Below are 72,089 nucleotides of genomic sequence, written 5' to 3'. Positions count from 1 at the left end.
GGAATACACCAACCACTCCAATTAGTAACGAGCTGCCGTTGGACTTGAATTGTCCAATTTGGAACACCTGTTGATTTCGGATCGATCCCAAAACTAGGGCAACATCATAATATGGTGGGAGGTGTCATTTCGAGAGTTTTGAGTGAAATCCAATCGCTAGAAGTATGGAATACACTAACCACTCCAGTTAGGAACGAACTGCCGTTGAACTTGAATTGTCCAATTTCTTACACCTAGTGATTTCGGATCGAGCCCCAAACTTGGGCAACATCATAATATGGTGGGAGGACTCATTTGGTGAGTTTTGAGTGAAATCCAATCGCTAGAAGTATGGACTACACTAACCACTCCAATTAGGAACGAACTGCCGTTGAACTTGAATTGTCCAATTTCGAACACCTATTGATTTCGGATCGAGCCCAAAACTTGGGCAACATCATAATGTGGTGGGAGGAGTCATTTGGTCAATTTTGAGTGAAATCCAACCGCTAGAAGTATGGCATACACCAAATACTCCAATTAGGAACGAACTGCCGTTGAACTTGAACTGTCTAATTTGGAACACCTATTGATTTCGGATCGAGCCCAAAACTTGGGTAACATCATAATACGGTGGGAGGAGTCATTAGGTGAGTTTTGAGTGAAATCCAATCGCTATAAGTATGGAATACACCAACCACTCCAATTAGGAACGAACTGCCGTTGAACTTGAATTGTCCAATTTGGAACACCTATTGATTTCGGATCGAGCCCAAAACTAGGGCAACATCATAATATGGTGGGAGGAGTCATTTGGAGAGTTTTGAGTGAAATCCAATCGCTAGAAGTATGGACTACACTAACCACTCCAATTAGGAACGAACTGCCGTTGAACTTGAATTGTCCAATTTCGAACACCTATTGATTTCGGATCGAGCCCAAAACTTGGGCAACATCATAATGTGGTGGGAGGAGTCATTTGGTCAGTTTTGAGTGAAATCCAATCGCTAGAAGTATTACATACACCAAATACTCCAATTAGGAACGAACTGCCGTTGAACTTGAATTGTCCAATTTGGAACACCTATTGATTTCGGATCGAGCCCAAAACTTGGGCAACATCATAATATGGTGGGAGGATTCATTTGGTGAGTTTTGAGTGAAATCCAATCGCTAGAAGTATGGAATACACCAACCCCTCCAATTAGGAACGAACTGCCGTTGAACTTGAATTGTCCAATTTCTCACACCTATTGATTTCGGATCGAGCCCAAAACTTGGGCAACTTCATAATATGGTGGGAGGAGTTATTTGGTTAGTTTTGAATGAAATCCAATCGCTAGAAGTATGGAATACACCAACCATTCCAATCAGGAAGGAACTGCCGTTGAACTTGAATTCTCCAATTTGGAACACCTATTGATTTCGGATCGAGCCCAAAACTAGGGCAACATCATAATATGGTGGGAGGAGTCATTTGGCGAGTTTTGAGTGAAATCCAATCGCTAGAAGTATGGAATACACTAACCACTCCAATTAGGAACGAACTGCCGTTGAACTTGAATTGTCCAATTTCTCACACCTATTGATTTCGGATCGAGCCCCAAACTTGGGCAACATCATAATATGGTGGGAGGAGTCATTTGGTGAGTTTTGAGTGAAATCCAATCGCTAGAAGTATGGAATACACCAACCACTCCAATTAGGAACGAACTGCCGTTGAACTTGAATTGTCCAATTTGGAACACCTATTGATTTCGGATCGAGCCCAAAACTAGGGCAACATCATAATATGGTGGGAGGAGTCATTTGGAGAGTTTTGAGTGAAATCCAATCGCTAGAAGTATGGACTACACTAACCACTCCAATTAGGAACGAACTGCCGTTGAACTTGAATTGTCCAATTTCGAACACCTATTGATTTCGGATCGAGCCCAAAACTTGGGCAACATCATAATGTGGTGGGAGGAGTCATTTGGTCAGTTTTGAGTGAAATCCAATCGCTAGAAGTATTACATACACCAAATACTCCAATTAGGAACGAACTGCCGTTGAACTTGAATTGTCCAATTTGGAACACCTATTGATTTCGGATCGAGCCCAAAACTTGGGCAACATCATAATATGGTGGGAGGATTCATTTGGTGAGTTTTGAGTGAAATCCAATCGCTAGAAGTATGGAATACACCAACCCCTCCAATTAGGAACGAACTGCCGTTGAACTTGAATTGTCCAATTTCTCACACCTATTGATTTCGGATCGAGCCCAAAACTTGGGCAACTTCATAATATGGTGGGAGGAGTTATTTGGTTAGTTTTGAATGAAATCCAATCGCTAGAAGTATGGAATACACCAACCATTCCAATCAGGAAGGAACTGCCGTTGAACTTGAATTCTCCAATTTGGAACACCTATTGATTTCGGATCGAGCCCAAAACTAGGGCAACATCATAATATGGTGGGAGGAGTCATTTGGCGAGTTTTGAGTGAAATCCAATCGCTAGAAGTATGGAATACACTAACCACTCCAATTAGGAACGAACTGCCGTTGAACTTGAATTGTCCAATTTCTCACACCTATTGATTTCGGATCGAGCCCCAAACTTGGGCAACATCATAATATGGTGGGAGGAGTCATTTGGTGAGTTTTGAGTGAAATCCAATCGCTAGAAGTATGGAATACACCAACCACTCCAATTAGGAACGAACTGCCGTTGAACTTGAATTGTCCAATTTCGAACACCTATTGATTTCGGATCGAGCCCAAAACTTGGGCAACATCATAATGTGGTGGGAGGAGTCATTTGGTCAGTTTTGAGTGAAATCCAATCGCTAGAAGTATGGCATACACCAAATACTCCAATTAGGAACGAACTGCCGTTGAACTTGAACTGTCCAATTTGGAACACCTATTGATTTCGGATCGAACCCAAAACTTGGGTAACATCATAATACGGTGGGAGGAGTCATTAGGTGAGTTTTGAGTGAAATCCAATCGCTATAAGTATGGAATACACCAACCACTCCAATTAGGAACGAACTGCCGTTGAACTTGAATTGTCCAATTTGGAACACCTATTGATTTCGGATCGAGCCCAAAACAAGGGCAACATCATAATATGGCGGGAGGAGTCATTTGGAGAGTTTTGAGTGAAATCCAATCGCTAGAAGTATGGACTACACTAACCACTCCAATTAGGAACGAACTGCCGTTGAACTTGAATTGTCCAATTTCGAACACCTATTGATTTCGGATCGAGCCCAAAACTTGGGCAACATCATAATGTGGTGGGAGGAGTCATTTGGAGAGTTTTGAGTGACATCCAATCGCTAGAAGTATGGACTACACTAACCACTCCAATTAGGAACGAACTGCCGTTGAACTTGAATTGTCCAATTTCGAACACCTATTGATTTCGGATCGAGCCCAAAACTTGGGCAACATCATAATGTGGTGGGAGGAGTCATTTGGTCAGTTTTGAGTGAAATCCAATCGCTAGAAGTATGGCATACACCAAATACTCCAATTAGGAATGAACTGCCGTTGAACTTGAATTGTCCAATTTGGAACACCTATTGATTTCGGATCGAGCCCAAAACTTGGGCAACATCATAATATGGTGGGAGGATTCATTTGGTGAGTTTTGAGTGAAATCCAATCGCTAGAAGTATGGAATACACCAACCCCTCCAATTAGGAACGAACTGCCGTTGAACTTGAATTGTCCAATTTCTCACACCTATTGATTTCGGATCGAGCCCAAAACTTGGGCAACATCATAATGTGGTGGGAGGAGTCATTTGGTGAGTTTTGAATGAAATCCAATCGCTAGAAGCATGGCATACACCAAATACTCCAATTAGGAACGAACTACCGTTGAACTTGAATTGTCCAATTTCTCACACCTATTGATTTCGGATCGAGCCCAAAACTTGGGCAACATCATAATATGGTGGGAGGAGTCATTTGGTTAGTTTTGAATGAAATCCAATCGCTAGAAGTATGGAATACACCAACCACTCCAATTAGGAACGAACTGCCGTTGAACTTGAATTGTCCAATTTCTCACACCTATTGATTTCGGATCGAGCCCAAAACTTGGGCAACATCATAATATGGTCGGACGAGTCATTTGGTTAGTTTTGAATGAAATCCAATCGCTAGAAGTGTGGAATACACCAACCACTCCAATTAGTAACGAACTGCCGTTGAACTTGAATTGTCCAATTTGGAACACCTATTGATTTCGGATCGAGCCCAAAACTGGGGCAACATCATAATACGGTGGGAGGAGTCATTTGGTGTGTTTTGAGTGAAATCCAATCGCTAGAAGTATGGAATACACCAACCACTCCAATTAGTAACGAACTGCCGTTGAACTTGAATTGTCCAATTTGGAACACCTATTGATTTCGGATCGAGCCCAAAACTGGGGTAACATCATCATACGGTGGGAGGAGTCATTTGGTGAGTTTTGAGTGAAATCCAATCGCTAGAAGTATGGAATACACAAACCACTCCAATTAGTAACGAACTGCCGTTGAAATTGAATTGTCCAATTTGGAACACCTATTGATTTCGGATCGAGCCCGAAACTTGGGCTACATCATAATATGGTGGGAGGAGTCATTTGGTGAGTTTTGAGTGAAATCCAATCGCTAGAAGTATGGAATACACCAACCACTCCAATTAGGAATGAACTGCCGTTGAACATGAATTGTCCAATTTGGAACACCTATTGATTTCGGATCGAGCCCAAAACTTGGGCAACATCATAATATGGTGGGAGGAGTCATTTGGTGAGTTTTGAGTGAAATCCAATCGCTAGAAGTATGGAATACACTAACCACTCCAATTAGGAACGAACTACCGTTGAACTTGAATTGTCCAATTTCTCACACCAACTGATTTCGTATCGAGCCCAAAACTTGGGCAACATCATAATATGGTGGGAGGAGTCATTTGGTGAGTTTTCAGTGAAATCCAATAGCTAGAAGTATGGAATACACAAACCACTCCAATTAGAAACGAACTGCCGTTGAACTTGAATTGTCCAATTTGGAACCCCTATTGATTTCGGATCTAGCGCAAAACTTGGGCAACATCATAATATGGTGGGAGGAGTCATTTGGTGAGTTTTGAGTGAAATCCAATCGCTAGAAGTATGGAATACACCAACCACTCCAATTAGGAACGAACTGCCGTCGAACTTGAATTGTCCAATTTCGCACACCTATTGATTTCGGATCGAGCCCAAAACTTGGGCAACATCGTAATACGGTGGGAGGAGTCATTTGGTGAGTTTTTGAGTGAAATCCAATCGCTAGAAGTATGGAAAACACCAACCACTCCAATTAGGAATGAAATGCCGTTGAAATTGAATTGACCAATTTCTCACACCTATTGATTTCGGATCGAACCCAAAACTTGGGCAACATCATAATATGGTGGGAGGAGTCATTTGGTGAGTTTTGAGGGAAATCCAATCGCTAGAGGTATGGAATACACCAACCACTCCAATTAGGAACGAACTGCCGTTGAACTTGAATTGTCCAATTTCGAACACCCATTGATTTCGGATCGAGACCAAAACTTGGGCAACATCATAATATGGTGGGAGGAGTCATTTGGTGAGTTTTGAGTGAAATCCAATCGCTAGAAGTATGGAATACACCAACCACTCCAATTAGGAACGAACTGCCGTTGAACTTGAATTGTCCAATTTCGAACACCTATTGATTTCGGATCGAGCCCAAAACTTGGGCAACATCATAATACGGTGGGAGGAGTCATTTGGTGAGTTTTGAGTGAAATCCAATCGCTAGAAGTATGGAAAACACCAACAACTCCAATTAGGAACGAACTGCCGTTGAACTTGAATTGTCCAATTTGGAACACCTATTGATTTCGGATCTAGCCCAAAACTTGGGCAACATCATAATACGGTGGGAGGAGTCATTTGGTGAGTTTTGAGTGAAATCCAATCACTAGAAGTATGGCATACACGAACCACTCCAATTAGGAACGAACTGCCGTTGAACTTGAATTGTCCAATTTGGAACACCTATTGATTTCGGATCGAGCCCAATACTTGGGCAACATCATAATATGGTGGGAGGAGTCATTTGGTGAGTTTTCAGTGAAATCCAATCGGTAGAAGTATGGAATACACCAACCACCCCAATTAGGAACGAACTGCCGTTGAACTTGAATTGTCCAATTTCTCACACCTATTGATTTCGGATCGAGCCCAAAACTTGGGCAACAACATAATATGGTGGGAGGAGTCATTTGGTTAGTTTTGAGTGAAATCCAATCGCTAGAAGTATGGAATACACCAACCACTCCAATTAGGAACGAACTGCCGTTGAACTTGAATTGTCCAATTTCTCACACCTATTGATTTCGGATCGAGCCCCAAACTTGGGCAACATCATAATATGGTGGGAGGATTCATTTGGTGAGTTTGGAGTGAAATCCAATGGCTTGAAGTATGGAATACACTAACCACTCCAATTAGGAACGAACTGCCGTGGAACTTGAATTGTCCAATTTCGAACACCTATTGATTTCGGATCGAGCCCAAAACTTGGGCAACATCATAATATGGTGGGAGGAGTTATTTGGTGAGTTTTGAGGGAAATCCAATCGCTAGAAGTATGTAATACACCAACCACTCCAATTAGGAATGAACTGCCGTTGAACTTGAATTGTCCAATTTGGAACACCTATTGATTTCGGATCGAGCCCAAAACATGGGCAACATCATAATATAGTGGGAGGAGTCATTTGGTGAGTGTTGAGTGAAATCCAATCGCTAGTAGTATGGAATACACCAACCACTCCAATTAGGAATGAACTGTCGTTGAACTTGAATTGTCCAATTTGGAACACCTATTGATTTTGGATCGAGCCCAAAACTTGGGCAACATCATAATATGGTGGGAGGAGTCATTTGGTGAGTTTTGAGTGAAATCCAATCGCTAGAAGTATGGAATACACCAACCACTCCAATTAGGAACGAACTGCCATTGAACTTGAATTGTCCAATTTCTCACACCTATTGATTTCGGATCGAGCCCAAAACTTGGGCAACATCATAATAAGGTGGGAGGAGTCATTTGGTTAGTTTTGAGTGAAATCCAATCGTTAGAAGTATGGAATACACCAACCACTCCAATTAGGAACGAACTGCCGTTGAACTTGAATTGTCCAATTTGGAACACCTATTGATTTCGGATCGAGCCCAAAACTTGGGCAATATCATAATATGGTGGGAGAAGTCATTTGGTGAGTTTTGAGTGAAATCCAATCGCAAGAAGTATGGAATACACCAACCACTCCAATTAGGAACGAACTGCCGTTGAACTTGAATTGTCGAATTTCGAACACCTATTGATTTCGGATCGGGCCCAAAACTTGGGAACAACATAATGTGATGGGAGGAGTCATTTGGTGAGTTTTGAGATAAATCCAATCCCTAGAAGTATGGAATACACCAACCACTCCAATTAGGAACGAACTGTCGTTGAACTTGAATTGTCCAATTTGGAACACCTATTCATTTCGGACCGATCCCCAAACTTGGGGAACATCATAATATGGTGGGAGGAGTCATTCGGTGAGTTTTGGGTGAAATCCAATCGCTAGAAGTATGGAATACACCAACCACTCCAATTAGGAACGAACTGCCGTTGAATTTGAATTGTCCAATTCCTCACACCTATTGATTTCGGATCGAGCCCAAAACTTGGGCAACATCATAATATGGTGGGAGGAGTCATTTGGTTAGTTTTGAGTGAAACCCAATCGCTAGAAGTATGGAATACACCAACCACTCCAATTAGGAATGAACTGTCGTTGAACTCTGATTGTCCAATTTGGAACAACTATTGATTTCGGATCGAGCCCAAAACTTGGGCAACATCATAATGTGGTGGGAGGAGTCATTTGGTGATTTTTGTGTGAAATCCAATCGCTAGAAGTATGGAATACACCAACCACTGCAATTAGGAACGAACTGCCGTTGAACTTGAATTGTCCAATTTGGAACACCTATTGATTTCGGATCGAGCCCAAAACTTGGGCAACATCATAATATGGTGGGAGGAGTCATTTGGTGAGTTTTGAGTGAAATCCAATAGCTAGAAGTATGGAATACAGCAACCACTCCAATTAGGAACGAACTGCCGTTGAACTTGAATTGTCCCATTTCTCACACCTACTGATTTCGGATCGAGCCCAAAGCTTGGGCAACATCATAATATGGTGGGAGGAGTCATTTGGTGATTTTTGAGTGAAATCCAATCGCTAGAAGTATGGAATACACCAACCACTCCAATTAGGAACGAACTGCCGTTGAACTTGAACTGTCTAATTTCTCACACCTATTGACTTCGGATCGATCCCAAAACTTGGGCAAAATTTTAATATGGTGGGGGGAGTCATTTGCCGAGTTGTGGTTGAAATCCAATTGCTAGAAGTATGGAATACACCAACCACTCCAATTTGGAACGAACTGCCGTTGAACTTGAATTGTCCAATTTCTCACACCTATTGATTTCGGATCGAGCCCAAAACTTGGGCAACATCGTAATATGGTGGGAGGAGTCATTTGGTGAGTTTTGAGTGAAATCGAATCGCTAGAAGTATGGAAAACACCAACAACTCCAATTAGGAACGAACTGCCGTTGAACTTGAATTGTCCAATTTGGAACACCTATTGATTTCGGATCGAGCCCAAAACTTGGGCAACATCATAATGTGGTGGGAGGAGTCATTTGGTGATTTTTGAGTGAAATCCAATCGCTAGAAGTATGGAATACACCAACCACTCCAATTAGGAACGAACTGCCGTTGAACTTGAATTGTCCAATTTGGAACACCTATTGATTTCGGATCGAGCCCAAAACTTGGGCAACAACATAATATGGTGGGAGGAGTCATTTAGTTAGTTTTGAGTGAAATCCAATCGCTAGGAGTATGGAATACACCAACCACTCCAATTAGGAACGAACTGCCGTTGAACTTCAATTGTCCAATTTCTCACACCTACTGATTTCGGATCGAGCCCAAAACTAGGGCAACATCATAATATGGTGGGAGGAGTCATTTGGTTAGTTTTGAATGAAATCCAATCGCTAGAAGTATGGAATACACCTACCAGTCCAATTAGGAACGAACTGCCGTTGAACTCTAATTGTCAAATTTGGAAGACCTATTGATTTCGGATCGACCCCAAAACTTGGGCAACATCATAATATGGGGGGAGGAGTCATTTGGTGAGTTTTGAGTGAAATCCAATCGCTAGAAGTATGGAATACACCAACCACTGCAATTAGGAACGAACTGCCGTTGAACTTGAATTGTCCAAATTGGAACACCTATCGATTTCGGATCGAGCCCAAAACTTGGGCAACATCACAATATGGTGGGAGTCATTTGGTGAGTTTTGAGTGAAATCCAATCGCTAGATGTATGGAACACACCAACCACTCCAATTAGGAACGAACTGCCGTTGAACTTGAATTGTCCAATTTCTCACACCTATTGATTTCGGATCGAGCCCAAAACTTGGGCAACATCATAATATGGTGGGAGGAGTCATTTGGAGAGTTTTGAGTGAAATCCAATCTTTAGAAGTATGGAATACACCAACCACTCCAATTAGGAACGAACTGCCGTTGAACTTGAATTGTCCAATTTCTCACACCTATTGATTTTGGATCGAGCCCCAAACTTGGGCAACATCATAATATGGTGGGAGGAGTCATTTGGTGAGTTTTGAGTGAAATCCAATCACTAGAAGTATGGAATACACCAACCACTCGAATTAGGAACGAACTGCCGTTGAAATTGAATTGTCTAATTTCTCACACCGATTGATTTCGGATCGAGCCCAAAACTTGGGCAACATTATAATATGGTGGGAGGAGTCATTTGGCGAGTTTTGAGTGAAATGCAATCGCTAGAAGTATGGAATACACCAACCACTCCAATTAGGAACGAACTGCCGTTGAACTTGAATTGTCCAATTTCTCACACCTACTGATTTCGGATCGAACCCAAAGCTTGGGCAACATCATAATATGGTGGGAGGAGTCATTTGGTTAGTTTTTAGTGAAATCCAATCGCTAGAAGTATGGAATACACCAACCACTCCAATTAGGAACGAACTGCCGTTGAACTTGAATTGTCCAATTTCTCACACCTACTGATTTCGGATCGATCCCAAAGCTTGGGCAACATCATAATATGGTGGGAGGAGTCATTTGGTGATTTTTGAGTGAAATCCAATCGCTAGAAGTATGGAATACACCAACCACTCCAATTAGGAACGAACTGCCGTTGAACTTGAACTGTCTAATTTCTCACACCTATTGACTTCGGATCGATCCCAAAACTTGGGCAAAATTTTAATATGGTGGGGGGAGTCATTTGCCGAGTTGTGGTTGAAATCCAATTGCTAGAAGTATGGAATACACCAACCACTCCAATTTGGAACGAACTGCCGTTGAACTTGAATTGTCCAATTTCTCACACCTATTGATTTCGGATCGAGCCCAAAACTTGGGCAACATCGTAATATGGTGGGAGGAGTCATTTGGTGAGTTTTGAGTGAAATCGAATCGCTAGAAGTATGGAATACACCAACCACTCCAATTAGGAACGAACTGCCGTTGAACTTGAATTGTCCAATTTCTCACACCTATTGATTTCGGATCGAGCCCAAAACTTGGGCAACATCGTAATATGGTGGGAGGAGCCCTTTGGTGAGTTTTGAGTGAAATCCAGTTGCTAGAAGTACGGAATACACCAACCACTTCAATTAGGAACGAACTGCCGTTGAACTTGAATTGTCCAATTTCTCACACCTATTGATTTCGGATCGAGCCCCAAACTTGGGCAACATCATAATATGGGGGGAGGAGTCATTTGGCGAGTTTTGAGTGAAATGCAATCGCTAGAAGTATGGAAAACACCAACCACTCCAATTAGGAACGAACTGCCGTTGAACTTGAATTGTCCAATTTGGAACACCTATCGTTTTGGGATCGAGCCCAAAACTTGGGCAACATCATAATATGGTGGGAGGAGTCATTTGGTTAGTTTTGAGTGAAATCCAATCGCTAGAAGTATGGAATACACCAACCACTCCAATTAGGAACGACCTGCCGTTGAACTTGAATTGTCCAATTTCTCACACCTATTGATTTCGGATCGAGCCCAAAACTTGGGCAACATCATAATATGGTGGGAGGAGTCATTTGGAGAGTTTTGAGTGAAATCCAATCTTTAGAAGTATGGAATACACCAACCACTCCAATTAGGAACGAACTGCCGTTGAACTTGAATTGTCCAATTTCTCACACCTATTGATTTTGGATCGAGCCCCAAACTTGGGCAACATCATAATATGGTGGGAGGAGTCATTTGGTGAGTTTTGAGTGAAATCCAATCACTAGAAGTATGGAATACACCAACCACTCGAATTAGGAACGAACTGCCGTTGAAATTGAATTGTCTAATTTCTCACACCGATTGATTTCGGATCGAGCCCAAAACTTGGGCAACATTATAATATGGTGGGAGGAGTCATTTGGCGAGTTTTGAGTGAAATGCAATCGCTAGAAGTATGGAATACACCAACCACTCCAATTAGGAACGAACTGCCGTTGAACTTGAATTGTCCAATTTCTCACACCTACTGATTTCGGATCGAACCCAAAGCTTGGGCAACATCATAATATGGTGGGAGGAGTCATTTGGTTAGTTTTTAGTGAAATCCAATCGCTAGAAGTATGGAATACACCAACCACTCCAATTAGGAACGAACTGCCGTTGAACTTGAATTGTCCAATTTCTCACACCTACTGATTTCGGATCGATCCCAAAGCTTGGGCAACATCATAATATGGTGGGAGGAGTCATTTGGTGATTTTTGAGTGAAATCCAATCGCTAGAAGTATGGAATACACCAACCACTCCAATTAGGAACGAACTGCCGTTGAACTTGAACTGTCTAATTTCTCACACCTATTGACTTCGGATCGATCCCAAAACTTGGGCAAAATTTTAATATGGTGGGGGGAGTCATTTGCCGAGTTGTGGTTGAAATCCAATTGCTAGAAGTATGGAATACACCAACCACTCCAATTTGGAACGAACTGCCGTTGAACTTGAATTGTCCAATTTCTCACACCTATTGATTTCGGATCGAGCCCAAAACTTGGGCAACATCGTAATATGGTGGGAGGAGTCATTTGGTGAGTTTTGAGTGAAATCCAATCGCTAGAAGTATGGAATACACCAACCACTGCAATTAGGAACGAACTGCCGTTGAACTTGAATTGTCCAAATTGGAACACCTATCGATTTCGGATCGAGCCCAAAACTTGGGCAACATCACAATATGGTGGGAGTCATTTGGTGAGTTTTGAGTGAAATCCAATCGCTAGATGTATGGAACACACCAACCACTCCAATTAGGAACGAACTGCCGTTGAACTTGAATTGTCCAATTTCTCACACCTATTGATTTCGGATCGAGCCCAAAACTTGGGCAACATCATAATATGGTGGGAGGAGTCATTTGGAGAGTTTTGAGTGAAATCCAATCTTTAGAAGTATGGAATACACCAACCACTCCAATTAGGAACGAACTGCCGTTGAACTTGAATTGTCCAATTTCTCACACCTATTGATTTTGGATCGAGCCCCAAACTTGGGCAACATCATAATATGGTGGGAGGAGTCATTTGGTGAGTTTTGAGTGAAATCCAATCACTAGAAGTATGGAATACACCAACCACTCGAATTAGGAACGAACTGCCGTTGAAATTGAATTGTCTAATTTCTCACACCGATTGATTTCGGATCGAGCCCAAAACTTGGGCAACATTATAATATGGTGGGAGGAGTCATTTGGCGAGTTTTGAGTGAAATGCAATCGCTAGAAGTATGGAATACACCAACCACTCCAATTAGGAACGAACTGCCGTTGAACTTGAATTGTCCAATTTCTCACACCTACTGATTTCGGATCGAACCCAAAGCTTGGGCAACATCATAATATGGTGGGAGGAGTCATTTGGTTAGTTTTTAGTGAAATCCAATCGCTAGAAGTATGGAATACACCAACCACTCCAATTAGGAACGAACTGCCGTTGAACTTGAATTGTCCAATTTCTCACACCTACTGATTTCGGATCGATCCCAAAGCTTGGGCAACATCATAATATGGTGGGAGGAGTCATTTGGTGATTTTTGAGTGAAATCCAATCGCTAGAAGTATGGAATACACCAACCACTCCAATTAGGAACGAACTGCCGTTGAACTTGAACTGTCTAATTTCTCACACCTATTGACTTCGGATCGATCCCAAAACTTGGGCAAAATTTTAATATGGTGGGGGGAGTCATTTGCCGAGTTGTGGTTGAAATCCAATTGCTAGAAGTATGGAATACACCAACCACTCCAATTTGGAACGAACTGCCGTTGAACTTGAATTGTCCAATTTCTCACACCTATTGATTTCGGATCGAGCCCAAAACTTGGGCAACATCGTAATATGGTGGGAGGAGTCATTTGGTGAGTTTTGAGTGAAATCGAATCGCTAGAAGTATGGAATACACCAACCACTCCAATTAGGAACGAACTGCCGTTGAACTTGAATTGTCCAATTTCTCACACCTATTGATTTCGGATCGAGCCCAAAACTTGGGCAACATCGTAATATGGTGGGAGGAGCCCTTTGGTGAGTTTTGAGTGAAATCCAGTTGCTAGAAGTACGGAATACACCAACCACTTCAATTAGGAACGAACTGCCGTTGAACTTGAATTGTCCAATTTCTCACACCTATTGATTTCGGATCGAGCCCCAAACTTGGGCAACATCATAATATGGGGGGAGGAGTCATTTGGCGAGTTTTGAGTGAAATGCAATCGCTAGAAGTATGGAAAACACCAACCACTCCAATTAGGAACGAACTGCCGTTGAACTTGAATTGTCCAATTTGGAACACCTATCGATTTTGGATCGAGCCCAAAACTTGGGCAACATCATAATATGGTGGGAGGAGTCATTTGGTTAGTTTTGAGTGAAATCCAATCGCTAGAAGTATGGAATACACCAACCACTCCAATTAGGAACGACCTGCCGTTGAACTTGAATTGTCCAATTTCTCACACCTATTGATTTCGGATCGAGCCCAAAACTTGGGCAACATCATAATATGGTGGGAGGAGTCACTTGGAGAGTTTTGAGTGAAATCCAATCTTTAGAAGTATGGAATACACCAACCACTCCAATTAGGAACGAACTGCCGTTGAACTTGAATTGTCCAATTTCTCACACCTATTGATTTTGGATCGAGCCCCAAACTTGGGCAACATCATAATATGGTGGGAGGAGTGATTTGGTGAGTTTTGAGTGAAATCCAATCACTAGAAGTATGGAATACACCAACCACTCGAATTAGGAACGAACTGTCGTTGAAATTGAATTGTCCAATTTCTCACACCGATTGATTTCGGATCGAGCCCAAAACTTGGGCAACATTATAATATGGTGGGAGGAGTCATTTGGCGAGTTTTGAGTGAATTGCAATCGCTAGAAGTGTGGAATACACCAACCACTCCAATTAGGAACGAACTGCCGTTGAACTTGAATTGTCCAATTTCTCACACCTACTGATTTCGGATCGAACCCAAAGCTTGGGCAACATCATAATATGGTGGGAGGAGTCATTTGGTTAGTTTTTAGTGAAATCCAATCGCTAGAAGTATGGAATACACCAACCACTCCAATTAGGAACGAACTGCCGTTGAACTTGAATTGTCCAATTTCTCACACCTACTGATTTCGGATCGAGCCCAAAGCTTGGGCAACATCATAATATGGTGGGAGGAGTCATTTGGTGATTTTTGAGTGAAATCCAATCGCTAGAAGTATGGAATACACCAACCACTCCAATTAGGAACGAACTGCCGTTGAACTTGAACTGTCTAATTTCTCACACCTATTGACTTCGGATCGATCCCAAAACTTGGGCAAAATTTTAATATGGTGGGGGGAGTCATTTGGCGAGTTGTGGTTGAAATCCAATTGCTAGAAGTATGGAATACACCAACCACTCCAATTTGGAACGAACTGCCGTTGAACTTGAATTGTCCAATTTCTCACACCTATTGATTTCGGATCGAGCCCAAAACTTGGGCAACATCGTAATATGGTGGGAGGAGTCATTTGGTGAGTTTTGAGTGAAATCGAATCGCTAGAGGTATGGAATACACCAACCACTCCAATTAGGAACGAACTGCCGTTGAACTTGAATTGTCCAATTTCTCACACCTATTGATTTCGGATCGAGCCCAAAACTTGGGCAACATCGTAATATGGTGGGAGGAGCCCTTTGGTGAGTTTTGAGTGAAATCCAGTTGCTAGAAGTACGGAATACACCAACCACTACAATTAGGAACGAACTGCCGTTGAACTTGAATTGTCCAATTTCTCACACCTATTGATTTCGGATCGAGCCCCAAACTTGGGCAACATCATAATATGGGGGGAGGAGTCATTTGGCGAGTTTTGAGTGAAATGCAATCGCTAGAAGTATGGAAAACACCAACCACTCCAATTAGGAACGAACTGCCGTTGAACTTGAATTGTCCAATTTGGAACACCTATCGATTTTGGATCGAGCCCAAAACTTGGGCAACATCATAATATGGTGGGAGGAGTCATTTGGTTAGTTTTGAGTGAAATCCAATCGCTAGAAGTATGGAATACACCAACCACTCCAATTAGGAACGACCTGCCGTTGAACTTGAATTGTCCAATTTGGAACTCCTATTGATTTCGGATCGAGCCCAAAACTTGGGCAACGTCATAATATGGTGGGAGGAGTCATTTGGTGAGTTTTGAGTGAAATCCAATCACTAGAAGTATGGAATACACCAACCACTCCAATTAGGAACGAACTGCCGTTGAACTTGAATTGTCCAATTTCTCACACCTATTGATTTCGGATCGAGCCCCAAACTTGGGCAACATCATAATATGGTGGGAGGAGTCATTTGGTGAGTTTTTAGTGAAATCCAATCGCTAGAAGTATGGAAAACACCAACCACTCCAATTAGGAACGAACTGCCGTTGAATTTGAATTGTCCAATTTCTCACACCTACTGATTTCGGATCGAGCCCAAAGCTTGGGCAACATCATAATATGGTGGGAGGAGTCATTTGGTGATTTTTGAGTGAAATCCAATCGCTAGAAGTATGGAATACACCAACCACTCCAATTAGGAACGAACTGCCGTTGAACTTGAATTGTCCAATTTCGAACACCTATTGATTTCGGATCGAGCCCAAAACTTGGGCAACACCATAATATGGTGGGAGGAGTCATTTGGTGAGTTTTGAGTGAAATCCAATCTCAAGAAGTATGGAATACACCAACCACTCCAATTAGGAACGAACTGCCGTTGAACTTGAATTGTCCAATATCTCACACCTATTCATTTCGGATCGAGCCCCAAACTTGGGCAACATCAGAATATGGTGGGAGGAGTCATTTGGTGAGTTTTGAGTGAAATCCAATCGCTAGAAGTATGGAATAGGCCAACCACTGCAATTAGGAACGAACTGCCGTTAAACTTGAACTGTCTAATTTCTCACACCTATTGACTTCGGATCGAGCCCAAAACTTGGGCAACATTATAATATGGTGGGGGGAGTCATTTGGCGAGTTGTGATTGAAATCCAATTGCTAGAAGTATGGAATACACCAACCACTCCAATTTTGAACGAACTGTCGTTGAACTTGAATTGTCCAATTTCTCACACCGATTGATTTCGGATCGAGCCCAAAACTTGGGCAACATTATAATATGGTGGGAGGAGTCATTTGGCGAGTTTTGAGTGAAATGCAATCGCTAGAAGTATGGAATACACCAACCACTCCAATTAGGAACGAACTGCCGTTGAACTTGAATTGTCCAATTTCTCACACCTACTGATTTCGGATCGAGCCCAAAGCTTGGGCAACATCATAATATGGTGGGAGGAGTCATTTGGTTAGTTTTTAGTGAAATCCAATCGCTAGAAGTATGGAATACACCAACCACTCCAATTAGGAACGAACTGCCGTTGAACTTGAATTGTCCAATTTCTCACACCTACTGATTTCGGATCGAGCCCAAAGCTTGGGCAACATCATAATATGGTGGGAGGAGTCACTTGGTGATTTTTGAGTGAAATCCAATCGCTAGAAGTATGGAATACACCAACCACTCCAATTTGGAACGAACTGCCGTTGAACTTGAACTGTCTAATTTCTCACACCTATTGACTTCGGATCGATCCCAAAACTTGGGCAAAATTTTAATATGGTGGGGGGAGTCATTTGGCGAGTTGTGATTGAAATCCAATTGCTAGAAGTATGGAATACACCAACCACTCCAATTTCGAACGAACTGCCGTTGAACTTGAATTGTCCAATTTCTCACACCTATTGATTTCGGATCGAGCCTAAAACTTGGGCAACATCGTAATATGGTGGGAGGAGTCATTTGGTGAGTTTTGAGTGAAATCGAATCGCTAGAAGTATGGAATACATCAACCACTCCAATTAGGAACGAACTGCCGTTGAACTTGAATTGTCCAATTTCTCACCCCTATTGATTTCGGATCGAGCCCAAAACTTGGGCAACATCGTAATATGGTGGGAGGAGCCCTTTGGTGAGTTTTGAGTGAAATCCAGTTGCTAGAAGTACGGAATACACCAACCACTCCAATTAGGAACGAACTGCAGTTGAACTTGAATTGTCCAATTTCTCACACCTATTGATTTCGGATCGAGCCCCAAACTTGGGCAACATCATAATATGGGGGGAGGAGTCATTTGGCGAGGTTTGAGTGAAATGCAATCGCTAGAAGTATGGAAAACACCAACCACTCCAATTAGGAACGAACTGCCGTTGAACTCCAATTTGGAACACCTATCGATTTCGGATCGAGCCCAAAACTTGGGCAACATCATAATATGGTGGGAGGAGTCATTTGGTGAGTTTTGAGTGAAATCCAATCTCAAGAAGTATGGAATACACCAACCACTCCAATTAGGAACGAACTGCCGTTGAACTTGAATTGTCCAATATCTCACACCTATTCATTTCGGATCGAGCCCCAAACTTGGGCAACATCAGAATATGGTGGGAGGAGTCATTTGGTGAGTTTTGAGTGAAATCCAATCGCTAGAAGTATGGAATAGACCAACCACTGCAATTAGGAACGAACTGCCGTTAAACTTGAACTGTCTAATTTCTCACACCTATTGACTTCGGATCGAGCCCAAAACTTGGGCAACATTATAATATGGTGGGGGGAGTCATTTGGCGAGTTGTGATTGAAATCCAATCGCTAGAAGTATGGAATACACCAACCACTCCAATTTTGAACGAACTGCCGTTGAACTTGAATTGTCCAATTTCTCACACCTATTGATTTCGGATCGAGCCCAAAACTTGGGCAACATCATAATATGGTGGGAGGAGTCATTTGGTGAGTTTCGAGTGAAATCCAATCGCTAGAAGTATGGAATACACCAACCACTCCAATTAGGAACGAACTGCCGTTGAACTTGAATTGTCCAAGATCTCACACCTATTCATTTCGGATCGAGCCCCAAACTTGGGCAACATCATAATATGGTGGGAGGAGTCATTTGGTGAGTTTTGAGTGAAATCCAATCGCTAGAAGTATGGAATACACCAACCACTCCAATTAGGAACGAACTGCCGTTGAACTTGAATTGTCCAATTTCTCACACCTACTGATTTCGGATCGAGCCCAAAGCTTGGGCAACATCATAATATGGTGGGAGGAGTTATTTGGTGATTTTTGAGTGAAATCCAATCGCTAGAAATATGGAATACACCAACCACTCCAATTAGGAACGAACTGCCGTTGAACTTGAACTGTCTAATTTCTCACACCTATTGACTTCGGATCGATCCCAAAACTTGGTCAAAATTTTAATATGGTGGGGGCACTCATTTGGCGAGTTGTGATTGAAATCCAATCGCTAGAAGTATGGAATACACCAACCACTCCAATTTGGAACGAACTGGCGTTGAACTTGAATTGTCCAATTTCTCACACCTATTGATTTCGGATCGAGCCCAAAACTTGGGCAACATCATAATATGGTGGGAGGAGTCATTTGGTGAGTTTTGAGTGAAATCCAATCGCTAGAAGTACGGAATACACCAACCACTCCAATTTGGAACGATCTGCCGTTGAACTTGAATTGTCCAAGTTCTCACACCTACTGATTTCGGATCGAGCCCCAAACTTGGGCAACATCCAAATATGGTGGGAGGATTCATTTGGTGAGTTTTGAGTGAAATCCAATCGCTAGAAGTATGGAATACACCAACCACTCCGATTAGGAACGAACTGCCGTTGAACTTTTATTGTCCAATTTGGAACACCTATTGATTTCGGATCGAGCCCAAAACTTGGGCAACATCATAATATGGTGGGAGGAGTCATTTGGTGAGTTTTGAGTGAAATCCAATCGCTAGAAGTATGGAATACACCAACCACTCCAATTAGGAACGAACTGCCGTTGAACTTGAATTGGTAAATTTGGAACACCTATTGATTTCGGATCGAGCCCAAAACTTGGGCAACATCATAATATGGTGGGAGGAGTCATTTGGTGAGTTTTGAGTGAAATCCAATCGCTAGAAGTATGGAATACACCAACCACTCCAATTAGGAACGAACTGCCGTTGAACTTGAATTGTCCAATTTCTCACACCTATTGATTTCGGATCGAGCCCAAAACTGGGGCAACATCATAATATGGTGGGATGAGTCATTTTGTGAGTTTTGAGTGAAATCCAATCGCTAGAAGTATGGAAGACACCAAGCACTCCAATTAGGAACGAACTGCCGTTGAACTTGAATTGTCCAATTTCTCACACCTATTGATTTCGGATCGAGCCCCAAACTTGGGCAACATCCAAATACGGTGGGAGGAGTCATTTGGTGAGTTTTGAGTGAAATCCAATCGCTAGAAGTATGGAATACACCAACCACTCCAATTAGGAACGAACTGCCGTTGAACTTTTATTGTCCAATTTGGAACACCTATTGATTTCGGATCGAGCCTAAAACTTGGGCAACATCATAATATTGTGGGAGGAGTCATTTGGTGAGTTTTGAGTTAAATCCAATCGCTAGAAATATGGAATACACCAACCACTCCAATTAGGAACGATCTGCTGTTGAACTTGAATTGTCCAATTTCGAACACCAATTGATTTCGGATCGAGCCCAAAACTTGGGCAACATCATAATATGGTGGGAGGAGTCGTTTGGTGAGTTTTGAGTGAAATCCAATCGCTTGAAGTATGGAATACACCAACCACTCCAATTTGGAACGAACTTCCAATGCAATTGAATTGTCCAATTTGTCAAACCTATTGATTTCGGATCGGGCCCCAAACTTGGGCAACATCATACTATGGTGGGAGGAGTCATTTGGTGAGTTTTGAGTGAAATCAAATCGCTAGAAGTATGGAATACACCAACCACTCCAATTAGGAACGAACTGCCGTTGAACTTGAATTGTCCAATTTCTCACACGTATTGATTTCGGATCGAGCCCAAAACATGGGCGACATCATAATATGGAGGGAGGATTCATTTCGTGAGTTTTGAGTGAAATCCAATCGCTAGAAGTATGGAATACACCAACCACTCCAATTAGTAACGAACTGCCGTTGAACTTGAATTGTCCAATTTGGAACACATATTGATTTCGGATCGAGCCCAAAACTTGGGCAATATCATAATGTGGTGGGAGGAGTCATTTGGTGAGTTTTGAGTGAAATCCAATCGCTAGAAGTATGGAATACACCAACCCCTCCAATTAGGAACGACTTGCCGTTGAACTTGAATTCTCCAATTTCTCACACCTATTGATTTCGGATCGAGCCCAAAACTTGGGCAACATCATAATATGGTGGGAGGAGTCATTTGGTGAGTTTTGAGTGAAATCCAATCGCTATAAGTATGGAATACACCAACCACTCCAATTAGGAACGAACTGCCGTTGAACTTGAATTGTCCAATTTCTCACACCTATTGATTTCGGATCGAGCCCAAAACTGGGGCAACATCATAATATGGTGGGATGAGTCATTTTGTGAGTTTTGAGTGAAATCCAATCGCTAGAAGTATGGAAGACACCAAGCACTCCAATTAGGAACGAACTGCCGTTGAACTTGAATTGTCCAATTTCTCACACCTATTGATTTCGGATCGAGCCCCAAACTTGGGCAACATCATAATATGGTGGGAGGAGTCATTTGGTGAGTTTTCAGTGAAATCCAATCGCTAGAAGTATGGAATACACCAACCACTCCAATTAGGAACGAGCTGCCGTTGAACTTGAATTGTCCAATTTCTCACACCTATTGATTTCGGATCGAGCCCAAAACTTGGGCAACATCATAATATGGTGGGAGGAGTCATTTGGTGAGTTTTGAGTGAAATCCAATCGCTAGAAGTATGGAATACACCAACCACTCCCATTAGGAACGAACTACCGTTGAACTTGAATTGTCCAATTTCTCACACCTATTGATTTCGGATCGAACCCCAAACTTGTGCAACATCATAATATGGTGGGAGGAGTCGTTTGGTGAGTTTTGAGTGAAATCCAATCGCTAGAAGTATGGAATACACCAACCATTCCAATTAGGAACGAACTGCCGTTGAACTTGAATTCTCCAATTTCTCACACCTATTGATTTCGGATCGAGACCAAAACTTGGGCAACATCATAATATGGTGGGAGGAGTCATTCGGTTAGTTTTGAGTGAAATCCAATCGCTAGAAGTATGGAATACACCAACCCTTCCAATTAGGAACGAACTGCCGTTGAACTTGAATTGTCCAATTTGGAACACCTATTGATTTCGGATCGAGCCCAAAACTTGGGCAACATCATAATATGGTGGGAGGAGTCATTTGGTGAGTTTTCAGTGAAATCCAATCGCTAGAAGTATGGAATACACCTACCACTCCAATTAGGAACGAACTGCCGTTGAAATTGAATTGTCCAATTTCTCACACCTATCGATTTCGGATCGAGCCCCAAACTTGGGCAACATCATAATATGGTGGGAGGAGTCATTTGGTGAGTTTTGAGTGAAATCCAATCGCTAGAAGTATGGAATACACCAACCACTCCAATTAGGAACGAACTGCCGTTGAACTTGAATTGTCCAATTTCTCACACCTATTGATTTCGGATTGAGCCCCAAACTTGGGCAACATCCAAATACGGTGGGAGGAGTCATTTGGTGAGTTTTGAGTGAAATCCAATCGCTAGAAGTATGGAATACACCAACCACTCCAATTAGGAACGAACTGCCGTTGAACTTTTATTGTCCAATTTGGAACACCTATTGATTTCGGATCGAGCCTAAAACTTGGGCAACATCATAATATTGTGGGAGGAGTCATTTGGTGAGTTTTGAGTTAAATCCAATCGCTAGAAATATGGAATACACCAACCACTCCAATTAGGAATGATCTGCTGTTGAACTTGAATTGTCCAATTTCGAACACCAATTGATTTCGGATCGAGCCCAAAACTTGGGCAACATCATAATATGGTGGGAGGAGTCGTTTGGTGAGTTTTGAGTGAAATCCAATCGCTAGAAGTATGGAAGACACCAACCACTCCAATTTGGAACGATCTGCCGTTGAACTTGAATTGTCCAATTTCTCACAGCCATTGATTTCGGATCGAGCCCAAAACTTGGGCAACATCATAATATGGTGGGAGGAGTCATTTGGTGAGTTTTGAGTGAAATCCAATCGCTTGAAGTATGGAATACACCAACCACTCCAATTTCGAACGAACTTCCAATGCAATTGAATTGTCCAATTTCTCACACCTATTGATTTCGGATCGGGCCCCAAACTTGGGCAACATCATACTATGGTGGGAGGAGTCGTTTGGTGAGTTTTGAGTGAAATCAAATCGCTAGAAGTATAGAATACACCAACCACTCCAATTAGGAACGAACTGCCGTTGAACTTGAATTGTCCAATTTCTCACACGTATTGATTTCGGATCGAGCCCAAAACATGGGCGACATCATAATATGGTGGGAGGAGTCATTTCGTGAGTTTTGAGTGAAATCCAATCGCTAGAAGTATGGAATACACCAACCACTCCAATTAGTAACGAACTGCCGTTGAACTTGAATTGTCCAATTTGGAACACATATTGATTTCGGATCGAGCCCAAAACTTGGGCAATATCATAATGTGGTGGGAGGAGTCATTTGGTGAGTTTTGAGTGAAATCCAATTGTTGCGTAGATTCAGCTGCACCAAAATGGGTTCAACTGCATCCTCAACTTGTGATACTCGCAAGTGCACGAACCGTTGATAGTTTAGCGTATGTAAGTGCGAGGTCGATTCCACAGGGATTGGTGATTGAATGATCCAATTCAGTTTTCCTACACAAAACATAAATAAAAACAAAAGAAACAAAACAAGAAGAAAGAATGTACATTACAAGAAAAATAAATTACAACTACGAAAACATTAAGGAAATTAAGAGAACTTTGAGGAAGAGAAGAAAGTGTTGAGAACTTTGAGAGGGAGAAGAAAGTATTGAGAACTTGGAGGATTTTGGAAGAACATGTGTTTGAGAGCTTTGAGGATTTTGGAAAGGTTGAGACATGTGTTTGAGAGATTTGGAGACTTTTGGAAGAGAGGAGAGATGTGTTTGAGAAAGAGAAGGGAGGAGTGTTTGGGAACATTGAGAATTTGATGAAGGAATGGGAGAAGTGTTTGGAGAGTGTTTGAGAATATGTAGGCTTTTTGGAGAAAAAAGGAAAGTGGTGTTTGGGAACTTTGTGGATTTTGGAAACTTGGAAAATTTGAGAACGTAGAGACGGGAGGAGAAAGTGTTTGAGAAGTTTGGAGAATGTTTATGAACTTGGAGAATTTGAGAACTTAGGGAAGGGAGAGAAGGGTGTTTGAGAAGTTTAGAGAATTTGATGAAGGAATGGGAGAAGTGTTTGAGAACATGGGGAATTTGGAAGAGAATGGGAATTGTGTTTGGGAACTTTGTGGATTTTGGAAGAGAGAGTGTTTGGAAAATTGGAGAACTTTGAGAACTTTGGAAGGGAAGAGACATGTGTTTGAGGAATTGGAGAATGCTTGGAAGAGAATAGAGAAGTGTTTGGGAAGTGTTTGAAGATTTAGTAAAAGGATCATATTACAACAATTGAGAACTACAAAGGGAAATTAAGAGAATTTGAGGGAGATAAGGGAAGGGAGCTCTAGAGAAGTGCTTGAGAGCTCCCCCCCTTGGGGTGTTATTACAAGCTTAGAGAACTTCCCTATTTATAGGCCTAGGGGAAGTGAAAATCAGAATTCAATAAGACTAATGCATACAACACTTGAATTATAAAATCTGAAATGGTTGATGCACTTGTATTAGAAAATCTGAAATGGGTGATGCACTTCACCACTAAATCCCACCAGCAGCCCTAGCTCATCTTCATGTCACCATGACCAAGCTTCCAACCAGAAATGATAGCTCATACCTAGCTCACCATGACCAAGCATCCAACCAGCACATGCTGAGGTCAGCATGACCAGCAACTTCAAGGGCTTACAACTTGGGCATCTCTTAATCAAATTAGGACTTTAAGCACTCTAAATTGAAGTTCAGAATGTCTTCTTTCCAGCCATATGTTATTTGGGCCAATCCAAGGTCGGAGGAAGAAGTTAAGGCCGAAACAAATTGCTAACTCATTTTCCGCGCTGATAAGATCCATCCTGAGCATGGTTCTGTGTTTGCTAGGTAACGGACTCCAGATTTATCCAATGGGGCTGAATTTTGGATATGTTATAGTACACACCAATTGGAGCAACTTTCATGAAGAATGTGGCCTCATCCGAGCTATGTAGGTTGCTGAAACAAAGCTTGCAATATGACCTACGGAACTGGACTGGCAGGGGGCTGTAGCCATAATGAATTTGTCTTTAAGCTCTTCATCAATTCATCCAAATTAGGCCTTAACATGCTTGAATTGCATGAATTATGTTCTCCAAAGCCATCATTGTTACCTAAAGCTCAATTAACTGAAAGATAAACACAAAAAGGATTAAAAGCACAAGTTTAACTCAAAAACATAACCAAATCATAAGCCAGAAGGGTAAGAAATAATATACAATTATGAACCGATCAAATACCCCCAAACCTAGATTTTGCTAGTCCTCGAGCAAAACAACACAAAACAAAGTTAAAAACAAAACTAGAAGTTAACTAAACCACTTTCGTAGGTAACTCGATTGCATTTAGCATATGCAACAAGCCTTTAAACCTCTAGGCATCCCTAGTAGGAGGAGTTGTGTCTCCTGAGGGTTTAACAGATACGATACCCACAAACGTTTTACTGACTCTGTAAAACAAAGTAATTAGAAAACTTAAAGATTGTTAGTCCTTAAGCAAAACCAAAAACAAAAACAAACACAAAAACACAAAGAACTTAAAACAATTTTTCCGAACATTTTCTGAAGAGAAATGACTCATGCACATGACTTAAACGTTTTAACAATAAAAGCTCAATTTTTAGACATTATTTCAAAGCGGCAAAGTTCTAAACACAATATGCTCAAAGTGTAGTAGTGTGATAGCCAAATGCAACAAATTCCCCAATCTTAGTTTTCACACAATTTCAAAAATCATACAAAGCATAAGTTCAACTTCAAATCTCACCAAAGTTGTCCTCTCACAAATGAATCACTCAGAAGAGGGCTATAATGCACACTCAGTTATAAACATGAGAATAGAGTTAAACCATAAGGGACTTAACTCGCAATAGAAATATGAAGAACTTGCATTAATATGATCTCAAGAAGGATGTCAAACACTTAAAAGTAGAAAAATGAATGCAATTCAACCACATGACATTTAAGATCAATTTAGGTCTTTAACATGGGTTGTAATGGGGCCAAGGGTGTAAGGTGAGTAAGAAATGAAGGATATGGATAATACAAAGTCCAAGGAACTCGCAATGCAAGAGCATAAAATAATTGTTTACAAGACTTCGAATCATCACGATTAGATTTTTTTCTTTTACCTGATCAAAACTCCTTATACCCTTCATTTACATTGATTCACTCCTTTCCTGAACAACCACCAATTTATTTTGAAGGCCCAAAAATGAAATTTCATTCAACCACCACTTAATCACAACTTTTCTCTTTTCTTTCACCAATTGTGTGATTTTTTTTTTTCTTCGAAATTCCCAAACTTAGTATGAAAAACACATCCCAATTAAAGCTCATGAGTTCCTTAGAAAGGTAAATATTTGTTTTTCAGGCTAAGGTGAGGAAATATAATTGGTTAAATGAAAGAAAAGGTTTACATGTAGGCTCAAAATGGTTAACAATGGAAAATCATGCTTAAGCATGCATAAGGTTAGCTTGAAAGGCACAAACGATCCAAAGAGGGCCTTAATATCACTTCTTAAATGTCGTGAAGTCAAATTGCATAAGAATGAATGACTTTTAAGTGTTCAACCAAATCAATAAATAATGAGATCAAACAACAACTTTGATGACAAGAAAATAAGAGTATGTATATAACACTCATGAATTGAAGTACAAGGCTCAAAAGCTCACTTTATATGGTTATATAAGTCTAATTTGTGCTTGATACAATTCTTTGGGTCATGCAAATCCTTTAATTGGAAAATTATGAAACAAATGGCAAGTGTAAAGAAGGTTTCAAACATATCATGCTAGAACAATGCCAAATTTTTTTTTTAATTTTTTAATAAAGAAAAAAAAAACACTAAAATAAAATGAAATCCAATTTTTATTTAAGTCATGCAAACATTTATCACTATCTCATCATAAGTGTTCGGAAAGTGACTCAAAACAAAACAATACTTAAAATAAAAACAAGCAAAAAAAAAAAAAAAAAAATTTTTTTTTTTCAATTATTATTATTTTTAATTTTAAGAAAAACCAAATTTACTTGCTAAACTCCAATACCCCCAAACCTAGAAATGAACATTGTCCTCAATGTTTAAAAATTAGCCACAACCAATGTCATAACAACAAATGAAGGGTATTAAAGCAAATAAAAATCACAAAACATACAAAAATAAAATAAAACAATTACAAAATAAAAATTACAAAACAAACAATCAAATAAAATAAAATAAAATAAAAAAATAAAAAAACACGAAACAGTAAAACACTCAAAACAGTAAGCCCTAACAGATAGTCTTACACAAACTGAAACCCAAACAATTGAAAGCCCAACCCAAAATGAAATTAACCCAACAACGGTAAAACCCGACCCAACATGAAATCTGAAGCCCACACGTTTAAATTTAATTTTTTTCTTAAAAAGATAAAACGTGAATTATGAGCGCAAAGCGGGATTTCTAAAAAGAGGGAATGTGGTCCCTGATGTCGTTTCATGGATAGTCACGGGCAGAAAGCAGGAGCCACGTGTCGACGCATAGAGGCGCCGCAGATCCACAAGCGAAAATTACGGGCTCATGGAAAGGCGTGACAACTTTGCTGAACGCGTCCGTTCAGACAAAGCAAGTCGTGACAAATGTGTTGGAAACGGTTGGAAAGTGAGAAGGTTGTGGGACTCGAGGAACGCTGGATATTCAGAAAACGCTTAGACGCTGCAACGGCTAGGGTTTGTTTGTCAAAGACTACATCTATAAGAAGGAAAAAGAAGGGAAAAAAACAAAAAACAAAAAACACACAAACTCAGAAACATAAAAGAGAAAAGAAGCAAGAAAAAGAAAAAAAAAGTGAGAAATCAAATGGCTTCTTCCTACCCCTTTTCGTTAGATCTCAACCTAGCTCCACCGACTCAGACACGAGGCCAAGCAGTAGCACCAGTATGGATGCCCTACTTTGCCTCCGCATGGGGGCCTGTGACTGTCAATGACTCAATACTCCTGGACAACGATGTTGCCATTGGAGTTTGCAGAAATTTAGTGACTCCCAAAGATATACGTGTGTTCGGGACAAGGGATGACAACCGGGTCACGAGTGATGCCCTGGCACTGAGCGTGCAGAGTACAGCATGTGTCGCAAGTTTGGGTCATCGCCTACTTGCGAAGTCCCATGAGGTAGAGGTGCTTAAAGCTCAGTTGGCGGCGGAGCGAAGTTTGGTTGAAGACTGTCAGAGTGCTATAAAAAGCTTGAAAAGGGAGAGGTCAAGGATTGTGGAGGTGAATCGACACCAGCTAGAAGTATTGCGAGACGAGAATAAAAATCTATCAAAGATGGTAGAGTTGTACTCTCGCGACATGAGAAAGCAACTGGAGGACCTAGACCGATCGGGTAAACGCAAGCAAGCGGATCGCGAGAGTAGTTACGCTCAAGCTAAGATTGCGATCTTTGGGAGCTCAAGTGATGAGCCCCAAGAGGCTGTGCGTGAAGCCCCGGAAGAGGACAGCCAGAGGGCCAAACTCAAAGCTCCTATGGTCGAGACACCGAGCGCCAAGAAGAAATGATTTCAGTTTTTATTTATTATTTAATTTTAAAGTGTATGTGTGTTTTTTTTTTCTTTAATTGGGAAATAAAAACGTTAGCTATCTCAAAGAAACGATTGACCCTAAATGTAAAGAACGACAATCAAACAAAAACACGAAGACCCAAACAAGATTTTTATTTATTTTTTATTTTTTATTTTTAGTTAAGTAAATACACAAATAACTGCTTCTTCTTTTAAGAGAAAAACTTAAGGATGACCAGTTAAGGGCCTCAGAAAACACAGCCAGGGGTTCCGGGAAGGTTGGAGGGGTCACAATGGTCCCGCTTAAAACCCTAACTTCTTAGACACCGAAGGTGTCGCCTTAAAGAACTCCTAGACACTATATAGACTGCGGTTGCTCACTGGAGTTACCAAAAATTTAGCTCCTTCAAAGAATATCCTATGAGTTTTAAATTATACTACCTAATTAAATAAAAAACAAAATAAATAAATAAATAAATAAACTGAAATAAACACGCAATTCAAACAATAATTTAAAAGAAGAGTTGGGATTCTTGCACCAGGTGTCCAAGACGCATCTTTAATTTTGTCTCTTCTTCCAACTACATTATTAAGAAACCAGTCAAACAAGAAGAAAATAATTGAAAATAAAATAAAATAAAATAAAATAAAATAAAAACTGAAAAAGCAAAAATACAAACATCAGAAAACAGGGAGGCAAAAGTAAGTGAAAGTGTAGACATGCTCCCTTTTAAAAAAAACGTGCTCGCAATTTGCGCCAGAAATGAAGGGATCCGAGAGAAAAGAGCACAGGATAGCACCCTCGAGATCCGAAGTGCTTTCGGCTCCCTCATCTGCATAAGTCTATTTAAACTCATCTCGGTGAAGTAGAAGAGCACCCCGCATTTCTTCCTGCAAATTTAGAGAAAACATCAAAAAATCCAAAAACAAAACAATGGCATCCTCATGCACTCACCTTGATGATCTTAGCCTTGAACTGTCCCTTGCACCACCGAATGCGCAGATAAGGGCTCCTCAAAACCATGTCTTCCCAAACTCCACATATCATCACGGTACGGCCTCAAACTTTGCTGAGGTAATACCGAACTTTTCTGAGGCAATGCCGAACAGAGCAGCGCTGCTTGGAGGCATGATTGGCAGCAAGCTCACACCGACAGATCATCTGCATGTGGCACAGAGGTCTGACAAAGCAGCGGTGGAGGAGTCCAATAATTTAACTGTTCTCCATGCGGTCTCGGCTACCAATTTGGGTATGCGATTGCTGGCGAGAACACGGGAGTGTGCCGCGATGAGCGAGGAAATAACTTCCTTGAAGGCTATGGTGGCGGACTTGCAGAAGCGGCTCTACTGTGCCAATCAGCACGTGGAAGCACTGCAGAGAAAAAATGAGGACCATGTGGAGCTGCTGCAGATTCTGCAAGTAAGAGACAATAGAGGCATGCCATGAAGATGAAGATGAAGATGAAGAAGTTGTTTTTATTTTTAATTTACTTGAATGTTTTTTTGTTTTTTGTTTTTTTTGTTTTTGTTTTTTTTACTTTTTTTTTCTTTGTTTGTAATGTTTGAAATGAAATAAAAATGTGTTTTTAACACTCAGAAATAAACTAACTAACCACACCACGTAAATAAATAAACTAACCTAACAAAACAAAAAAAAGAACATAAAAGAAAACAAAGAACTTCCAAATTGATTTTTTTTTTTTTTAATTTATTATTATTTACAACTAACTGACCACACAAAGAAAAAAAAAACAACAAAGAAGTTCCAAATTGCAATTTACAAGGAAAATTAAATAAAAACTCAAATTTCAAATTTTTTTTTTTTAACTTTTTAACTTTTTAATTTTTTTTTTTTTTTATTATTTTATTTTTGTTTTGTTTTGTTTTGTTTTTTTGAAAAAAAAAACACACAAATATACAAGCAACTCATGGATGACCAGTTAAGGGCCTCAGAAAACACAGCCAGGGGATCCGGGAAGGTTGGAGGGGTCACAAAGGTCCCACTTAAAACCCAAACTTCTTAGACACCGAAGGTGTCGCCTAAAGAACTCCTAGACACTGTATTGACGGAAACGCTCACTGGAGTTACCACGAGTCAGCTAATATAAAAAATCTTTTTAAATTTTTTTAATAAAAGAAATAGAAAATTAAAATTACTGAAGTAATAACAAAACAACTAAAGAGAAAGGATTGGAATACTCCCCCTTGAAGCGATTAGGTCGAGCATGATGCATTTGGAGGTCGCGACTTCTCCCACTACTCCACACTCCCTATCTTTATGATTGAAGTTACCATCTCTCTCCATTTTTATTAAGCTGACATTACTTGCTAAAACAAACACAGAAAACTTGAAACAGAATTAAAGGATTAGGAAATAAAAACTAAAATTGAAAGGAAAATCAACACACGTCCAATTTCATGCTTCAAAGTAACAAGTAGCAAAGTAAACAAACTAGCTTATGAAGTTCGTTCTTTCTCGAATATGATTATCCATATGGTGTGTGGTTTTAATCAAGTATTCAGAAAAAGCATTTAGCTATGGTGTTTAGTCTAAACACAAATTCCGAACCCATTAAGAACAAGAAGAACAATAGAGAACCAAGTAGAATTTAAACATGGTGTTTGTCTTCAATATCTACCCATTCATTCACTAATCAGTCCAAGAGTCATATGGTGTTTATGTAAACTTGAACAAGATATTTAATTAAGAGCAAGTGAATGAAACCATAAACTAGAAATAATCAACATGCTACTTGAACCTTTTTTTTGTGTTGTGTAAGCTGGGACTCAAACCCAGTTCTCTTGCTTGTCAGGCAATTGTCCTTGTCCGTTGGACTACAAACACAACTTATCAATTAACATCATTAACTTTAAAACATGAAACTGTCCAGTTAAGAAAAAGATAAAAATAAATAAAAAGTAGGAAAACCAAATAGAATCAAACAATGTTACCGATCCCCGGCAACGGCGCCAAAAACTTGTTGCGTAGATTCAGCTGCACCAAAATGGGTTCAACTGCATCCTCAACTTGTGATACTCGCAAGTGCACGAACCGTTGATAGTTTAGCGTATGTAAGTGCGAGGTCGATTCCACAGGGATTGGTGATTGAATGATCCAATTCAGTTTTCCTACACAAAACATAAATAAAAACAAAAGAAACAAAACAAGAAGAAAGAATGTACATTACAAGAAAAATAAATTACAACTACGAAAACATTAAGGAAATTAAGAGAACTTTGAGGAAGAGAAGAAAGTGTTGAGAACTTTGAGAGGGAGAAGAAAGTATTGAGAACTTGGAGGATTTTGGAAGAACATGTGTTTGAGAGCTTTGAGGATTTTGGAAAGGTTGAGACATGTGTTTGAGAGATTTGGAGACTTTTGGAAGAGAGGAGAGATGTGTTTGAGAAAGAGATGGGAGGAGTGTTTGGGAACATTGAGAATTTGATGAAGGAATGGGAGAAGTGTTTGGAGAGTGTTTGAGAATATGTAGGCTTTTTGGAGAAGAAAGGAAAGTGGTGTTTGGGAACTTTGTGGATTTTGGAAACTTGGAAAATTTGAGAACGTAGAGACGGGAGGAGAAAGTGTTTGAGAAGTTTGGAGAATGTTTATGAACTTGGAGAATTTGAGAACTTAGGGAAGGGAGAGAAGGGTGTTTGAGAAGTTTAGAGAATTTGATGAAGGAATGGGAGAAGTGTTTGAGAACATGGGGAATTTGGAAGAGAATGGGAATTGTGTTTGGGAACTTTGTGGATTTTGGAAGAGAGAGTGTTTGGAAAATTGGAGAACTTTGAGAACTTTGGAAGGGAAGAGACATGTGTTTGAGGAATTGGAGAATGCTTGGAAGAGAATAGAGAAGTGTTTGGGAAGTGTTTGAAGATTTAGTAAAAGGATCATATTACAACAATTGAGAACTACAAAGGGAAATTAAGAGAATTTGAGGGAGATAAGGGAAGGGAGCTCTAGAGAAGTGCTTGAGAGCTCCCCCCCTTGGGGTGTTATTACAAGCTTAGAGAACTTCCCTATTTATAGGCCTAGGGGAAGTGAAAATCAGAATTCAATAAGACTAATGCATACAACACTTGAATTATAAAATCTGAAATGGTTGATGCACTTGTATTAGAAAATCTGAAATGGGTGATGCACTTCACCACTAAATCCCACCAGCAGCCCTAGCTCATCTTCATGTCACCATGACCAAGCTTCCAACCAGAAATGATAGCTCATACCTAGCTCACCATGACCAAGCATCCAACCAGCACATGCTGAGGTCAGCATGACCAGCAACTTCAAGGGCTTACAACTTGGGCATCTCTTAATCAAATTAGGACTTTAAGCACTCTAAATTGAAGTTCAGAATGTCTTCTTTCCAGCCATATGTTATTTGGGCCAATCCAAGGTCGGAGGAAGAAGTTAAGGCCGAAACAAATTGCTAACTCATTTTCCGCGCTGATAAGATCCATCCTGAGCATGGTTCTGTGTTTGCTAGGTAACGGACTCCAGATTTATCCAATGGGGCTGAATTTTGGATATGTTATAGTACACACCAATTGGAGCAACTTTCATGAAGAATGTGGCCTCATCCGAGCTATGTAGGTTGCTGAAACAAAGCTTGCAATATGACCTACGGAACTGGACTGGCAGGGGGCTGTAGCCATAATGAATTTGTCTTTAAGCTCTTCATCAATTCATCCAAATTAGGCCTTAACATGCTTGAATTGCATGAATTATGTTCTCCAAAGCCATCATTGTTACCTAAAGCTCAATTAACTGAAAGATAAACACAAAAAGGATTAAAAGCACAAGTTTAACTCAAAAACATAACCAAATCATAAGCTAGAAGGGTAAGAAATAATATACAATTATGAACCGATCACCAATCGCTAGAAGTATGGAATACACCAACCACTCCAATTAGGAACAATCTGCCGTTGAACTTGAATTGTCCAATTTCTCAGACCTATTGATTTCGGATCGAGCCCCAAACTTAGGCAACATCATAACATGGTGGCAGGAGTCATTTGTTGAGTTTTGAGTGAAATCCAATCTTTGGAAGTATGGAATACACCAACCACTCCAATTAGGAACGAACTGCCGTTGAACTTTTATTGCCCAATTTGGAACACCTATTGATTTCGGATCGAGCCCAAAACTTGGGCAACATCATAATATGGTGGGAGGAGTCATTTGGTGAGTTTTGTGTGAAATCCAATCGCTAGAAGTGTGGAAGACACCAACCACTCCAATTAGGAACGAACTGCCGTTGAACAAGAATTGTCCAATTTCCCACACCTATTGATTTCGGATCGAGCCCCAAACTTGGGCAACATCATAATATGGTGGGAGGAGTCATTTGGTGAGTTTTGAGTGAAATCCAATCGCTAGAAGTATGGAATACACCAACCACTCCAATTAGGAACGAACTGCCGTGGAACTTGAATTGTCCAATTTCGAACACCAATTGATTTCGGATCGAGCCCAAAACTTGGGCAACATCATAATATGGTGGGAGGAGTCATTTGGTGAGTTTTGAGTGAAATCCAATCGCTAGAAGTATGGAATACACCAACCACTCCAATTTGGAACGATCTGCCGTTGAACTTGAATTGTCCAATTTCTCACACCTACTGATTTCGGATCGAGCCCCAAACTTGGGCAACATCCAAATATGGTGGGAGGATTCATTTGGTGAGTTTTGAGAGAAATCCAATCGCTAGAAGTATGGAATACACCAACCACTCCAATTAGGAACGAACTGCCGTTGAACTTTTATTGTCCAATTTGGAACACCTATTGATTTCGGATCGAGCCCAAAACTTGGGCAATATCATAATGTGGTGGGAGGGGTCATTTGGTGAGTTTTGAGTGAAATCCAATCGCTAGAAGTATGGAATACACTAACCACTCCAATTAGGAACGAACTGCCGTTGAACTTGAATTGTCCAATTTCGAACACTAATTGATTTCGGATCGAGCCCAAAACTTGGGCAACATCATATTATTGTGGGAGTAGTCATTTGGTGAGTTTTGAGTGAAATCCAATCGTTAGAAGTATGGAATACACTAACCACTCCAATTAGGAACGAACTGCCGTTGAACTTGAATTGTCCAATTTCTCACACCTATTGATTTCGGATCGAGCCCCAAACTTGGGCAACATCATAATATGGTGGGAGGAGTCATTTGGTGAGTTTTGAGTGAAATCCATTCGCTAGAAGTATGGAATACACCAACCACTCCAATTCGGAACGAACTGCCGTTGAACTTGAATTGTCCAATTTCTCACACCCATTGATTTCGGATCGAACCCAAAACTTGGGCAACATCATAATATGGTGGGAGGAGTCATTTGGTGAGTTTCAAGTGAAATCCAATCGCTAGAAGTATGGAATACACCAACCACTCCTATTAGGAACGAACTGACGTTGAACTTTTATTGTCCAATTTGGAACACCTATTCATTTCGGATCGAGCCCAAAACTTGGGCAACAACATAATATTGTGGGAGGAGTCATTTGGTGAGTTTTGAGTTAAATCCAATCGCTAGAAGTATGGAATACACCAACCACTCCAATTAGGAACGAACTGCCGTTGAACTTGAATGGTCCAATTTCGAACACCAATTGATTTCGGATCGAGCCCAAAACTTGGGCAACATCATAATATGGTGGGAGGAGTCATTTGGTGAGTTTTGAGGGAAATCCAATCGCTAGAAGTATGGAATACACCAACCACTTCCATTAGGAACGAACTACCATTGAACTTGAATTGTCCAATTTCTCACACCTATTGATTTCGGATCGAACCCCAAACTTGTGCAACATCATAATATGGTGGGAGGAGTCATTCGGTGAGTTTTCAGTGAAATCCAATCGCTAGAAGTATAGAATACACCAACCACTCCAATTAGGAACGATCTGCTGTTGAACTTGAATTGTCCAATTTCAAATGCCAATTTATTTCGGATCGAGCCCAAAACTTGGGCAACATCATAATATGGTGGGAGGAGTCATTTGGGGAGTTTTGAGTGAAATCCAATTGCTAGAAATATGGAATACACCAACCACTCCAATTCGGAACGAACTGCCGTTGAACTTGAATTGTCCAATTTCTCACACCCATTGATTTCGGATCGAGCCCAAAACTTGGGCAACATCATAATATGGTGGGAGGAGTCATTTGGTGAGTTTTGAGTGAAATCCAATCCCTAGAAGTGTGGAATACACGAACCACTCCAATTTGGAACGAACTGCCAATGCAATTGAATTGTCCAATTTCTCACACCTATTGATTTCGGATCGAGCCCCAAAGTTGGGCAACAACGTAATATGGTGGGAGGAGTCATTTGGTGAGTTTTGAGTGAAATCAAATAGCTAGAAGTATGAAATACACCAACCACTCCCATTAGGAACTAACTGCCGTTGAACTTGAATTGTCCAATTTGGAACACCTATTGATTTCGGATTGAGCCCCAAACTTGGGCAACATCATAATATGGTGGGAGGAGTCATTTGGTGAGTTTTGGGGGAAATCCAATCGCTAGAAGTATGGAATACACCAACCACTCCAATTTGGAACGTATTGCCGTTGAACTTGAATTGTCCAATTTGGAACACCTATTGATTTCGGATCGAGCCCAAAACCTGGGCAACATCATAATTTGGTGGGAGGAGTCGTTTGGTGAGTTTTGAGTGAAATCCAATCGCAAGAAATATGGAAAACACCAACCACTCCAGTTAGGAACGAACTGCCGTTGAACTTGAATCGTCCAATTTGGAACACCTATTGATTTCGGATCGAGCCCAAAACTTGGGCAACATCATAATATGGGGGAAGGAGTCATTTGGTGAGTTTTGAGTCAAATCCAATCGCTAGAAGTATGGAATACACCAACCACTCCAATTAGGAACGACCTGCCGTTGAACTTGAATTGTCCAATTTCTCACACCTATTGATTTCGGATCGAGCCCAAAACTTGGGCAACATCATAATATAGTGGGAGAAGTCATTTGGTGAGTTTTGAGTGAAATCCAATCGCTAGAAGTATGGAATACACCAACCACTCCAATTTGGAACGATCTGCCGTTGAACTTGAATTGTCCAATTTCTCACACCCATTGATTTCGGATCGAGCCCAAAACTTGGGCAACATCATAATATGGTGGGAGGAGCCATTTGGTGAGTTTTGAGGGAAATCCAATCGCTAGAAGTATGGAACACACCAACCACTCCCATTAGGAACGAACTACGGTTGAACTTGAATTGTCCAATTTCTCACACCTATTGATTTCTGATCGAACCCCAAACTTGTGCAACAACATAATATGGTGGGAGGAGTCATTTGGTGAGTTTTGAGTGAAATCCAATCGCTAGAAGTATAGAATACACCAACCACTCCAATTAGGAACGATCTGCTGTTGAACTTGAATTGTCCAATTTCGAACGCCAATTTATTTCGGATCGAGCCCAAAACTTGGGCAACATCATAATATGGTGGGAGGAGTCATTTGGGGAGTGTTGAGTGAAATCCAATCGCTAGAAATATGGAATACACCAACCACTCCAATTCGGAACGAACTGCCGTTGAACTTGAATTGTCCAATTTCTCACACCCATTGATTTCGGATCGAGCCCAAAACTTGGGCAACATCATAATATGGTGGGAGGAGTCATTTGGTGAGTTTTGAGTGAAATCCAATCCCTAGAAGTGTGGAATACACGAACCACTCCAATTTGGAACGAACTGCCAATGCAATTGAATTGTCCAATTTCTCACACCTATTGATTTCGGATCGAGCCCCAAAGTTGGGCAACATCGTAATATGGTGGGAGGAGTCATTTGGTGAGTTTTGAGTGAAATCAAATCGCTAGAAGTATGAAATACACCAACCACTCCCATTAGGAACGAACTGCCGTTGAACTTGAATTGTCCAATTTGGAACACCTATTGATTTCGGATTGAGCCCCAAACTTGGGCAACATCATAATATGGTGGGAGGAGTCATTTGGTGAGTTTTGGGGGAAATCCAATCGCTAGAAGTATGGAATACACCAACCATTCCAATTAGGAACGAACTGCCGTTGAACTTGAATTGTCCAATTTGGAACACCTATTGATTTCGGATCGAGCCCAAAACCTGGGCAACATCATAATTTGGTGGGAGGAGTCATTTGGTGAGTTTTGAGTGAAATCCAATCGCTAGAAATATGGAAAACACCAACCACTCCAGTTAGGAACGAACTGCCGTTGAACTTGAATTGTCCAATTTGGAACACCTATTGATTTCGGATCGAGCCCAAAACTTGGGCAACATCATAATATGGGGGGAGGAGTCATTTGGTGAGTTTTGAGTCAAATCCAATCGCTAGAAGTATGGAATACACCAACCACTGCAATTAGGAACGACCTGCCGTTGAACTTGAATTGTCTAATTTCTCACACCCATTGATTTCGGATCGAGCCCAAAACTTGGGCAACATCATAATATGGTGGGAGGAGTCATTTGGTGAGTTTTGAGTGAAATCCAATCGCTAGAAGTATGGAATACACCAACCACTCCAATTAGGAACGAACTGCCATTGAACTTGAATTGTCCAATTTCTCACACCTATTGATTTCGGATCGAGCCCAAAACTTGGGCAACATCATAATATGGTGGGATGAGTCATTTGGTGAGTTTTGAGTGAAATCCAATCGCTAGAAGTATGGAAGACACCAACCACTCCAATTAGGAACGAACTGCCGTTGAACTTGAATTGTCCAATTTCTCACACCTATTGATTTCGGATCGAGCCCCAAACTTGGGCAACATCATAATATGGTGGGAGGAGTCATTTGGTGAGTTTTCAGTGAAATCCAATCGCTAGAAGTATGGAATACACCAACCACTCCAATTAGGAACGAGCTGCCGTTGAACTTGAATTGTCCAATTTCACACACCTATTGATTTCGGATCGAGCCCAAAACTTGGGCAACATCATAATATGGTGGGAGGAGTCATTTGGTGAGTTTTAAGTGAAATCCAATCGCTAGAAGTATGGAATACACCAACCACTCCCATTAGGAACGAACTACCGTTGAACTTGAATTGTCCAATTTCTCACACCTATTGATTTCGGATCGAACCCCAAACTTGTGCAACAACATAATATGGTGGGAGGAGTCATTTGGTGAGTTTTGAGTGAAATCCAATCGCTAGAAGTATGTAATACACCAACCACTCCAATTAGGAACGAACTGCCGTTGAACTTGAATTTTCCAATTTCTCACACCTATTGATTTCGGATCGAGCCCAAAACTTGGGCAACATCATAATATGGTGGGAGGAGTCATTTGGGGAGTTTTGAGTGAAATCCATTCGCTAAAAGTGTGGAATACACCAACCATTCCAATTAGGAACGAACTGCCGTTGAACTTGAATTCTCCAATTTCTCACACCTATTGATTTCGGATCGAGACCAAAACTTGGGCAACATCATAATATGGTGGGAGGAGTCATTCGGTTAGTTTTGAGTGAAATCCAATCGCTAGAAGTACAGAATACACCAACCCCACCAATTAGGAACGAACTGCCGTTGAACTTGAATTGTCCAATTTGGAACACCTATTGATTTCGGATCGAGCCCAAAACTTGGGCAACATCATAATATGGTGGGAGGAGTCATTTGGGGAGTTTTCAGTGAAATCCAATCGCTAGAAGTATGGAATACACCAACCACTCCAATTAGGAACGAACTGCCGTTGAACTTGAATTCTCCAATTTCTCACAACTATTGATTTCGGATCGAGCCCAAAACTTGGGCAACATCATAATATGGTGGGAGGAGTCATTCAGTTAGTTTTGAGTGAAATCCAATCGCTAGAAGTATGGAATACACCAACCACTCCAATTAGGAACGAACTGCCGTTGAACTTGAATTGTCCAATTTGGAACACCTATTGATTTCGGATCGAGCCCAAAACTTGGGCAACATCATAATATGGTGGGAGGAGTCATTTGGTGAGTTTTGAGTGAAATCCAATCGCTAGAAGTATGGAATACACCAACCACTCCAATTTGGAACGATCTGCCGTTGAACTTGAATTGTCCAATTTCTCACACCCATTGATTTCGGATCGAGCCCAAAACTTGGGCAACATCATAATATGGTGGGAGGAGTCATTTGGTGAGTTTTGAGGGAAATCCAATCGCTAGAAGTATGTAATACACCAACCACTTCCATTAGGAACGAACTACCGTTGAACTTGAATTGTCCAATTTCTCACACCTATTGATTTCGGATCGAACCCCAAACTTGTGCAACATCATAATATGGTGGGAGGAGTCCTTTGGTGAGTTTTGAGTGAAATCCAATCGCTAGATGTATGGAAGACACCAACCACTCCAATTTGGAACGATCTGCCGTTGAACTTGAATTGTCCAATTTCTCACAGCCATTGATTTCGGATCGAGCCCCAAAGTTGGGCAACATCATAATATGGTGGGAGGAGTCATTTGGTGAGTTTTGAGTGAAATCCAATCGCTAAAAGTGTGGAATACACCAACCATTCCAATTAGGAACGAACTGCCGTTGAACTTGAATTCTCCAATTTCTCACACCTATTGATTTCGGATCGAGACCAAAACTTGGGCAACATCATAATATGGTGGGAGGAGTCATTCGGTTAGTTTTGAGTGAAATCCAATCGCTAGAAGTACAGAATACACCAACCCCACCAATTAGGAACGAACTGCCGTTGAACTTGAATTGTCCAATTTGGAACACCTATTGATTTCGGATCGAGCCCAAAACTTGGGCAACATCATAATATGGTGGGAGGAGTCATTTGGGGAGTTTTCAGTGAAATCCAATCGCTAGAAGTATGGAATACACCAACCACTCCAATTAGGAACGAACTGCCGTTGAACTTAAATTCTCCAATTTCTCACAACTATTGATTTCGGATCGAGCCCAAAACTTGGGCAACATCATAATATGGTGGGAGGAGTCATTCGGTTAGTTTTGAGTGAAATCCAATCGCTAGAAGTACAGAATACACCAACCCCACCAATTAGGAACGAACTGCCGTTGAACTTGAATTGTCCAATTTGGAACACCTATTGATTTCGGATCGAGCCCAAAACTTGGGCAACATCATAATATGGTGGGAGGAGTCATTTGGGGAGTTTTCAGTGAAATCCAATCGCTAGAAGTATGGAATACACCAACCACTCCAATTAGGAACGAACTGCTGTTGAACTTGAATTCTCCAATTTCTCACAACTATTGATTTCGGATCGAGCCCAAAACTTGGGCAACATCATAATATGGTGGGAGGAGTCATTCAGTTAGTTTTGAGTGAAATCCAATCGCTAGAAGTATGGAATACACCAACCACTCCAATTAGGAACGAACTGCCGTTGAACTTGAATTGTCCAATTTGGAACACCTATTGATTTCGGATCGAGCCCAAAACTTGGGCAACATCATAATATGGTGGGAGGAGTCATTTGGTGAGTTTTGAGTGAAATCCAATCGCTAGAAGTATGGAATACACCAACCACTCCAATTTGGAACGATCTGCCGTTGAACTTGAATTGTCCAATTTCTCACACCCATTGATTTCGGATCGAGCCCAAAACTTGGGCAACATCATAATATGGTGGGAGGAGTCATTTGGTGAGTTTTGAGGGAAATCCAATCGCTAGAAGTATGTAATACACCAACCACTTCCATTAGGAACGAACTACCGTTGAACTTGAATTGTCCAATTTCTCACACCTATTGATTTCGGATCGAACCCCAAACTTGTGCAACATCATAATATGGTGGGAGGAGTCATTTGGTGAGTTTTGAGTGAAATCCAATCGCTAGATGTATGGAAGACACCAACCACTCCAATTTGGAACGATCTGCCGTTGAACTTGAATTGTCCAATTTCTCACAGCCATTGATTTCGGATCGAGCCCCAAAGTTGGGCAACATCATAATATGGTGGGAGGAGTCATTTGGTGAGTTTTGAGTGAAATCCAATCGCTAAAAGTGTGGAATACACCAACCATTCCAATTAGGAACGAACTGCCGTTGAACTTGAATTCTCCAATTTCTCACACCTATTGATTTCGGATCGAGACCAAAACTTGGGCAACATCATAATATGGTGGGAGGAGTCATTCGGTTAGTTTTGAGTGAAATCCAATCGCTAGAAGTACAGAATACACCAACCCCACCAATTAGGAACGAACTGCCGTTGAACTTGAATTGTCCAATTTGGAACACCTATTGATTTCGGATCGAGCCCAAAACTTGGGCAACATCATAATATGGTGGGAGGAGTCATTTGGGGAGTTTTCAGTGAAATCCAATCGCTAGAAGTATGGAATACACCAACCACTCCAATTAGGAACGAACTGCCGTTGAACTTGAATTCTCCAATTTCTCACAACTATTGATTTCGGATCGAGCCCAAAACTTGGGCAACATCATAATATGGTGGGAGGAGTCATTCGGTTAGTTTTGAGTGAAATCCAATCGCTAGAAGTACAGAATACACCAACCCCACCAATTAGGAACGAACTGCCGTTGAACTTGAATTGTCCAATTTGGAACACCTATTGATTTCGGATCGAGCCCAAAACTTGGGCAACATCATAATATGGTGGGAGGAGTCATTTGGGGAGTTTTCAGTGAAATCCAATCGCTAGAAGTATGGAATACACCAACCACTCCAATTAGGAACGAACTGCCGTTGAACTTGAATTCTCCAATTTCTCACAACTATTGATTTCGGATCGAGCCCAAAACTTGGGCAACATCATAATATGGTGGGAGGAGTCATTCGGTTAGTTTTGAGTGAAATCCAATCGCTAGAAGTACAGAATACACCAACCCCACCAATTAGGAACGAACTGCCGTTGAACTTGAATTGTCCAATTTGGAACACCTATTGATTTCGGATCGAGCCCAAAACTTGGGCAACATCATAATATGGTGGGAGGAGTCATTTGGGGAGTTTTCAGTGAAATCCAATCGCTAGAAGTATGGAATACACCAACCACTCCAATTAGGAACGAACTGCCGTTGAACTTGAATTCTCCAATTTCTCACAACTATTGATTTCGGATCGAGCCCAAAACTTGGGCAACATCATAATATGGTGGGAGGAGTCATTCAGTTAGTTTTGAGTGAAATCCAATCGCTAGAAGTATGGAATACACCAACCACTCCAATTAGGAACGAACTGCCGTTGAACTTGAATTGTCCAATTTGGAACACCTATTGATTTCGGATCGAGCCCAAAACTTGGGCAACATCATAATATGGTGGGAGGAGTCATTTGGTGAGTTTTGAGTGAAATCCAATCGCTAGAAGTATGGAATACACCAACCACTCCAATTTGGAACGATCTGCCGTTGAACTTGAATTGTCCAATTTCTCACACCCATTGATTTCGGATCGAGCCCAAAACTTGGGCAACATCATAATATGGTGGGAGGAGTCATTTGGTGAGTTTTGAGGGAAATCCAATCGCTAGAAGTATGTAATACACCAACCACTTCCATTAGGAACGAACTACCGTTGAACTTGAATTGTCCAATTTCTCACACCTATTGATTTCGGATCGAACCCCAAACTTGTGCAACATCATAATATGGTGGGAGGAGTCATTTGGTGAGTTTTGAGTGAAATCCAATCGCTAGAAGTATGGAATACACCAACCACTCCAATTAGGAACGATCTGCTGTTGAACTTGAATTGTCCAATTTGGAACACCTATTGATTTCGGATCGAGCCCAAAACTTGGGCAACATCATAATATGGTGGGAGGAGTCATTTGGTGAGTTTTGAGTCAAATCCAATCGCTAGAAGTATGGAATACACCAACCACTCCAATTAGGAACGAACTGCCGTTGAACTTGAATTGTCCAATTTGGAACACCTATTGATTTCGGATCGAGCCCAAAACCTGGGCAACATCATAATTTGGTGGGAGGAGTCATTTGGTGAGTTTTGAGTGAAATCCAATCGCTAGAAGTATGGAATACACCAACCACTCCAATTAGGAACGAACTGCCGTTGAACTTGAATTGTCCAATTTGGAACACCTATTGATTTCGGATCGAGCCCAAAACTTGGGCAACATCATAATATGGTGGGAGGAGTCATTTGGTGAGTTTTGAGTCAAATCCAATCGCTAGAAGTAAGGAATACACCAACCACTCCAATTAGGAACGACCTGCCGTTGAACTTGAATTGTCCAATTTCTCACACCTATTGATTTCAGATCGAGCCCCAAACTTGGGCAACATCATAATATGGTGGGAGGAGTCATTTGGTGAGTTTTGAGTGAAATCCAGTCCCTAGAAGTATGGAATACACGAACCACTCCAATCTGGAACGAACTGCCAATGCAATTGAATTGTCCAATTTCTCACACCTATTGATTTCGGATCGAGCCCCAAAGTTGGGCAACATCATAATATGGTGGGAGGAGTCATTTGGTGAGTTTTGAGTGAAATCAAATCGCTAGAAGTATGGAATACACCAACCACTCCCATTAGGAACGAACTGCCGTTGAACTTGAATTGTCCAATTTGGAACATCTATTGATTTCGGATTGAGCCCCAAACTTGGGCAACATCATAATATGGTGGGAGGAGTCATTTGGTGAGTTTTGGGGGAAATCCAATCGCTAGAAGTATGGAATACACCAACCACTCCAATTAGGAACGAACTGCCGTTGAACTTGAATTGTCCAATTTGGAACACCTATTGATTTCGGATCGAGCCCAAAACCTGGGCAACATCATAATTTGGTGGGAGGAGTCATTTGGTGAGTTTTGTGTGAAATCCAATCGCTAGAAATATGGAATACACCAACCACTCCAGTTAGGAACGAACTGCCGTTGAACTTGAATTGTCCAATTTGGAACACCTATTGATTTCGGATCGAGCCCAAAACTTGGGCAACATCATAATATGGTGGGAGGAGTCATTTGGTGAGTTTTGAGTCAAATCCAATCGCTAGAAGTAAGGAATACACCAACCACTCCAATTAGGAACGACCTGCCGTTGAACTTGAATTGTCCAATTTCTCACACCTATTGATTTCAGATCGAGCCCAAAACTTGGGCAACATCATAATATGGTGGGAGGAGTCATTTGGTGAGTTTTGAGTGAAATCCAATCGCTAGAAGTATGGAATACACCAACCACTCCAATTTGGAACGATCTGCTGTTGAACTTGAATTGTCCAATTTCTCACACCCATTGATTTCGGATCGAACCCCAAACTTGTGCAACATCATAATATGGTGGGAGGAGTCATTTGGTGAGTTTTGAGTGAAATCCAATCTCTAGAAGTATGGAATACACCAACCACTCCAATAAGGAACGAACTGCCGTTGAACATGAATTCTCCAATTTCTCACACCTATTGATTTCGGATCGAGACCAAAACTTGGGCAACATCATAATATGGTGGGAGGAGTCATTCGGTTAGTTTTGAGTGAAATCCAATCGCTAGAAGTACAGAATACACCAACCCCACCAATTAGGAACGAACTGCCGTTGAACTTGAATTGTCCAATTTGGAACACCTATTGATTTCGGATCGAGCCCAAAACTTGGGCAACATCATAATATGGTGGGAGGAGTCATTTGGGGAGTTTTCAGTGAAATCCAATCGCTAGAAGTATGGAATACACCAACCACTCCAATTAGGAACGAACTGCCGTTGAACTTGAATTCTCCAATTTCTCACAACTATTGATTTCGGATCGAGCCCAAAACTTGGGCAACATCATAATATGGTGGGAGGAGTCATTCGGTTAGTTTTGAGTGAAATCCAATCGCTAGAAGTACAGAATACACCAACCCCACCAATTAGGAACGAACTGCCGTTGAACTTGAATTGTCCAATTTGGAACACCTATTGATTTCGGATCGAGCCCAAAACTTGGGCAACATCATAATATGGTGGGAGGAGTCATTTGGGGAGTTTTCAGTGAAATCCAATCGCTAGAAGTATGGAATACACCAACCACTCCAATTAGGAACGAACTGCCGTTGAACTTGAATTCTCCAATTTCTCACAACTATTGATTTCGGATCGAGCCCAAAACTTGGGCAACATCATAATATGGTGGGAGGAGTCATTCGGTTAGTTTTGAGTGAAATCCAATCGCTAGAAGTACAGAATACACCAACCCCACCAATTAGGAACGAACTGCCGTTGAACTTGAATTGTCCAATTTGGAACACCTATTGATTTCGGATCGAGCCCAAAACTTGGGCAACATCATAATATGGTGGGAGGAGTCATTTGGGGAGTTTTCAGTGAAATCCAATCGCTAGAAGTATGGAATACACCAACCACTCCAATTAGGAACGAACTGCCGTTGAACTTGAATTCTCCAATTTCTCACAACTATTGATTTCGGATCGAGCCCAAAACTTGGGCAACATCATAATATGGTGGGAGGAGTCATTCAGTTAGTTTTGAGTGAAATCCAATCGCTAGAAGTATGGAATACACCAACCACTCCAATTAGGAACGAACTGCCGTTGAACTTGAATTGTCCAATTTGGAACACCTATTGATTTCGGATCGAGCCCAAAACTTGGGCAACATCATAATATGGTGGGAGGAGTCATTTGGTGAGTTTTGAGTGAAATCCAATCGCTAGAAGTATGGAATACACCAACCACTCCAATTTGGAACGATCTGCCGTTGAACTTGAATTGTCCAATTTCTCACACCCATTGATTTCGGATCGAGCCCAAAACTTGGGCAACATCATAATATGGTGGGAGGAGTCATTTGGTGAGTTTTGAGGGAAATCCAATCGCTAGAAGTATGTAATACACCAACCACTTCCATTAGGAACGAACTACCGTTGAACTTGAATTGTCCAATTTCTCACACCTATTGATTTCGGATCGAACCCCAAACTTGTGCAACATCATAATATGGTGGGAGGAGTCATTTGGTGAGTTTTGAGTGAAATCCAATCGCTAGAAGTATGGAATACACCAACCACTCCAATTAGGAACGATCTGCTGTTGAACTTGAATTGTCCAATTTGGAACACCTATTGATTTCGGATCGAGCCCAAAACTTGGGCAACATCATAATATGGTGGGAGGAGTCATTTGGTGAGTTTTGAGTCAAATCCAATCGCTAGAAGTATGGAATACACCAACCACTCCAATTAGGAACGAACTGCCGTTGAACTTGAATTGTCCAATTTGGAACACCTATTGATTTCGGATCGAGCCCAAAACCTGGGCAACATCATAATTTGGTGGGAGGAGTCATTTGGTGAGTTTTGAGTGAAATCCAATCGCTAGAAGTATGGAATACACCAACCACTCCAATTAGGAACGAACTGCCGTTGAACTTGAATTGTCCAATTTGGAACACCTATTGATTTCGGATCGAGCCCAAAACTTGGGCAACATCATAATATGGTGGGAGGAGTCATTTGGTGAGTTTTGAGTCAAATCCAATCGCTAGAAGTAAGGAATACACCAACCACTCCAATTAGGAACGACCTGCCGTTGAACTTGAATTGTCCAATTTCTCACACCTATTGATTTCAGATCGAGCCCCAAACTTGGGCAACATCATAATATGGTGGGAGGAGTCATTTGGTGAGTTTTGAGTGAAATCCAGTCCCTAGAAGTATGGAATACACGAACCACTCCAATCTGGAACGAACTGCCAATGCAATTGAATTGTCCAATTTCTCACACCTATTGATTTCGGATCGAGCCCCAAAGTTGGGCAACATCATAATATGGTGGGAGGAGTCATTTGGTGAGTTTTGAGTGAAATCAAATCGCTAGAAGTATGGAATACACCAACCACTCCCATTAGGAACGAACTGCCGTTGAACTTGAATTGTCCAATTTGGAACATCTATTGATTTCGGATTGAGCCCCAAACTTGGGCAACATCATAATATGGTGGGAGGAGTCATTTGGTGAGTTTTGGGGGAAATCCAATCGCTAGAAGTATGGAATACACCAACCACTCCAATTAGGAACGAACTGCCGTTGAACTTGAATTGTCCAATTTGGAACACCTATTGATTTCGGATCGAGCCCAAAACCTGGGCAACATCATAATTTGGTGGGAGGAGTCATTTGGTGAGTTTTGTGTGAAATCCAATCGCTAGAAATATGGAATACACCAACCACTCCAGTTAGGAACGAACTGCCGTTGAACTTGAATTGTCCAATTTGGAACACCTATTGATTTCGGATCGAGCCCAAAACTTGGGCAACATCATAATATGGTGGGAGGAGTCATTTGGTGAGTTTTGAGTCAAATCCAATCGCTAGAAGTAAGGAATACACCAACCACTCCAATTAGGAACGACCTGCCGTTGAACTTGAATTGTCCAATTTCTCACACCTATTGATTTCAGATCGAGCCCAAAACTTGGGCAACATCATAATATGGTGGGAGGAGTCATTTGGTGAGTTTTGAGTGAAATCCAATCGCTAGAAGTATGGAATACACCAACCACTCCAATTTGGAACGATCTGCTGTTGAACTTGAATTGTCCAATTTCTCACACCCATTGATTTCGGATCGAACCCCAAACTTGTGCAACATCATAATATGGTGGGAGGAGTCATTTGGTGAGTTTTGAGTGAAATCCAATCTCTAGAAGTATGGAATACACCAACCACTCCAATAAGGAACGAACTGCCGTTGAACATGAATTCTCCAATTTCTCACACCTATTGATTTCGGATCGAGCCCAAAACTTGGGCAACATCATAATATGGTGGGAGGAGTCATTCAGTTAGTTTTGAGTGAAATCCAATCGCTAGAAGTATGGAATACACCAACCACTCCAATTAGGAACGAACTGCCGTTGAACTTGAATTGTCCAATTTGGAACACCTATTGATTTCGGATCGAGCCCAAAACTTGGGCAACATCATAATATGGTGGGAGGAGTCATTTGGTGAGTTTTGAGTGAAATCCAATCTCTAGAAGTATGGAATACACCAACCACTCCAATTTGGAACGATCTGCCGTTGAACTTGAATTGTCCAATTTCTCACACCCATTGATTTCGGATCGAGCCCAAAACTTGGGCAACATCATAATATGGTGGGAGGAGTCATTTGGTGAGTTTTGAGTGAAATCCAATCGCTAGAAGTATGGAATACACCAACCACTCCAATTAGGAACGAACTGCCGTTGAACTTGAATTGTCCAATTTGGAACACCTATTGATTTCGGATCGAGTCCAAAACTTGGGCAACATCATAATATGGTGGGAAGAGTCATTTGGTGAGTTTTCAGTGAAATCCAATCGCTAGAAGTATGGAATACACCTACCACTCCAATTAGGAACAAACTGCCGTTGAACTTGAATTGTCCAATTTCTCACACCTATTGATTTCGGATCGAGCCCAAAACTTGGGCAACATCATAATATGGTGGGAGGAGTCATTTGGTGAGTTTTGAGTGAAATCCAATCGCTAGAAGTATGGAATACACCAACCACTCCCATTAGGAACGAACTACCGTTGAACTTGAATTGTCCAATTTCTCACACCTATTGATTTCGGATCGAACCCCAAACTTGTGCAACATCATAATATGGTGGGAGGAGTCGTTTGGTGAGTTTTGAGTGAAATCCAATCGCTAGAAGTATGGAATACACCAAGCACTCCAATTAGGAACGAACTGCCGTTGAACTTGAATTTTCCAATTTCTCACACCTATTGATTTCGGATCGAGACCAAAACTTGGGCAACATCATAATATGGTGGGAGGAGTCATTCGGTTAGTTTTGAGTGAATTCCAATCGCTAGAAGTATGGAATACACCAACCCCTCCAATTAGGAACGAACTGCCGTTGAACTTGAATTGTCTAATTTGGAACACCTATTGATTTCGGATCGAGCCCAAAACTTGGGCAACATCATAATATGGTGGGAGGAGTCATTTGGTGAGTTTTCAGTGAAATCCAATCGCTAGAAGTATGGAATACACCTACCACTCCAATTAGGAACGAACTGCCGTTGAAATTGAATTGTCCAATTTCTCACACCTATCGATTTCGGATCGAGCCCCAAACTTGGGCAACATCATAATATGGTGGGAGGAGTCATTTGGTGAGTTTTGGGTGAAATCCAATCGCTAGAAGTATGGAATACACCAACCACTCCAATTAGGAACGAACTGCCGTTGAACTTGAATTGTCCAATTTGGAACACCTATTGATTTCGGTTCGAGCCCAAAACTTGGGCAACATCATAATATGGTGGGAAGAGTCATTTGGTGAGTTTTCAGTGAAATCCAATCGCTAGAAGTATGGAATACACCTACCACTCCAATTAGGAACAAACTGCCGTTGAACTTGAATTGTCCAATTTCTCACACCTATCGATTTCGAATCGAGCCCTGAACTTGGGCAACATCATAATATGGTGGGAGGAGTCATTTGATGAGTTTTGACCGAAATCCAATCGCTAGAAGTATGGAATACACCAACCACTCCAATTAGGAACGAACTTCCGTTGAACTTGAATTGTCCAATTTCTCACACCTATTGATTTCTGATCGAGCCCAAAACCTGGGAAACATCATAATATGGTGGGAGGAGTCATTTGGTGAGTTTTGAGTGAAATCCAATCGCTAGAAGTATGGAATACACCAACCACTCCAAGGAGGAACGAACTGCCGTTGAACTTGAATTGTCCAATTTCTCACACCTATTGATTTCGGATCGAGCCCCAAACTTGGGCAACATCATAATATGGTGGGAGGACTCATTTGGTGAGTTTTGAGTGAAATCCAATCGCTAGAAGTATGGAATACACCAACCACTCCAATTAGGAACGATCTGCCGTTGAACTTGAATTGTCCAATTTCTCACACCTATGGATTTCGGATCGAGCGCCAAACTTGCGCAACATCATAATATGGTGGGAGGAGTCATTTGGTGAGTTTTGAGTGAAATCCAATCGCTAGAAGTATGGAATACACCAACCACTCCAATTAGGAACGATCTGCTGTTGAACTTGAATTGTCCAATTTCTCACACCTATTGATTTCGGATCGAGCGCCAAACTTGGGCAACATCATAATATGGTGCGAGGAGTCATTTGGTGAGTTTTGAGTGAAATCCAATCGCTAGAAGTATGGAATACACCAACCTCCCCATTAGGAACGAACTGACGTTGAACTTGAATTGTCCAATTCGGAACACCTATTGATTTCGGATCGAGCCCCAAACTTGGGCAACATCATAATGTGGTGGGAGGAGTCATTTGGTGAGTTTTGGGTGAAATCCAATCGCTAGAAGTATGGAATACACCAACCACTCCAATTAGGAACGAACTGCCGTTGAACTTGAATTGTCCAATTTCTCACACCTATTGATTTCGGATCGAGCCCAAAACCTGGGCAACAACATAATTTGGTGGGAGGAGTCATTTGGTGAGTTTTGAGTGAAATCCAATCGCTAGAAGTATGGAATACACCAACCACTCCCATTAGGAACGAACTGCCATTGAACTTGAATTGTCCAATTTCTAACACCTATTGATTTCGGATCGAACCCCAAACTTGTGCAAAATCATAATATGGTGGGAGGAGTCATTTTGAGAGTTTTGAGTGAAATCGAATCGCTAGAAGTATGGAATACACCAACCACTCCAATTAGGAACGAACTTCCGTTGAACTTGAATTGTCCAATTTGGAACACCTATTGATTTCGGATCGAGCCCAAAACTTTCGCAATATCATAATATGGTGGGAGGAGTCATTTGGTGAGTTTTGAGTGAAATCCAATCCCTATAAGTATGGAATACACTAACCACTCCAATTAGGAACGAACTGCCGTTGAACTTGAATTCTCCAATTTCTCACACCTATTGATTTCGGATCGAGCCCCAATCTTTGGCAACATCATAATATGGTGGGAGGAGTCATTTGGTGAGTTTTGATTGAAATCTAATCGCTAGAACTATGGAATACACCAACCACTCCAATTAGGAACGAACTGTCGTTGAAATTGAATTGACCAATTTCTCACACCTATTGATTTCGGATCGAGCCCAAAACTTGGGCAACATCATAATATGGTGGGAGGAGTCCTTTGGTGAGTTTTGAGTGAAATCCAATCGCTAGAAGTATGGAATACACCAACCAGTCCAGTTAGGAACGAACTGCCGTTGAACTTGAATTGTCCAATTTCGAACACCTATTGATTTCGGATCGAGCCCAAAACTTGGGCAACATCATAATATGGTGGGAGGATTCATTTGGTGAGTTTTGAGTGAAATAGAATCGCTAGAAGTATGGAATACACCAACAACTCCAATTAGGAACGAACTGCCGTTGAACTTGAATTGTCCAATTTCGAACACCTATTGATTTCGGATCGAGCCCCAAACTTGGGCAACATCATAATATGGGGGGAGGAGTCATTTGGTGAGTTTTGAGTGAAATCCAATCGCTAGAAGTATGGAATACACCAACCACTCCAATTAGGAACGACCTGCCGTTGAACTTGAATTGTCCAATTTCTCACAACTATTCTTTTCGGATCGAGCCCAAAACTTGGGCAACACCATAATATGGTGGGAGGAGTCATTTGGTGAGTTTTGAGTGAAATCCAATCGCTAGAAGTATGGAATACACCAACCACTCCAATTAGTAACGAACTGCCGTTGAACTTGAATTGTCCAATTTGGAACACCTATTGATTTCGGATCGAGCCCAAAACTTGGGCAACATCATAATATGGTGGGAGGAGTCATTTGGTGAGTTTTGAGTGAACTCCAATCGCTAGAAGTATGGAATACACCAACCACCCCCATTAGGAACGGACTGCCGTTGAACTTGAATTGTCTAATTTCTAACACCTATTGATTTCGGATCGAACCCCAAACTTGTGCAACAACATAATATGGTGGGAGGAGTCTTTTGGTGAGTTTTGAGTGAAATCCAATCGCTAGAAGTATGGAATACACCAACCACTCCAATTAGTAACGAACTGCCGTTGAACTTGAATTGTCCAATTTGGAACACCTATTGATTTCGGATCCAGCCCAAAACTTGGGTAATATCATAATATGGTGGGAGGAGTCATTTGGTGAGTTTTGAGCGAAATCCAATCGCTAGAAGTACGGAATACACCAACCACTCCAATTAGGAACGAACTTCCGTTGAACTTGAATTGTCCAATTTCTCACACCAATTGATTTCGGATCGAGCCCAAAACTTGGGCAACATCATAATATGGTGGGAGGAGTCACTTGGGGAGTTTTGAGTGAAATCCAATCGCTAGAAGTATGGAATACACCAACCACTCCAATTAGGAACGATCTGCTGTTGAACTTGAATTGTCCATTTTCGAACACCAATTGATTTCGGATCGAGCCCAAAACTTGGGCAACATCATATTATGGTGGGAGGAGTCATTTGGGGAGTTTTGAATGAAATCCAATCGCTAGAAGTATGGAATACACCAACCACTCCAATTAGGAACGATCTGCTGTTGAACTTGAATTGTCCCATTTTGAACACCAATTGATTTCGGATCGAGCCCAAAACTTGGGCAACATCATAATATGGTGGGAGGAGTCATTTGGGGAGTTTTGAGTGAAATCCAATCGCTAGAAGTATGGAATACACGAACCACTCCAATTTGGAACGAACTGCCAATGCAATTGAATTGTCCAATTTCTCACACCTATTGATTTCGGACCGAGCCCAAAACATGGGCAACATCATAATATGGTGGGAGGAGTCATTTGGTGAGTTTTGAGTGAAATCCAATCGCTAGAAGTATGGAATACCCCAACCACTCCAATTAGGAACGAACTGCCGTTGAACTTGAATTGTCCAATTTCTCACACCTATTGATTTCGGATCGATCCCCAAACCTGGGCAACATCATAATATGGTGGGAGGAGTCATTTGGTGAGTTTTGAGTGAAATCCAATCGCTAGAAGTATGGAATACACCAACCACTCCAATTAGGAACGAACTGCCGTTGAACTTGAATTATCCAATTTGGAACACCTATTGATTTCGGATCAAGCCCAAAACTTGGGCAACATCATAATATGGTGGGAGGAGTCAGTTGGTGAGTTTTGAGTGAAATCGAATCGCTAGAAGTATGGAAGACACCAAGCACTCCAATTAGGAACGAACTGCCGTTGAACTTGAATTGTCCAATTTCTCACACCTATTGATTTCGGATCGAGCCCCAAACTTGGGCAACATCATAATATGGTGGGAGGAGTCATTTGGTGAGTTTTCAGTGAAATCCAATCGCTAGAAGTATGGAATACACCAACCACTCCAATTAGGAACGAACTGCAGTTGAACTTGAATTGTCCAATTTCTGACACCTATTGATTTCGGATCGAGCCCAAAACTTGGGAAACATCATAATATGGTGGGAGGAGTCATTTGGTGAGTTTTGAGTGAAATCCAATCGCTAGAAGTATGGAATACACCAACCACTCCCATTAGGAACGAACTACCGTTGAACTTGAATTGTCCAATTTCTCACACCTATTCATTTCGGATCGAACCCCAAACTTGTGCAACATCATAATACGGTGGGAGGAGTCGTTTGGTGAGTTTTGAGTGAAATCCAATCGCTAGAAGTATGGAATGCACCAAGCACTCCAATTAGGAACGAACTGCCGTTGAACTTGAATTTTCCAATTTCTCACACCTATTGATTTCGGATCGAGCCCAAAACTTGGGCAACATCATAATATGGTGGGAGGAGTCATTTGGGGAGTTTTGAGTGAAATCCAATCGCTAAAAGTGTGGAATACACCAACCATTCCAATTAGGAACGAACTGCCGTTGAACTTGAATTCTCCAATTTCTCACACCTATTGATTTCGGATCGAGCCCAAAACTTGGGCAACATCATAATATGGTGGGATGAGTCATTTGGTGAGTTTTGAGTGAAATCCAATCGCTAGAAGTATGGAATACACCAACCACTCCAATTAGGAACGAACTTCCGTTGAACTTGAATTGTCCAATTTCTCACACCTATTGATTTCTGATCGAGCCCAAAACTTGGGCAACATCATAATATGGTGGAAGGAGTCATTTGGTGAGTTTTGAGTGAAATCCAATTGCTAGAAGTATGGAATACACCAACCACTCCAATTAGGAACGAACTGCCGTTGAACTTGAATTGTCCAATTTCTCACACCTATTGATTTCGGATCGAGCCCCAAACTTGGGCAACATCCTAATATGGTGGGAGGACTCATTTGGTGAGTTTTGAGTGAAATCCAATCGCTAGAAGTATGGAATACACCAACCACTCCAATTAGGAATGAATTGCCGTTGAACTTGAATTGTCGAATTTGGAACACGTATTGATTTCGGTTCGAGCCCAAAACTTGGGCAACGTCATAATATGGTGGGAGGAGTCATTTGGTGAGTTTTGAGTGAAATCCAATCGCTAGAAGTATGGAATACACCAACCACTCCAATTTGGAACGAACTGCCGTTGAACTTGAATTGTCCAATTTCTCACACCTATTGATTTCGGATCGAGCCCAAAACTTGGGGAAAATCATAATATGGTGGGAGGAGTCATTTGGTTAGTTTTGAGTAAAATCCAATCGCTAGAAGTATGTGTTGTGTGGATTTCAGCTGCACCAAAATGGATTAAGCTGCATCCTCAACTTGTGATACTCGCAAGTGCACGAGCCGTTCGGTAGTATAGCGTATGTAAGTGCGAGGTCGATCGCACGAGGATTGGTGATTGAATGATCCAATTCATTTTCCCTACACAAAACAGAAATGAAAAAAAAGCAAGGAAATAAATAAAACAAGGAAGAAAGAAATAACTAACTCAAGCAGATAAGTTCCCAAGTTCAATTAGATTATTGGATTGATTCTAGCTAAAGTATGATTAAGCCATGGTGTTTGGTCATAACCTTGTGTTCCTAATTCCCTAATTTGATCATTTGTTGTCTAACCTAAAATTAAGCATTAGGAACCCATTAAGCATAGAAGAACAATTTAAACAACCAAGCATGTATCTAATCCCTGTTGTCGAATGTCCATACATACTCTTCCTATTCATAGTTCAATTCGAATTAAAGCATGGTGTATACTCTTAATTCAAACCAAGATAGCTAACATGCAAGCCTAAATGGTGATCAATCATTCAAACTAGCATATTAACTTATAAGCATAATGAATAAGAACAAAAATCATAATTGAAACTTGGAAACTAATCAAACTTGAAACTAAAGAAAAGAATTTACATAACAATGAAAATTAAGTAGAACTTGGAAAAACTTAAGGAGAATTTCAGCACAAAGATCTCATTATAACAATTGAAAACTAGAAAGAGAAACTAAGAGAATTTGAGGGAGAGAAGGGAAGGGAGCTCTAGAGAAGTGTTTGAGAGCTCCCCCCCTTGGGGTGTGTTTACAAGCTTAGAGAACCTCCCTATTTATAGGCCTAAGGAAGTGAAAAATCTGAATTCAATATGGCCAATGCATACAACACTTGTTTTATAAAATCTGAAATGGTTGATGCACTTGTATTAGAAAATTTGAATTGGTTGATGCACTTCACCAATAAATCCCACCAGCAGCCCTAGCTCATCTTCATGTCACCATGACCAAGCTTCAAACCAGCTCAATAGCTCATGCCTAGCTCACCATGACCAAGCTTCCAACCAGAAACAATAGCTCATCCTGAGGTCAGCATGACCAGCAACTTGAAGGGCTTACGAATTGGGCTTCCCTTAAGCAAACTAAGACTTTAAGCACTCAAACTTGAAGTTCAGAATGTCTTCTTTCCAACCATATATTATTTGGGCCAATCCAAGGTTGGAGGAGGAAGTTAAGGCCAAAACAAATTGCTAACTCATTTTGCGCGCTGATAAAATCCATCCTGAGTATGGCTCTGTGTTCGCTAGGTAATAGACTCCATATTTATCCAATGTGGCTGAATTTTGGATATGTTATAGTACACTTTCATGAAGAATGCGGCTTCATCCGAGCTGTGTAGGTTGCTGAAACAAAGCTTGCAATATGACCTACGGAACTGGACTGGCAGGGGGCTGTAGCCAAAATGAGTTTGTCTTTTAAGCTCTTCATCCATTCATCCAAATTAGGCCTTAACATGCTTGAATTGCATGAATTATGCTCTCTTGCTCTATTTGCCTACAAAACACACAAAGGGAGGGAAAGAACTTAGAAATCTAAGAAACTAAGCAAAAGAAGTAAGTAAATAGGGCATGTATATGTATGAAATTATGAGCTTAACAGTATGGAATACACCAACCACTCCAATTGGGAACGAACTGCCGTTGAACTTGAATTGTCCAATTTGGAACACCTATTGATTTCGGATCGAGCCCAAAACATGGGCAACATCATAATATGGTGGGAGGAGTCGTTTGTTGAGTTTTGAGTGAAATCAAATCGCTACAAGTATGGAATACACCAACCACTCCAATTAGGAACGAACTGCCGTTGAACTTGAATTGTCCAATTTCTTACACCTATTGATTTCGAATTGAGCCCAAAACTTGGGCAACATCACAATATGGTGGGAGGAGTCATTTGGTGAGATTTGATTGAAATCCAATCGCTAGAAGTATGGAATACACCAACCACTCCAATTATGAACGAACTGCCGTTGAACTCGAATTGTCCAATTTGGAAGAACTATTGATTTCGGATCGAGCCCAAAACTTGGGCAACATCATAATATGGTGGGAGGAGTCATTTGGTGAGTTTTGACTGAAATCCAATCGCTAGAAATATGGAATACACCAACCACTCCAATTAGGAACGAACTGTCGTTGAAATTGAATTGACCAATTTCTCACACCTATTGATTTCGGATCAAGCCCAAAACTTGGGCAACATCATAATATGGTGGGAGGAGTCATTTGGTGAGTTTTGAGTGAAATCCAATCGCTAGAAGTATGGAATACACCAACCACTCCAATTAGGAAACAACTGTCGTTGAAATTGAATTGACCAATTTCTCACACCTATTGAATTCGGATCGAGCCCAAAACTTGGGCAACATCATAATACGGTGGGAGGAGTCATTTGGTTAGTTTTGAGTGAAATCCAATCGCTAGAAGTATGGAATACACCAACCACTCCAATTAGGAACGACCTGCCGTTGAACTTGAATTGTCCAATTTCTCACACCTATTGATTTCGGATCGAGCCCAAAACTTGGGCAAAATCAAAATATGGTGGGAGGAGTCATTTGGTTAGTGTTGAGTGAAATCCAATCGCAAGAAGTATGGAATACACCAACCACTCCAATTAGGAACGAACTGCCGTTGAACTCTAATTGTCAAATTTGGAAGAACTATTGATTTCGGATCGAGTCCAAAACTTGGGCAACATCATAATATGGTGGGAGGAGTCATTTGGTGAGTTTTGAGAGAAATCCAATCGCTAGAAGTATGGAATACACCAACCACTCCAATTAGGAACGAACTGCCGTTGAACTTGAATTGTCCAATTTCGAACAACTATTGATTTCGGATCGAGCCCAAAACTTGGGCAACATCATATTATGGTGGGAGGAGTCATTTGGTGAGTTTTGAGTGAAATCCAATCGCTAGAAGTATGGAATCCACCAACCACTCCAATTAGGAACGAACTGCCGTTGAACTTGAATTGTCCAATTTGGAACACCTATTGATTTCGGATCGAGCCCAAAACTTGGGCAACATCATATTATGGTGGGAGGAGTCATTTGGTGAGTTTTGAGTGAAATCCAATCGCTAGAAGTATGGAATACACCAACAACTCCAATTAGGAACGAACTGCCGTCGAACTTGAATTGTCCACTTTCTCACACATATTGATTTCGGATCGAGCCCCAAACTTGGGCAACATCATAATATGGTGGGAGGAGTCATTTGGTGAGTTTTGAGTGAAATCCAATCGCTAGAAGTATGGAATACACCAACCACTCCATTTAGGAATGAACTGTCGTTGAACTTGAATTGTCCAATTTCTCACATCTATTGATTTCGGATCAAGCCCCAAACTTGGGCAACATCATAATATGGTGGGATGAGTCATTTGGTGAGTTTTGAGTGAAATCAAATCGCTAGACGTATGGAATACACAAACCACTCCAATTAGGAACGAACTGTCGTTCAAATTGAATTGACCAATTTCTCACACCTATTGATTTCGGATCGAGCCCAAAACTTGGGCAACATCATAATATGGTGGGAGGAGTCATTTGGTGAGTTCTAAGTGAAATCCAATCGCTAGAAGTATGGAATACACCAACCACTCCAATTGGGAACGAACTGCCGTTGAACTTGAATTGTCCAGTTTGGAACACCTATTGATTTCAGATCGAGCCCAAAACTTGGGCAACATCATAATATGGTGGGAGGAGTCGTTTGCTAAGTTTTGAGTGAAATCCAATCGCTAGAAGTATGGAATACACCAACCACTCCAATTAGGAACGAACTGCCAATGCAATTGAATTGTCCAATTTCTCACACCTATTGATTTCGGATCGAGCCCCAAACTTGGGCAACATCATAATATAGTGGGAGTAGTCATTTGGAGAGTTTTGAGTGAACTCCAATCGCTAGAAGTATGGAATACACCAACCACTCCAATTAAGAATGAACTGCCGTTGAACATGAATTGTCCAATTTGGAACACCTTTTGATTTCAGATCGAGCCCAAAACTTGGGCAACATCATAATATGGTGGGAGGAGTCATTTGGTGAGCTTTGAGTGAAATCCAGTCGCTAGAAGTACGGAATACACCAACCACTCCAATTAGGAACGAACTGCCGTTGAACTTGAATTGTCCAATCTAGAACACCTATTGATTTCGGATCGAGCCCAAAACTTGGGCAACATCATATTATGGGGGGAGGAGTCATTTGGTGAGTTTTGAGTGAAATCCAATCGCTAGAAGTATGGAATACACCAACCACTCCAATTAGGAACGAACTGCTGTTGAACTTGAATTGTCCAATTTCGAACACCTATTGATTTCGGATCGAGCCCAAAACTTGGGCAACATCATATTATGGTGGGAGGAGTCATTTGGTGAGTTTTGAGTGAAATCCAATCGCTAGAAGTGTGGAATACACCAACCACTCCAATTAGGAACGAACTGCCGTTGAACTTGAATTGTCCAATTTGGAACACCTATTGATTTCGGATCGAGCCCAAAACTTGGGCAACATCATATTATGGTGGGAGGAGTCATTTGGTGAGTTTTGAGTGAAATCCAATCGCTAGAAGTATGGAATACACCAACAACTCCAATTAGGAACGAACTGCCGTCGAACTTGAATTGTCCAATTTCTCACACCTATTGATTTCGGATCGAGCCCCAAACTTGGGCAACATCATAATATGGTGGGAGGAGTCATTTGGTGAGTTTTGAGTGAAATCCAATCGCTAGAAGTATGGAATACACCAACCACTCCATTTAGGAATGAACTGTCGTTGAACTTGAATTGTCCAATTTCTCACATCTATTGATTTCGGATCAAGCCCCAAACTTGGGCAACATCATAATATGGTGGGAGGAGTCATTTGGTGAGTTTTGAGTGAAATCAAATCGCTAGACGTATGGAATACACAAACCACTCCAATTAGGAACGAACTGTCGTTCAAATTGAATTGACCAATTTCTCACACCTATTGATTTCGGATCGAGCCCAAAACTTGGGCAACATCATAATATGGTGGGAGGAGTCATTTGGTGAGTTTTGAGTGAAATCCAATTGCTAGAACTATGGAATACACCAACCACTCCAATTAGGAACGAACTGTCGTTGAACTTGAAATGTCTAATTTCTCACACCTATTGATTTCGGATCGAGCCCAAATCTTGGGCAACATCATAATATGGTGGGAGGAGTCATTTGGTGAGTTTTGAGTGAAATCCAATCGCTAGAAGTATGTAATACACCAACCACTCCAATTGGAAACGAACTGCCGTTGAACTTGAATTGTCCAGTTTGGAACACCTATTGATTTCGGATCGAGCCCCAAAACTTGGGCAACATCATGATATGGCGGGAGGAGTCATTTGGTGAGTTTTGAGTGAAATCCAATAGCTAGAAGTATGGAATACACCAACCACTCAAATTAGGAACGAACTGCCGTTGAACTTGAATTGTCCAATTTGGAACACCTATTGATTTCGGATCGAGCCCCAAATCTTGGGCAACATCATAATATGGTGGGAGGAGTAATTTGGTTAGTTTTGAGTGAAATGCAATCGCTAGAAGTATGGATTACACCAACCACTCCAATTAGGAACGAACTGCCGTTGAACTTGAATTGTCCAATTTCTCACACCTATTGATTTCGGATCGAACCCCAAACCTGGGCAACATCATAATATGGTGGGAGGAGTCATTTGGTGAGTTTTGAGTGAAATCCAATCGCTAGAAGTATGGAATACACCAACCACTCCAATTAGGAACGAACTGCCGTTGAACTTGAATTATCCAATTTCTCACACCTATTGGTTTCGGATCGAGCCCCAAACCTGGGCAACATCATAATATGGTGGGAGGCGTCATTTGGTGAGTTTTGAGTGAAATCCAATCGCTAGAAGTATGGAATACAGCAACCACTCCAATTAGGAACGAACTGCCGTTGAACTTGAATTGTCCAATTTCTCACACCTATTGGTTTCGGATCGAGCCCCAAACCTGGGCAACATCATAATATGGTGGGAGGAGTCATTTGGTGAGTTTTGAGTGAAATCCAATCGCTAGAAGTATGGAATACACCAACCACTCCATTTAGGAATGAACTGTCGTTGAACTTGAATTGTCCAATTTCTCACATCTATTGATTTCGGATCAAGCCCCAAACTTGGGCAACATCATAATATGGTGGGAGGAGTCATTTGTTGAGTTTTGAGTGAAATCAAATCGCTAGAAGTATGGAATACACCAACCACTCCAATTAGGAACGAACTGCCGTTGAATTTGAATTGTCCAATTTCTTACACCTATTGATTTCGAATTGAGCCCAAAACTTGGTCAACACGACAATATGGTGGGAGGAGTCATTTGGTGAGTTTTGAGTGAAATCCAATCGCTAGAAGTATGGAATACACCAACCACTCCAATTAGGAACGAACTGCCGTTGAACTTGAATTGTCCGATTTCTCACACCTATTGATTTCGGATCGAGCCCAAAACTTGGGCAACATCACAATATGGTGGGAGGAGTAATTTGGTTAGTTTTGAGTGAAATGCAATCGCTAGAAGTATGGATTACACCAACCACTCCAATTAGGAACGAATTGCCGTTGAACTTGAATTGTCCAATCTGGAACACCTATTGATTTCGGATCGAGCCCAAAACTTGGGCAACATCATAATATGGTGGGAGGAGTCATTTGGTGAGTTTTGAGTGAAATCCAATCGCTAGAAGTGTGGAATACACCAACCACTCCAATTAGGAACGAACTGCCGTTGAACTTGAATTGTCCAATTTCGAACACCTATTGATTTCGGATGGAGCCCAAAACTTGGGCAACGTCATAATATGGTGGGAGGAGTCATTTGGTGAGTTTTGAGTGAAATCCTATCGCTAGAAGTATGGAATACACCAACCACTCCAATTAGGAACGAACTGTCGTTGAAATTGAATTGGCCAATTTCTCACACGTATTGATTTCGGATCAAGCCCCAAACTTGGGCAACAACATAATATGGTGGGAGTCGTCATTTGGTGAGTTTTGAGTGAAATCCAATCACTAGAAGTATGGAATACACAAACCACTCCAATTAGGAACGAACTGCCAATGCACTTGAATTGTCCAATTTCTCACACCTATTGATTTCGGATCAAGCCCAAAACTTGGGCAACATCATAATATGGTGGGAGGAGACATTTGGAGAGTTTTGAGTGAAATCCAATCGCTAGAAGTATGGAATACACCAACCACTCCAATTAGGAAAGAACTGCCGTTGAACTTGAATTGTCCAATTTGGAACACCTATTGATTTCGGATCGAGCCCAAAACTTGGGCAACGTCATAATATGGTGGGAGGAGTCATTTGGTGAGTTTTGAGTGAAATCCATTCGCTAGAAGTATGGAAGACACCAACCACTCCAATTTCGAACGAACTGCCGTTGAACTTGGGCAACAACATAATATGGTGGGAGTCGTCATTTGGTGAGTTTTGAGTGAAATCCAATCGCTAGAAGTATGGAATACACCAACCACTCCAATTAGGAACGAACTGCCGTTGAACTTGAATTCTCCATTTTCTCACACCTATTGATTTCGGATGGTGCCCAAAACTTGTGCAACAACATAATATGATGGGAGGAGTCATTTGGTGAGTTTTGAGTGAAATCCAATCGCTAGAAGTATGGAATACACCAACCGCTCCAATTGAACTGCCGTTGAACTTGAATTGTCCAATTTGGAACACCTATTAATTTCATATCGAGCCCAAAACTTGGGCAACAACAAAATATGGTGGGAGGAGTCATTTGGTGAGTTTTGAGTGAAATCCAATCGCTAGAAGTATGGAATTCACCAACCACTCCAATTAGGAACGAACTGCCAATGCACTTGAATTGTCGAATTTCTCACATTTATTGATTTCGGATCGAGCCCAAAACTTGGGCAACATCATAATATGGTGGGAGGAGTCGTTTGGTGAGTTTTGAGTGAAATCCAATCGCTAGAAGAGTGGAATACAGCAACCACTCCAATTAGGAACGAACTGCCGTTGAACTTGAATTCTCCAATTTCTCACACCTATTGATTTCGGATCGAGCCCAAAACTTGGGCAACATCACAATATGGTGGGAGGAGTAATTTGGTTAGTTTTGAGTGAAATGCAATCGCTAGATGTATGGAATACACCAACCACTCCAATTAGGAACGAACTGCCGTTGAACTTGAATTGTCCAGTTTGGAACACCTATTGATTTCGGATCGAGCCCCAAACTTGGGCAACATCATAATATGGTGGGAGGAGTCATTTGGTGAGTTTTGAGTGAAATCCAGTCGCTAGAAGTAGGGAATGCACCAACCACTCCAATTAGGAACGAACTTCCGTTGAACTTGAATTGTCCAATTTCTCACACCTATTGATTACGGATCGAGCCCAAAACTTGGGCAACATCATAATATGGTGGGAGTAGTCATTTGGTGAGTTTTGAGTGAAATCCAATCGCTAGAAGTATGGAATACACCAACCACTCCAATTAGGAACGAACTGCCGTTGAACTTGAATTGTCCAATTTGGAACACCTATTGATTTCGGATCGAGCCCAAAACTTGGGCAACATCATAATATGGTGGGAGTAGTCATTTGTTGAGTTTTGAGTGAAATGCAATCGCTAGAAGTATGGAATACACCAACCACTCCAATTAGGAACGAACTCCCATTGAACTTGAATTGCCCAATTTCTCACACCTATTGATTTCGGATCGAGCCCCAAACTTGGGCAACATCATATTATGGTGGGAGGAGTCATTTGATTAGTTTTGAGTGAAATCCAATCGCTAGAAGTATGGAATACACCAACCACTCCAATTAGGAACGAATTGTCGTCGAAATTGAATTGACCAATTTCTCACACCTATTGATTTCGGATCGAGCCCAAAACTTGGGCAACATCATAATATGGTGGGAGGAGTCATTTCGTGAGTTTTGAGTGAAATCCAATCTCTAGAATTACGGAATACACCAACCACTCCAATTAGGAACGAACTGCCGTTGAACTTGAATTGTCCAATTTCTCACACCTATTGATTTCGGATGGTGCCCAAAACTTGTGCAACATCATAATATGATGGGAGGAGTCATTTGGTGAGTTTTGAGTGAAATCCAATCGCTAGAAGTATGGAATACACCAACCGCTCCAATTAGGAACGAACTGCCGTTGAACTTGAATTGTCCAATTTGGAACACCTATTGATTTCTGATCGAGCCCAAAACTTGGGCAACATCATATTATGGTGGGAGGAGTCATTTGGTGAGTTTTGAGTGAAAGCCAATTGCTAGAAGTATAGAATACACCAACCACTCCAATTAGGAACGAACTGCCGTTGAACTTGAATTCTCCAATTTCTCACACCTATTGATTTTGGATAGAGCCCCAAACTTGGGCAACATCATATTATGGTGGGAGGAGTCATTTGATTAGTTTTAAGTGAAATCCAATCGCTAGAAGTATGGAATACAGCAACCACTCCAATTAGGGACGAACTGCCGTTGAACCTGAATTGTCCAATTTCTTACACCTATTGATTTCGGATCGAGCCCCAAACTTGGGCAACATCATAATATGGTGGGAGGAGTCATTTGGTGAGTTTTGAGTGAAATCCAATCGCTAGAAGTATGGAATACACCAACCACTCCAATTAGGAACGAACTGCCGTTGAACTTGAATTGTCCAATTTCTCACACCTATTGATTTCGGATCGAGCCCCAAACTTGGGCAACATCATAATATGGTGGGAGGAGTCATTAGGTGAGTTTTGAGTGAAATCCAATCGCTAGAAGTATGGAATACACCAACCACTCCAATTAGGAACGAACTGTCGTTGAACTTGAATTGTCCAATTTCTCACACCTATTGATTTCGGATCGAGCAAAAAACTTGGGCAACATCATAATATGGTGGGAGGAGTCGTTTGGTGAGTTTTGAGTGAAATCCAATCGCTAGAAGTATGGAATACACCAACCACTCCAATTAGGAACGAATTGCCGTTGAACTTGAATTGTCGAATTTGGAACACCTATTGATTTCGGTTCGAGCCCAAAACTTGGGTGATCGGTTCATAATTGTATATCATTTTGTACCCTTCTAGCTTATGATTTGGTTATGTTATTGATTTAAACTTGTGCTTTTAATCCATTTTCTGTTTTGATAAGTCCATAATTTCATACACTTGCTTGCCTTCTTTACTTAGTGATGTTGCTTAGTTTCTCTTTATTTTGAGTCACTTACCTCTATTTGTGTGTTTTGTAGGTTAAGATAGCAAGAGATCACATTTGATGCAATCCATGCATGTTAAGGGCTGATTGGCAAAGAGCAAGAGCTTAAAGACAAAACCAAATTTGGGCCATACTTCTTGTCAGTCCAGTTTCGTAAGTCACCTTGCAGGTCTCATTTCAGCAATCTGCACAACTCGGATGAGGAGACATTCTTCATAGAAGTTGTTCAATTGGGTGTCTAGTATAACGTCTTGGCCTTGGATCAGAATGCTGTGGGGCTCGGATGAGGTGAAGATCTTCATGAAGGTTGTTCAATTGGGTGTCTAGTATAACATATCCAAAATTCAACCCAATTGAACATATGTGGAGTCCTTAGCCCGTCCAACACTGAACCATGCTCACGAGGATTTGCAGCTGCCAGCTTTGAGCCTTGTCTCCTCCTTTAAGCCATGTGCCTCACCCATGCTGCAACTGACTTTGGATCCAACATAATGAGTGAGGTGGGGAGGCATTCCAGCTATGAAATTCTAAAGGAGCAAGTTGGTACATGCTGGAGTTATTATAGAGAAAGCATGTGCATGCATGTAAAGCAAAGAAATGAAATGAAGTCAATTCCAGTCTCTGTTCGGCTGCCAACTTGCAAGGCCCAAAACGCACACTTCTACTGCTCCGATGGGAATACTTTCTTCATAGAAGTTGTTCCAATGGGTATCTAGAATAACATATCCAAATTTGAGAACCATTGGATACGTTTTGAAACCTCTGGCCTTCCTACACCAAGACTGGTTCAGAAAACTCGTTTTTCAGCAACCAAAAGGCAACCACATGGGTTGGCAGCAAAGGCAGCCACAACTGATCACCTTTGAACCCATGTGAAGATGCTTGAGGTGCAGCAGCAAAAGATGAAGGATGGTGTGGGAATCCATCATGATGTTCCTCCCTCTTAGCCCTATAAATAGAGAAGCCTTCAAGCTTCAAAACACACCCCAAGGGGGGGAGCTCTCAAACACTTCTCTAGAGCTCCCTTCCCTTCTCTCCCTCAAATTCTCTTAGTTTCCTTTCAAGTTGTCAATTGTTGTAACAATAATGAGTTTACTAAATTTTCCTTCAAGTTTTCTTAGTTCTACTTTACTTTTATTTGTAATGTACATTCTTTCTTAAGTATTCAAGTTTAATTAGTTTCCAAGTTTCAATTATGGTTTTTGTTCTTATTCATTATGCTTATAAGTTAATAGGCTAGTTTGAATGATTGATCACCATTTAGGCTTGCATGTTAGCTATCTTGGTTTGAATTAAGAGTAGACACCATGCTTTAATTCGAATTGAACTATGAATAAGAAGAGTATGTATGGACATTCGACAACAGGGATTAGATACATGCTTGGTTGTTTAAATTGTTCTTCTATGCTTAATGGGTTCCTAATGCTTAGTTTTAGGTTAGACAACAAATGATCAAATTAGGGAATTAGGAACACAAGGTTTTGACCAAACACCATGGCTTAATCATACTTTAGCTAGAATCAATCCGTTAATCTAATTGAACTTGGGAACTTATTTCCTTGAGTTATTTCTTTTTTTTTCTTGTTTTATTTATTTTCTTTTTCATTTCTATTTTGTGTAGGGGAAACAAATTGGATCATTCAATCACCAATCCTCGTGGGATCGACCTCGCACTTACATATGCTATACTACCAAACGGCTCGTGCACTTGCGAGTATCACAAGTTGAGGATGCAGCTGAATCTATTTTGGTGCAGCTGAATCGAAGCAACAAGTTTTTGGCGCCGTTGCCGGGGATCGGTAACATTGTTTGATTCTATTTGATTTTCCTACTTTTTATTTATTTATAATGTTTAAAGTCTACTTAGTTCTCTATTGTTCATTCCTAATCCTTTTAATTCCATTTCAAGTTTGTGTGTTGGTTTTAGCAATTTATGATAGCTTAATAAAGATGGATAGAGATGGCAACTTCAATCATAAAAATGGGAAGTGTGGAGCAATGGGAGAAGTCGACCTCCAAGTGCATCCATGCTCGACCTAGTCGCTTCAAGGGGGAGCATTTCAATCCTTTCTCTTCTTTGAATTCTGTTTATTTCTGTTATTGTTTTTGCCTTTTGGTCCTCCTTGGGTTCTTTGTTTTTCTGTGCTGAATCCAACCATATAAAGAACGTGAAATTTGGACTTGCGGTTGGAAAGTTATGGCCTAAAAACTGAACACAGGTCGAAGCTGAAAAACAAAGAAACGAATCTGTCCAAATGGTGATAAATAGGTGATAGAAAGTGCTGTTTGTGTTTTTCTTTGGTTTCTTGGTTTGTTTCTTTTAGTACAACAATTTATTTCGTTTGTTTGAGTTTGTTTAGAGTACTTAGTTCATTTTCATTTATGGTTTGTTGTTTCATTTTATCTTAATTTGTTTTTGTTTTTTTTATCTTAAAAATTTAAAAAAGATTTTTCATATGAGCTGACTTATGGTAACCCCAGTGAGCACTTCTGTCAATACAGTGTCTAGGAGTTCTTTAGGCGACACCTTCGGTGTCTAAGAAGTTTGGGTTTTAAGCGGGACCATTGTGACCCCTCCAACCTTCCCGGATCCCCTGGCTGTGTTTTCTGAGGCCCTTAACTGGTCATCCGTGAGTTGCTTGTATATTCGTGTGTTTTTAAATTAAGTTTTTTTTTATATTTTCTTTGTTATCTTTTCTGTTGAGTATTTGTTCTTGTTTTTGTTTTGTTAAGTTAGTTTATGTATTTTATTTACGTGGTATGGTTAGTTAGTTTATTTCTGAGTGTTAAAACACATTTTCATTTTATTTCAAACTCTGCATTAAAAACAAACAAAAACAAACAAAAAAAAAATACAAAAAATACAAAAAAAAACTTCTTCTTCTTCTTCATCTTTTTTATCTTCATCTTCATCATCATCATGGCTTGCCTCTATTGTCTCGCACTTGTAGAATCTGCAACAGCTCTACATGGTCCTCATTCTTTCTCTGCAGTGCTTCCACATGCTGATTGGCACAGTAAAGCCGCTTCTGCAAGTCCGCCACAATAGCCTTCAGGGCAGCCACCTCCTCGCTCAGAGCTGTACACTCCCGTGTCCTCGCCAGTAGGCGCAAGCCCAGATTTGTGGCCGAGACCGCTTGGAGCGCGGTATAAGTGTGGGACTCATCCACTGCCACCTTGTCAGACCTGTGTGCTATATGCCAATGATCTGCCGGTGTGAGCTTGCTGCCAATCATGCCTCCCAGCAGCACTGCTCTGTTCGGCCTTGCCTCAGCAAAGTTCGGTATTGCCTCAGCAAAGTTTGAGGCCGTGCCGTGATGATATGTGGAGTTTGGGAAGACAGGAGTTGGAGGAGCCCTTGTCTGGGCATTCGGTGGTGCAAGTGAGAGCTCAAGGTTGAGATCATCAAGGTCAGTGCATGAGGATGCCATTTGTTTTGCTTCTGAATTTTTTGATGTTTTTCCTTGAGTTTGCAGGAAGAAATGCTGGGTATCATCCGCTTGCAGAGGTGTGGTTTAAAAAGACATATGCTGATGAGAGAGAGCCAACACCATTTCGGATTTCCCGGGCATGCTCGACCTAATCGCTTCAAGGGGGAGCACCTTTACTTTCACTTTACTTTTCTTTTTTCCGTGTTTTCTGGTGTTTAATATTTTTGCCTGTTACTTTCATTTTCTAGAGCTTTGTGTTTCTGCTTTTTCCTTTCGGCTATCATCTTTATTTTATTTTAGTTAGGGAACTGTGCTTTCTTTTCCGTTTGTCATCTTTGTTTGATTTAAGTTTGGGAAGTGTGCTTTCTTTTCCGTTTTCTTTTTCCTTCTGCAACTTTACTTTTATTTCCGAAACAAAATAACCAAAAACAAAAACAACCAATAAAATAAAAACAACAATAATGCAGTAGGAAATTATTTCTTCACAGTGCTCGGTGTCTCGACCATTGGAGCTTTGAGTTTGGCCCTCTGGCTGTCCTCTTCCTGGGCTTCATGCACAGTCTCTTGGGGCTCACCACTTGAGCTCCCAAAGATCGCAATCTTAGCTTGAGCGTAATTACTCTCGCGATCTGCTTGCTTGCGTTTACTCGGTCGGTCTAGGTCCTCCAGCTGCTTTCGCATGTCGCGAGAATACAACTCTACCATCTTTGATAGGTTTTTATTCTCGTCCCGCAATACTTCTAGCTGGTGTCGATTCACCTCCACTATCCTTGCCCTCTCCCTTTTCAAGCTTTTTATAGCACTCTGACACTCTTCAACCATACTTCGCTCCGCCGCCAACTGACCTTTTAGCACCTCTACCTCATGGGACTTCGCAAGTAGGCGATGACCCAAACTTGCGACTGTTGCCGTACTCTGCACGCTCAGTGCCAGGGCATCGCTCACGACCCGGTTGTCATCTCTTGTCCCAAACACACGTATATCTTTAGGAGTCACCAGATTTCTGCCCACTCCAATGGCAACATCGTTGTCCAGGAGTATTGAGTCAGTTACTGTCACAGGCCCCCGTGCAGAAGCAAAGTAGGGCATCCATACTGGTGCCGCTGCTTGGCCTCGTGTCTGAGTCGGTGGAGCTAGGTTGAGATCCAACGAAAATGGGTAGTTAGAGGCCATTTGATTTCTCACTCTTTGTTCTTCTTTCTTTTCTGTTTTGTGTGTTTCTGAGTTTGTGTTTTTCACCCGTTCTTTTTACCTTTTTATAGACTTAGTCTGCTAAACCCTAGCCGCTGCGGTTCTGGGTTATGTGCGGCCCTTACGGCTTATCTCTATTTGTCGCCGCACCCGTTTCCCAACCCCCCTTAATTACATTTTCACCTTTCACCACCTTCAAGTGAAAAAGTCATCCCGCTTCACCCAAGAGGCCAATAATTCTAGCTTGGGGGATGTGAAAGCGGCCTCTGCGCACCGACACGTCCCTCACCTCTTTTGCCCGTGACTTCCCAGGAACCGAGGCATTAGGGACCACATTTTCTCTTTTCAGAAATCCCGCCTTTGCGCTCCCAATTCACGTTTCTTCTTAAAAAAAAAAAAAAAAAAAAAAAAAAATGTGTGGGCTTCGGATTTCATTGTGGGTCGGGTTTTCACCGTTGTTTAGGTTTCAAGGTGGGTTAACTTTCTTTTGGGTTGGGCTTTCAATCGTTTGGGTTTTGGTTTGCGTAAGATTGTTTGTTTAGGACTTTTGGTTTCGAGTGTTTTACTGTTTCGTTTCTTTTTTATTTGTTTGTTTGTTTTGTAATTTTTATTTTGTAATTATTTTATTTTTGTATTTTAATTCTTGTGTGTTTTGTGATTTTATATTTACTTACTTTAGTACCTTTCATTTCTTGTTATGACATTGCTTGTTCCTAATTTTTAAACATTGAGGACAATGTTCATTTCTAGGTTTGGGGGTATTGGAGTTTAGCAAGTAAATTTGGTTTTTCTTTTAAAAAAAAAAAAAAACAACAAATTTAAATTAATTTCTTGCTTGTTTTATTTTGAGTCTTGTTTTGTTTTGAGTCACTTTCCGAACACTTATGATGAGATTGTGATAAATGTTTGCATGACTTAAAATTGGATTTCATTTTATTATTATTATTTAATTATGAAAAAAATAAAATTTTGGCATCGTTCTAGCATGATATGTTCGAAACCTTCTTTGCACTTGCCATTTGTTTCATAATTTTCCAATTAAATGATTTGCATGACCCAAAGAATTGTATCAAGCATAAATTAGACTTATATAACCATATAATGTGAGCTTTTGAGCCTTGTGCTTCATTTCATGAGTGTTATACACATACTCTTATTTTCTTGTCATCAAAGTTGTTGTTTGATCTCATTATTCATTGATTTGGTTGAACACTTAAAAGTCATTCATTCTTATGCAATTTGATTTCATGACATTTAAGAAGTGATATTAAGGCCCTCTTTGGATCGTTTGTGCCTTTCAAGCTAACCTTATGCATGCTTAAGCATGATTTTCCATTGTTAACCATTTTGAGCCTACATGTAAACCTTTTCTTTCATTTTACCAATTATATTTCCTCGCCTTAGCCCGAAAAACAAATATTTACCTTTCTAAGGAACTCATGAGCTCTAATTCGGATGTGTTTTTCATGCTAAGTTTGGGAAGGGATATTACATAAATAAATAAAAAACTTCACTCAATTGGTGAAAGAAAAGAAGAAAAAAAAAGAAGTTGTGATTAAGTGGTGGTTGATTAAAAATTCATTTTTGGGCCTTCAAAATAAATTGGTGTTTGGAAAGGAGTGTGAATCAATGTAAATGAAGGTATAAAGAGTTTTGATCATGTAAAAGAAAAAATCTAATCGTGATGATTTGAAGTCTTGTAAACTATTATTTTATGCTCTTACATTTTGAGTTCCTTGGACTTTGTATTATCCATACCTTTCATTTCTCACTCACCTTACACCCTTAACCCCATTACAACCTATAATAAAGACCTAAATTGATCTTAAATGTCATATGGTTGAATTGCATGCATTTTCTTACTTTTAAGTGTTTTGCATCCTTCTTGAGATCATATTAATGCAAGTTTTTCAT

The sequence above is a fragment of the Prunus avium genome, chromosome 2 (assembly GCF_965620075.1).
Source record: "Prunus avium chromosome 2, drPruAviu1.hap1.1, whole genome shotgun sequence".
NCBI lineage: Eukaryota > Viridiplantae > Streptophyta > Magnoliopsida > Rosales > Rosaceae > Prunus > Prunus avium.
This window is presented reverse-complemented; position numbering follows the sequence as displayed.